Raw genomic sequence first — 72,089 nt, forward strand, 5'->3', positions numbered from 1 at the left:
ATAGAAGCTGCAGTTACACATATGACTTGAGGTGGCAGTAGTGAGTATAAAATGGCTAACTTGCGTCTAGCCCCTTTAAATTACATTTTAATCAAAAGACTAAGACTAAAACTAAAATAAAATATGTTGTCAAAGTGAACACTGCTCATAAGGGGCTTCTGAACCGCTCTGTGTCTGACCCGTCACCTCGGACCTGTTTGCCCTGGGAGACCCGACCAGGGCCACGAAGCCCCCGACCACAGAGCTCCTTCAGGTGCTCAGACCCCTCCACCACGTTAAGGTGGCGGCTCCAGGAGGGTGATTTAATTATTCAAAAACACAAACAAACAACACAGTTTCAACAGCTACAATATATAACACCAAGACCGGATTACAAAACAGCACAAAATCAATAACAATAGTCTTGACTAGACACAACACAGCACTTCAGCAAAATGCATTCCAACAAGAAAAAAAAATAAAAATAAATAGTAGTAGCTTAAGTAAATGTTTGGTTGATGATGAGGATGTTCTTCTTATGTTTTCTGACATATGTTCTTACCTGAGCTTAGACGAGTTGATGCGTACCTGTCTAGTCTTTGTGCGGGTGGAAGAGCTCGGTCGCTTCTAACTTCACCCCGTTTGGAGCTATAAGAATAAACTGGGAGAGGCCAAATGCTAACAACATCTTGACTGAGTGCACACACAACGACCAAACAGGTACACATCAACTCGTCTAAGCTCAGGTAAGAACTTATCTGTTCCTTTGAGGAGGCCGTCCCGCTCGTCCATCTGAAGTGATCTCACGAAGCAAAACAAACTTGCATTATTTCATGGAGCTGGGATTATTTTCCCTTTGCATTTCACGTGTGTTATGGTAAACATTGAGATCATATTAAATAAAAACCGAGAGAAGTTGTCATGAATCAAGCGTGCGGGTTTATTTAACATATGCATATGGAGACACACCAAGTACCTGGATACAAGATGCTCTGAAGAACAGTTCACAGCTCACAGTATTTATACACACAGACAGCACAATGATCACACAATGAATAATCGAGCAGCCTTATTCAAGAGGATTGTGGCTGAGCAGCTTGTGGTATTCAATAATATAATAATTTAACTCTAATTTCAGCAGAGTTTGCTCCAGGACATTTAAAGCCATTGTATGTACCTGATTGTTCTGTTTTTAAACAACACTCCAGACGAAAACTCAATTTTTTGTCATGTTTTTGTCACGTTTTTGCCACTTTTTTGTCGCTCTTTAGTGGCTTTTTCGTGGCTATGTTTTTCTTTTTCATAAATCCTGTTTTTGTCGCTGTCATCTTGCTTTTTTCACCCCCTTTTTTTTATTTTCTTCATCGATTTTGTCATTATTTTGTCATTATATATGTGTGACAGGATTATTATGTGTATTATGTGCCCATTAACTGCAATGACCTCACCAAACAAATTCCTAATGATATTACGATAACAACACTTTATATTGTGCCACAGTTAACTCTCCACTTTCTTGATCGAATGAAGAATGAATCTTTCTTCTTTTTCAGGTGGTGACCATTTTATTTGGGCTGTTCCAGGTGCTGCTGGCCGTGCCCATGGCCTACATCGGCCCGGCGGAAATGCCCGGGTTTTTCGTACTACCGCTCATCATAGGAATACTGGTACTTCACTTTGATCGCTCATTTTCATCAGTGGTTACTGGTTAGCTTGACCAGACTTTGTCCACTCACATCCACCCAGACAGAGGGAGAAGATACAAACTCCACAGAAAGGTCTTACATTGGGGACTTTATTTCATGTCTGCAAAGAGAAATACATAAAAAAAAACACCTGACAGGCATCGCTTTCCACAGCCTTCTGCAAGTTTGAATCCCGAAATCCAACAAAATCAAGAGAAGGTTTTCTACCTCACACAGTGACCATATTACAATCAAACCCTCTCATTCAAAAGAAGATTCTGCACATTCCTGCTGTGGTCAGAGCTTCAAATGGAGATGGCTGCAGGTATAAAAGAGCATTTATTATGATTACTCCTCGCTGTGGGGAACCTGAGCCGAGAGCAGAGCCGGTGCTGGCCCTTCTGGGGACCCTAAGCAAAAAAATCCACACGGGGCCCTACAGTAGCATCCCATGGTTATTCGACGAACAGCGAATCCATTTACGGTCAACTACGGTTCCACTGTGCAGTAGTGTAGGGCAACATAATGGGCCAGATCTTGTGGCGGCGCACGGAGCGGCGCAGGCTCTTGGCGAATTATTTTCCGAGTGTCGGCGCTATATGTGCCATTCGCCTCCGCCACCTGTGAGGGGGCGTCACAAGAGGAGGCGACTGCACTGATGGAAACACGGCTGACATTCACTTCCTGGTTTACATTGCGCTGTCTTGCGTTCTTTCTTAAGTCTTAGGCTCTCACAGGTCAAACTAAAAACTTTATTTACCCCATCGTGAGCTAAACCATGTTCGTCCGCTCCGCTGTGGCGCGGATCGGCCCGCGCTCGGCGTGAACGCGAAGCAAAACAAAAGCACATGTTCAGCCCCCACAACCACACAACCGCTCTCCTGGACGCGGAGTCGATCTGGTTGGAGGAAAATGTGTGTCTCCACCCACTTAAATGCGCTAAGTCTGAAGCGGCAAGATCACAAAGTGCTCCTACTGGGCGCAAAATGTCACGCCATCGTCTCCGTTTTGATGCACAAGATCGGGCCCAATGACTTTAATTCAGGCCCCGCCCCTTTGTGTGAGAACCACTAAGCCACTGTGAGACTGGGGTTTAGAACTACTCTAGTCTATTTCCCAACTCTATAAAATGGTCCCATTCTCTCACCTCTGGTCCCTGAACCACAGTTTGAGAACCGCTGATTTAAAACTAACTGAAACCTGCACCTGACTGTTATTTCTGTGAGTGGCCCAATTAGTTTTAGACTGTGCACATTCAGAGAACCAGAGTTACTGTAAGTAACTGTGCCAACTTAGGGTTAGGTTTAGGGTTAACAATTATTTATATCCAAATCTCAAAGCGATTGACTGGAGAGTTTACAGCCTATATGTCACTGTGATACCTAATTTGAAAGCCAAGACCTTCTACACTGCGTTCCAAATTATTATGGAAATGACATTTTTCTAAGATTTTCTAAATTGTCAACTCAAATGAGAGTCAGCATAATTTTCAAGTCTTTAACTGGTAGAGGATCATTTAAATGTGGCTGAAAAAATCTCCCAGTGATAACAGTATTTTTTTCAAAAATAAATGTAGTAAAAACCTCAAAATCCACTGTTCCAAATTATTATGCAACTCATCGTTTCAATACATTTTAAAGCTTGTAATTAACTGAAAATGGTCATTTGTTGTATTTGTAGCATTAGGAGGTCATATTTACTGAAATCAAAAGCTATTTCAATCAAAAAAATATTAACAGGTCAAGTTATATTTTAACATAGGAGCCCTTGTGTGATAGCAGCTTCTTGTGAGTTTTTGGAGAGTTTCTGCTTGGATTTCTTTGCAGGATGTCAGAATAGCCTCGCAGTGCTGCTGTTTGGATGAAAACTGCCTCCCACCCTCATAGGAGTTTTTTTTTTTTGTTGAGGCTCCAAAGGTTCTCAATAGGGTTGAGGTCAGGGGAGGAGGGGGTCCACATCATGAGTTTCTCTCCTTTTATGCCCATAGCAGCCAGTGATGCAGAGGTTTTCTTTACAGCAGGACATGGTGCATTGTCATGCATGAAGAGGATTTTGTTCAGGAAAGCACGGCTCTTCATTTTGTAGCATAGAAGACAGTGGTCAGTCAGAAACTCACATATTTTCCAAAGGTCATTTTCACACCTTCAGGGAGCCTAAAAGGGCACAACGTCCGCGCAGTAACTCCTAAAGACTTCCCCCGCTCACTTCCGTCAATAACCTTTAGGAGTTACTGCGCGGACGTTTTGCTCCTCGTATCATTACGCCTCACAATATAGTACCCCTTTTTATTTGCTTATAAAATCGACATGCTACATTTCTGTGTAAATATACTTCGCATGAAAACACTTCACGTGACTTTATTTAAATAGGGAACACGTGGAAGAGCTTGGTAGCTTCTATCGTGAGCTTTTTTGGAGCTATATGACATGTGGGAGAGGCTGCGTATGTGCTCCGTTTGCGTGACAGAGCGCACGGACAAAGACCAGACGAGTGTATATTAACTCGGCTAAAGTGAGGTAAGAGCATATCTCAGTATGTAAAAACGGTGGCCTATTCCTTTAACTGGGCTTAATCTGACAACTAATTATCCCAGGTCTCTGAGATTAATGTCAGTGATTCATAGAGCCCCGAGACATGATACCATCCATGAGTTTCATTATTATTATTATTTTTTTTACCTTTTTGATACAAAAATACAATTTGCATAATAATTTGGAACGCAGTGTAGAATCTAAAATATGTGTGAGATCTGTGTGAGTGAAACACACGTTACGTTACATTTGCCGTTCTTAACCCTAATAATATCCTGATTAGGGTTAACACACAAGGGCCGAACCTCAACATTGTAGCCGAAAGTAAAGAACACTACAACACTAATTTACAGTATTGATTCAGAGTTTTACGCTCAAACAGTTACAGCGTGTCAAGTGCTACGTTAAAGTACTTCTTGCTCTTTCTAGATTGTTTTGGGGGGATCATTAGTGATGGCCAATGAGCGCAACCCCAGCAGATACTTGGTAAGTTGAGCGTCCTCATCTCACTTTTTTTGTGCGTGAAAGATACAAGTTTTCATTTTCTTCTTCAGCTCCAGGGATGTGCGTGCAGTAACGTCGTCAGCCTCCTGGGGGCAGTCATAGCCTTCTGCCTGTACTGTGTCAGTATTAACAACCTGCCGTGGGAGAAAGACTGTGATGACTACTCGTCTCACAGAGCGGCCTGCTCCATGAACTACGTCACGGTGAGCCAGATTCAACAGGGTTTCTATAATTTCAATACGTTTGCAAAAAGAGACCGGGAGATTATGTTTTGGATGACACATTTTGCAAGTCAAATACTAGCAATAAATATAGTGACGTAAAGATAGTTTGTGTTTTAGGTCAGTGTTTCCCAACCATTGGAACCATTGGAATTATTTCAGATTAAAAAAGTGAATTGGAGTAGAATTTCAATATTAATTTCAAAGGAACGTTTTGCATATTATTACACACTGAATAATCTCTACTGCATCTCTACTGGTCTTAGCTTAGTTGGTCACTTTGTAATAATATTGGCAAGATCCTCAGGGTAGGGGGTACTGAAGTATAAATGAATGACTTGGGAACAGGTTGGGAACCAATGTTTTAGGTGGTGGGTGGTAGCCATAGACTGTATATATAATATATATATAATTGTTAGCTTCTCCTCACTCCTCCCCGTTTACCATAATGACCACGGTCGAGGGGGAAATCATGGCTGATTTACAGACTCCTCCTCCCCAGCTCTGATGAAGCATGTTCCTAAAAAGGGCATAAGGGCGGGATCTTCACTGTAGACTCCGCCCTTGTGTGACGTGTAGCTTGCGCTCAATGGCCGCTGGCTGCCCTGCTTTTTGTCCACGAACGTGGGGGCTGCCATTGCTCCGCCATTGCTGTAGTACCTCCATATCGCCGTCATATAGACTGGTGCGATGTGATTGAAAAAAGCATAATACCCCCTCTTTAAAGTTGTTTTTAACGTGTCTAAAGTCCAATGCTTTTCAATGGGGGACCAGCGGCGATATGGAGGTGCTACAGCAATGGCGGCCTCTAGTGTTGTGGCCAAAAAGCAGAGCAGCCAGCGGCCATTGGTGGTAGCTACTAGCTACTCGATTTCATTACTTGTGTAAAGGTACAGAAACGACTGGTTAGGGCACATGTGTCAAGGTCAAAGCCCGCGGGCCACATGCGCGATGATTTAATGTGGCCCTTTGAGGAGATTCCTGTGCGGAGTTATGGATATTTAACGAAATAACCAGTTTGCTCACTCCAGCCACTAGGGGGCAGCTTAAATTAAAAAAAGTAACAGCACTGTAGTATTTTTTGGAATATAACTGACCCTGCATCACATGAATTATCGCATTTTGAGGGACTATTTTCTAGCAGATCACTCCGCCGCTGCGTAGCTTATACAACCAGGAAGCTGATGCTGCTCAAATATAAGTTCTTTTAAATGCAAAATGGTTAAAAATATTCGACACAGACATTTAAATCGTTAGTCTGGTGTTATAAGTGATTTGCCTCAGGTGCTCTGTGGAGCGGGTCACACTGTTTTTAATGCAGGCTAGCTGATACCATAGAAATGCGCTAGCCTTGCACTAGCCTAGCGCCACGAAACTCTTCAAATATAAGAACTGCTTGAATTACAAAAACAAATATCACCAGAAATCAGCAACACTCTGGATAACTAGGAAATGAGGCCCTGAAATATGACTTTAAGCTCGTGCATGACGACACTTCAGACCCGAAGTAACAACTTTTTGAGTGACTGGAACATGCAGGGGGAGGAAAATACATCATTTTAACATTTTTAAACTCCGTATAGTCCTTTTAAAGTGAACAAAATGGCTAAATTAACTTTTTTACGTTGGAGCCTTTTAAGAAATGTAATGGAGCAGAAAGCATTACGTATATTTATCTTTCAAATATGTTGGAGCAAAACAAAAACACTACTCAAGTGAAGCACAGGATCCTCAAAAAGTGTGGGTCAGACGGAGCAGAGGATTCAGCCACTGTCGATAAACTGTTACATTCTGACTCTTGTGTCTTTGTTGCAGAAATATTCAATGGCCATTTTGACGCTGCTGCTTGTCTACGACGCCGCAGCCATCATCATGAACTGCATCCTGTCCGCACTGTCGGTCCGGGAACTCAAGACGAACTAGAATGATAATCTTGTTTGTAAATAGGTCATAGATTCATGTTTTTAAAAAAAGGGGATTATGTGAATTTGTCATTTTCGTTATTTGTTTGTGATTGGGCCCACAGACTCGGGATGTTAATCTTGTGGCTTAATGTTCTGATATAATGTTGTGAAAGTGAAGTAAAAGCATTTCAGTACAATTTTTAGGTGTTTTTGCAGCAAAGTTTATTGATCAACTCTATGGGCTATAGAATAGAATAGAATAGAAAACACTTTATTGTCTACCATGCACAATGATGGCAGAAATTTACCTTTGGCTTGCTCATACATTCTAATATATTTGCCCAGCAATGTACATAATAAAATCAGTTCATTATAAAATCAGTTCACTGCAGACACAGCAGCAGCAGGTTCACTTCTGTAAAGGAAAGGAAAAAGGAACAGACCGGCTGAACGACATTAATACTTACAACTTATTCAGCTCCTTGATGGCAAAGGGAACAAAAGAATTCCTGTCCACATGTTTCTTGGCACAAGGAAGTCTGTATCTCTGCCCTGATGGAAGGAGCTCAGAGTGATGGGACAATGGGCGGCTCTCGTCATCTGTGATCTTAAAGCAGTACTAAGTAACTCTTCCCCCTAGAGGCCATACGCGCAACTGCAGGTGTAGTAGCAAGTTACGATTTTTTAACTTATTAATTGTCTTGGAGAGTAAATACTACGCTGACATGAAAGGCGAAGGGAGAGAGGGTTACTGTGCATTCAATTATACAATGGAATTTTTTTTTTTTCACTCAAACTTGGCTGTAAATACTGTTTAAGTGACGTTAGCCCACAGTTAGCTTTGCCCGTTAGCCTGTTAGCTCCTTCTTCGTGATTCCATTAGTGTGTATTGCTTTCTCCGCACCGGGGGCAGTCAAGTTGCAAACATGGTTTTCTGGCCAGAGACACCAGGGGGAGATGAAAGACCCTCCAATCATCCCATAAACACTTGTATTACCCCCACAGGGACTACGAAAAGGATTTATTAAGGTAAATACGTTACTTAGTACTGCTTTAAATGACCAAACCAAGAGACTATGTTAAACATCAGTACGCTCTCAATTAAACACTGATAAACCCTTGATAAGACGTGGTCACTGACTTCAAAACCTCTCAGCGACTGCAGATTATGCTAATCTTATAATCATATAGTATAACAATCGAAATCGTCATTGAATTTTCGATTAATCGCACAGCCCTAGCTCATCGTAGGCTTGCTTTATCTCATGCTAGCAGCTCGCCCCGTTGTCAAATCTGTTTGATGCCACTTTTTCCTCATTTATCTGTCTGATAAAAGCTGACAGACCCGGGCGAAACCAGGGAACATCAGCCAAGGCATGAGGCTCCGACACAGACACAGGGGGGAATAAGCACAGGCTGCCCCGTAAAGTCAGATCCGTAACACAAACAATTAGACCCTTGAACTGTGCGGGAGTGTGACGTCAATGGAAATCTATCTATTGCTATGATCGATTATTTGAGAGTGTTATTCAGCTAGTTGAAAAGTCTCTATTTTCTTCATCTCCACAATGTTAGAATGGAGATCTGCCATTTTTCCTAGTGCCATAATACATGTTCCATAGACTAACGTTAGCTAAAACCGTTCAAAAAGTGAAGGAAAAAGCCATGGAACAGCTCCATTAGCAACTCTATATTCGCGGCATCGATTACTGTAACTCGCTCTATTGTGGTCTGGACAAATCCTCACTCAACCGCCCACAACCAGTCTACTACACTTACAGACAGGAACAAGGAGGCGGGAGCACATCACCCCCGTGCTGGCCTCCCTCCATAGGCTCCTGTCAGCTGCAGGATTGACTTTAAGATTTTGTTGCCTGTATTCAAATGCCTTAAAGGGATATTTCAGGATTTTTGACACAGGGCCTCATTTCCTAGTCATCCAGAGTGTTGTTGATTTCTGGAGATATACATTTTTTTTCATTCATGCAGTTCTTATATTTGAAGAGTTCAGTGGTGCTAGGCTAGTGCTGGGCTAGTGCATGTCTATGGTAACTAGTAGCCTGCATTAAACAGTCTGACCACAGTGCTCCTGAGGCAAATCACTTACTTAACACCAGACGACCCATATAAATGTCTGTGTCGACTGAATCATTTTTGAAATATAACCATTTTGTATTTGAAATAACTTATATTTGAGCAGCATCAGCTTCCTGGTTGTAGCTACGCAGCGGTGGAGTGATCTGCTCGGTTACCGGATCTACAGTAGTTTGTTTACCTGCGGCCGGCGTTACTAAACATCGTGGAATTCACAAAGGGGCTTTCTGCAAATCAGATGTGGCAACGTTTGGAGGACGAGCCCGTGGTTTTGAGGAGGTTTTTAATGCAGGCTACTAGTTACCATAGACATGCACTAGCCTAGCACTAGCCTAGCACCACTAAACTCTTCAAATATAAAGGACTTCAGGAATTTAAAAAGAAAATCTCCAGAAAAAAAACTAGGAAATTATGCCCTATGTCAAAAATCCTGAAATATCCCGCTTGAATGTGCCTGTTTAGGGTCGTGAGGAAACAGGGCTTTTTTTTGGAACAGCCTCCTTTAAAACATTAGAGCTGCTCCGACCTTAGAAACTTTTAAAACCGGCCTTAAAACACATCTGTTTGCATTGGCGTTTGGTTCAAGTTGAGCTGCATTTTTACTCCTATTATGTGTGTGTGTTTTTTTACGCTCTATTTTTATATTGTGTGTGTCTTTTTGCCTTGCATGTGAAGCACTTTGGGCACCTCGCGCTGTTGCAAATGTGCTATACAAATAAAGTTGAAATTGTCATTAGCTATTGTGTCAACACTGGTAAACACATCTAACTCACTGTAGTGCCCAAGTGTTTTTTTTTTTTTTGATAAACTTTTTATTGGTGCGATGCCATTATTGCAATTTACAATTTTTCCAGTATAGTATACAGGCATAGCACATTTTTTTCCCCCATTTCTTTTCCCCAATCCCTCTTGAGATGGGCATCATATCTGTTGAATCATCAAATGATACCCAAAAACAGATACACTGAAGGCAATTCCTTAAGGAAAGATCAAAACAGAACAAATGGAAATGAGAGCAAAAGAGAAAAACAGCAACAACAACAAAAAAGACAAATAAAAAAATAGAATAATAATAATAAAATAAATTAAAATATGACCCTGTCCAGGATATACAACCACAAGTGCATTGATATGTTATTTGAAAGACAAAGTGCTAATTTCCTCCATCAAAAGACATCTGCGGAAATAGCAAAATATACAGAAAGAATATGTACAATATGCAGAAGCTATTCACAACAGGATACATACAATTATGTACAATGTACAATATACAGGCAGAAAAAGGAACAAAAAAATCAAATGCAGTTTCTATTAATATTTTCAGTTTTTGCTCCGTGGATTCGAGCGGCAGAAAGCTCCAACTGAATTATATATCTATAGGAGTATTTTACCTTTTAAAATCTCCATTAGTTTTGAAATAAATACATTTATTTTTCGACTTCCTTAGATAGACAGATGAATCTAAAACTGCAGTAAAGTAGCCTTGAAGTATTTCCCTCCCCCTAGAGCTCAGACCTGTTCACCACAACTGCCTTTAAAATCCTGCACTGTCGCTCAGAAAGTTGTTGCTGCAGTTACACGTATGACCTGAGGTGGCAGTAGTGGGTATAAAATGGCTAACTTGCATCGACTCTCTTTCACTCTTAACTGTTTAGCATGTATTTGTTCCTGTTTTTATACCTTTACTCGTCCACCACTGGTGACGACACAAGCGCGCCTTTGTCTATGATATATCCTCTTTTCACACAGAGAAGATAATGAATTTTGTGCCAGTTTTTGCTTCATGTGAGTCTGGTTTTTCGTCTGAACAATCCCTCTCACAAATAACACATGTGAACTAAATGCTTTTATTAAATGTGAACTCTTAACACAGTAAATCCCACTTTTGTCTGTTTTATTTTGAAATGTTGGGACTTTTAATTAGACAAGAATGTTTATTTTTGTGTCCAAAATATTCATGTTTTTGCTTAATTGTTCTTTGAAAATGCAAATCAATTACTAACTGAAAGAAAAGGGGGTATTGCTGGGTTGCAGGTGACATCACAGCATTCTAAAGGCCTATACTATTACATATAGGAAAATCCTTTTGTCTTTGAGGACATTTTTGGTCTTGTACAGAGAGATCATGGACCCAGTGACTGATATAAATGATTGTTTTTCTAATCCCTACATTTTCTTTTTAAATAGGAAAAACTGGCTCCTGCCCCCCACTGGATCCGGTGACATCATCGTATTCTAGAGCCTGCAACCCAGCAATATATCTGGTCTTATACTCTAGTTCAGTTTTTTGGCTGGTAGACTCATAATGGTTGCGCTCATAAAGTTTGTTGTTATGGCGGCCATTTTGAATACCGAAGTAGGATTATGCAGTACTACAACATGTAACAATATCTCTACTCAGGATGAAAATGAAAGACAACTGACAGACCGTGTGTTTTTATGTACTCCTAAGAGCGCACGTTTATGTGAAGAAACCAGTGAGTCGGTGTTTAAGATGTTAGCATGCTACCGGTTAGCATATAGCTTCAACAGCTCAGCTCTGACCTCTCCAAGAGAAAGGCCTGAGCCACAAACATCTAGCCTTGGATACAACTTGTGACAGAGGTCAGAGCTCACACACGTGTTTTTATCGTGTTGATGACAGCTGCTAACCGGTAGCATGCTAACGTTTTGAGCAGCTTAAACACTGACTCAGACTGAGACTCTGTCGACATGGCAAACTGTAAAAATCCCAGGGAAAGGTTTTCTGTTTCCTCTTTGATGTGTTAGGTATATGTATTCAAAATGGCCGCCGGAACACCTTGCGCCTCCTTTATAGCTAAAAGATTCATGTGTGTTCACAAAATAGCTGTGTCATTAAAGGAACAGGCCACAGTTTTTACATACATATGTTCTTACCTGAGCTTAGACGAGTTGATGCGTACCTGTCTGGTCTGTGTGCGTGTCCGTGGAAGAGCGTGGTAGCTTCCAACTTCACCCCCGTTTGGATTTGGAAATTGTGACATGGTAAAATCTTGCCAGTTTTTAAATATGCAAACAGTAAATTTGAACCACAAACTAAAGATGAATCTACACCTTGGTACACAATGAAAATCTATTCTATTCTAACTAGCTATTGAGTTCGGGAATGTGACGTCATATCGCTAAGCATTATGGAATTAGCAGCAATTGTAAACTAATGGAGATTTTAGAAGTTAAATTACTGGAGTTGTTGTTCACATTAAAACACGGACACCACAGTGAGTTAGATGTATTTACCAGCAGTAACTCAGCCGCTAACGGAGTTGTTCCACGGCTATTTTCTCCACTTTTTATACTGTTTTTAGCTAATGTTAGTCAATGGAAATGTATGCTAACAGCTGCAAAGATGGCCGATCTCCATGGTAACTGTAGACTTTCAGTTCGGGAATGTGATGTCATATCGCTAAGCATTATGGGATTAGCAGCAATTGTAAACTAATGGAGATTTTAAAAGTTAAAATACTGGAGTTATTGTTCACATTAAAACACTTGGACACCACAGTGTGTTAGATGTATTTACCAGCTGTAAGTCAGCAGCTAACGGAGTTGTTCCACGGCTATTTTCTCCACTTTTTATACCGATAGTAGCTAATGTTAGTCTATGGAAATGTATGCTAACAGCTGCAAAGATGGCCGATCTCCATGGTAACTGTAGACTTTCCCGAACTCTATAGCAGTGTTTTTCAACCTTTTTTGAGCCAAGGTACATATTTTTCATTGAAAAAATCACAAGGCACACCACCAGCAGAAAATGTTAAAAAAATGTAACTCTGTAGCCTATATTCAGTCGTTCTCATCAAAGTGTCTTGAATAGGAACGCTGTATAGTCTCGCAGGCCACAATGCCTCACTAATTCTCTTAACTACCTGATATGGAAGAGTATTATATGGTTACTCTGCCGATCACTAGACGGCACAGACACTCGAAAACGGTACATTATTTGTGGATAATAATGCATTTGTTTTAAAAAAACAACAACTATTGGATAATTTCCCAAGGCACACCAGACAACATCTCACGGCACACTAGTGTGCCACGGCACAGTGGTTGAAAAACACTGCTCTATAGCATCATCAGAATTTTTGGTTTCCTTCATAAATTATTAGACCTATTCTTTATGCCACTCAATAGAAAATAACTACTAATAACTTTTACAAAATACTGAAGGACCAATTTGTTTTATTCCAGAGGAAAAAAAATATATATATCACGCAGGCCAACAGGACGTTAAAACGTATTGTAGTTTGCAAAGAGCATTATTATAGGTAAAATATTAATAGTTAAAATATTTTACGGGCGTCCAGGGTGAATGATGTGGATTTGCCATTGAATTTGCCCAGAAAATTGTGACAAGTGGAACATTCCCGTCACTTTGGGGTTTCCCTTTATATCAGCTGAGTCTGGGCCGTACCACCGTCTTCTATTGTACAAAACAACTCACAAATACGCGCATGCATCAGAAATAAAACACAACGGTTACGATATTCACGCTAAATACGGGGTTTTAATCATATTTATATTTTCAAACGTTTAATTTCTTCTAACGGTTTATTGTGGCAAACCGTCCCTCCCCGTGACCACCCCCACACATCCCCACCGGTGGACTCTTCCCAAAATGGCGGCGGTTTCTGTCACTATGGAGTGAAACTTTCCTATTTTTATCAAATATTTTCGCCTTTTCCGAGCACGTTGTCCAGCGCGGTCGCTCGTTTGACGAACTAAGGATTTCGTGAAGGCGCTGACACCAACCACAGCCGCCCAGGACCGAGCTGTGTGTTTCTTTCACCCCGCTTTTTGTCGCCTCTTCGCTGGGCTTCCCTCGAAGAAGTTATCGGAGGCTAAAGTGCCTGACATTGCGATCATTCCGACTGTTTTTGTCACCAGAACTGGCTTTTTACAGACCCGTCAGGTGAGATCGAACCTCGTAAGAGCATCATCTGGTCTCTCTGACCGTGAAATCGGCCGGATCACTGCCTGGTTACGTGTCGTTTTTCCGCCTAATTCAGCCGGAGCAGGTCGGAGCTTCCGTGGGAGAAAAATAAATAGGTGGTGTTGGATGTCACCGCCAGAAAGGATCGCGCTGAGTTTGGTTTGCTAGCAACGTGTGAGTATAAGCTATTCTAAATTTAATCACTGTCACAGATATGAGGCAAGGCACTTTGTTCTGTTTTGTGGCCTACTGTCATGTGTCTTCCTTTATGTGGAGCGTACAGGCGCTTTCAATTCCCGTATTACCTATGAGCTAAACGCACAGTTCGTCCTAGATAATATTAAACATGAAATGATTGTGACTTAGTGGACAACTTTCCTAATTTGTAGGTTTTGAATCATTACAGCGTGGCCTTTATTGTATTAAAGTGCTCGCCTTTGTTGGCCTTTCGACAGCACCCTCTGTTATTGTCCTGATTAATGTGTAGCGTCATGGAAAGTTTACACAACACCAGGGTTCATTATTAGACGTGCGGCACTTGATTGCAATTTCCAAAACAATGTTTTAAGTGTGATTTCCGGGTCTCTCTTTGATTGACAGCCATCCTGGCAAATCAGATGGAGAAGCTCCAGGAGCTGAGCCAAACAGAGCTCCAGGAGCTGCTGGATAACGCGGAGAGGGTGGAGGCCATGGCGCTGGAGTCTGACGAGGTAAACCCACACATCCATCAGAGAAAAAGGGCCCGAATGGTTCAGTTTCACAGTGATGCTGATGCAAGTGCAGCAGCAAAGTCATACAGGAGATTCGATTACGTTTCGGGCTCTGCTGCTTCTGAATATCATCTGCAAACGTCATTACCGCTGCTCTGGAGTCTGTTACAGTTATGGGTTTAGTCTCAGTTCAAACCTACAGAGCTCGGTCACAAATGAGTAAAGATTATGGGAAAAGGGCCAGATGTCGTATAAATAAACACACCCAATTTAAAATGTAAAATACCGGATCTTATGTAGTTGAGGACTTTTTCACAGATGCCTCATGGGAGTTTTTGGGTGATAATTGGCATCTGTCAAAAAGTGACTTCTTTTAATCTCTGAACCCCCACCTGAACCGAGCTAGCCTGGCCTTAGCCATCCGTAAACTCCGGTCAATTATCATTTCACTACATGTACGTGGCCGCGTTGAGTTTCAACCATTCAGCGAGCGGGGGAGGCGGGGCTTGTAGGGGACGTCAAGCATTTGCGCCGCATTTGCTGGTTGTAGTTTGATAATGGCGGCGGATACGAAAGAAATGGAAGCTCTTCAATTTGATCGGGCTCGGCTCCCAAATATCCAGAAATTAAAATTGAAGCCTTGGAATGCGCCAGGAATGCCCCCAAGAGTTATGATAGAGTTATGATAGAGCGATGATAGAGTTATGATAGGGTTATGATAGGGTTATGATAGAGCGATGATAGAGCTATGATAGAGTTATGATAGAGCTATGATAGAGCTATGATAGAGTTATGATAGGGTTATGATAGAGCTATGATAGAGCTATGATAGAGTTATGATAGAGCTATGATAGAGTTATGATAGAGCTATGATAGAGCTATGATAGAGCTATGATAGAGTTATGATAGAGCTATGATAGAGCTATGATAGAGTTATGATAGGGTTATGATAGAGTTATGATAGAGCGATGATAGAGCTATGATAGAGTTATGATAGAGTTATGATAGGGTTATGATAGGGTTATGATAGAGCGATGATAGGGTTATGATAGAGCGATGATAGAGCTATGATAGAGCTATGATAGAGCGATGATAGAGCTATGATAGAGCTATGATAGAGCTATGATAGAGCGATGATAGAGCTATGATAGAGCGATGATAGAGCTATGATAGAGCTATGATAGAGCGATGATAGAGCGATGATAGAGCGATGATAGAGCGATGATAGAGCGATGATAGAGCGATGATAGAGTTATGATAGAGTTATGATAGAGTTATGATAGAGCGATGATAGAGCGATGATAGAGCGATGATAGAGCGATGATAGAGCGATGATAGAGCGATGATAGAGCGATGATAGAGCGATGATAGAGCTATGATAGAGGTATGATAGAGCTATGATAGAGTTATGATAGAGCGATGATAGAGCGATGATAGAGCTATGATAGAGCGATGATAGAGCGATGATAGAGCGATGATAGAGCGATGATAGAGCGATGATAGAGCTATGATAGAGTTATGATAGAGCTATGATAGAGTTATGATAGAGCGATGATAGAGCTATGATAGAGTTATGATAGAGCGATGATAGAGCGATGATAGAGCGATGATAGAGCGATGATAGAGCGATGATAGAGCGATGATAGAGCGATGATAGAGCGATGATAGAGCTATGACAGAGTGGTGATAGAGCGATGATAGAGCAATGATAGAGCGATGATAGAGCGATGATAGAGCGATGATAGAGTTATGATAGAGCGATGATAGAGCGATGATAGAGCGATGATAGAGCGATGATAGAGCGATGATAGAGCGATGATAGAGGTATGATAGAGCTATGATAGAGTTATGATAGAGCGATGATAGAGCGATGATAGAGTTATGATAGAGCGATGATAGAGCGATGATAGAGCGATGATAGAGCTATGATAGAGCGATGATAGAGCGATGATAGAGGTATGATAGAGTTATGATAGAGCTATGATAGAGTTATGATAGAGCGATGATAGAGCGATGATAGAGCTATGATAGAGGTATGATAGAGGTATGATAGAGGTATGATAGAGCTATGATAGAGCGATGATAGAGCGATGATAGAGCGATGATAGAGCTATGATAGAGGTATGATAGAGCTATGATAGAGTTATGATAGAGCGATGATAGAGCGATGATAGAGCGATGATAGAGCGATGATAGAGCTATGATAGAGCTACGATAGAGCGATGATAGAGCGATGATAGAGTGATGATAGAGTGATGATAGTGATGACAGAGCGATGACAGAGTTATGATAGAGCGATGATAGAGCGATGATAGAGCGATGATAGAGCGATGATAGAGCGATGATAGAGCGATGATAGAGCGATGATAGAGCTATGATAGAGCGATGATAGAGCGATGATAGAGCGATGATAGAGCGATGATAGAGCGATGATAGAGCGATGATAGAGCTATGATAGAGCTATGATAGAGCGATGATAGAGCGATGATAGAGCGATGATAGAGCGATGATAGAGCGATGATAGAGCGATGATAGAGCGATGATAGAGCTATGATAGAGCTATGATAGAGCTATGATAGAGCTATGATAGAGCGATGATAGAGGTATGATAGAGGTATGATAGAGCGATGATAGAGCTATGATAGAGCGATGATAGAGCGATGATAGAGCTATGATAGAGCGATGATAGAGCGATGATAGAGCGATGATAGAGCGATGATAGAGCGATGATAGAGCGATGATAGAGCTATGATAGAGCTATGATAGAGCTACGATAGAGCTACGATAGAGCTACGATAGAGCTACGATAGAGCGACGATAGAGCGACGATAGAGCGACGATAGAGCGACGATAGAGCGACGATAGAGCGACGATAGAGCGACGATAGAGCTATGATAGAGCTATGATAGAGCTATGATAGAGCGATGATACAGCTATGATACAGCGATGATAGAGCGATGATAGAGCTATGATAGAGCGATGATAGAGTTATGATAGAGCGATGATAGAGCGATGATAGAGCTATGATAGAGCTATGATAGAGTTATGATAGAGCGATGATAGAGCTATGATAGAGCGATGATAGAGCGATGATAGAGCTATGATAGAGCTATGATAGAGTGATGATAGAGCGATGATAGAGCGATGATAGAGCTATGATAGAGTTATGATAGAGCTATGATAGAGTTATGATAGAGTTATGATAGAGCGATGATAGAGCGATGATAGAGCGATGATAGAGCGATGATAGAGCGATGATAGAGCGATGATAGAGCGATGATAGAGCGATGATAGAGCGATGATAGAGCTATGATAGAGCGATGATAGAGCGATGATAGAGCTATGATAGAGCTATGATAGAGCGATGATAGAGCGATGATAGAGCGATGATAGAGCGATGATAGAGCGATGATAGAGCGATGATAGAGCGATGATAGAGCGATGATAGAGCGATGATAGAGCGATGATAGAGTGATGATAGAGTTATGACAGAGTTATGATAGCTGCTTCACTCACTCGGGCGCATTTTTGCTCGACCAAACACTAGCAAAAATCAGATCCAATCATTTCAAAGGAGTTCACCCCTCCCACCTGATAACGGAGCTCAATTGTGAAGGTCCGGACCCTTGTATGAAACGCAATGAGTACAAGGGTCTGGTAAAACCAGGCTAGAACCGAGCACATTTTCTCCAGTTTGGCATTACCTACATCTAAAAGCTTCTTGAAAAAATAGTCAAAATAGAGATAAAAATGCAACAAAAAGGCTACGACAATAAACGACAAAGAAGCAATGAAAGAGAGACAAAAACGTGCCAGAAAAGCAGGTATAATACAACAAAATTGTGACAAAACCAGGACAAAAATACAACAAAGAAAAAACAAAAAAACATGACATAAAAGCGGCACAAACGCTTGAAAAATCAGAATCAGAATTCTATTTATTGCCATTGTTTGAGAACAGGTTCACAAACTAGGATTTTTTTTCCCGGTACAATCGTGCAACATAAAACATACAACACAGAATTTAGTTAAAAATAAGCTTAAAGACTGTAAGACTATAAGGGCATAAAGATTATGATTAAAGTAAATAAATAATACAAAATAAAATAAAAATAAAATATGATCGGACAACAACAATTTGACATAGAACAGCAGTGTTGTGTTCACAGCAGTGGTTTCGCTCAGGATAATTTCTCTCCTTCATTTTGAAGGACAGGGTTGAAAAAAATCCGTCATGAGTAATTTTTATCCTTGAATCCTTGAATTATCCATGAATTAATCTCTCATATGCGTTTTTTGTTGTTGTATATATATAGGCTGCATATTATTTATGTTAGTGAAAATGTGAGATTGCAGGATAAATGGAGCTAAACTAAACCTGATCTGAACAGTCATGGTACATTTTGCAACAGAAATGTGCATAAACTCGTGCGTAAAAGTCTCAGAGCAGGACGAGTTTCAGAGCTTCACCTGCTCATCAACATCAAGGCTCAGATTACGCTCATACAAATGTAAAGTGGAGCTTATTATTTGCATTTGTCAATTTTAACGGAATGTAAGAAACGGAACGGGACAATGTTTATTAGTTCTATCACTGCACTACGGGCCGCCGCTACGAACACGGGGAGGGAAGAGAGAGAGAGAGGGGGGGGGAATAGATGAGCTCGTCCTGAGACTTACGTGAGAAGAGCGGCTCCAGAGGGAAGGATATTATTAGCCTTTAACCGCGTTTGCATGGTGGTTTTCTTCCCCGTGTTGTTGTTAGCGTCGGGGTCAGGAAAGTTAGCTAGCAAGGCAGTGATACAACTTGTAAGAGCTCATCCAAGATAAGACGCGGTGTGAAACTTTAGAGAGAGAGCAGCAGAACGTCTTCATTTTCGTTACAGCTTGATTTTCAATCCTTCAAAATGACGGACGGCCTTTGAAATTTTCCGTCAAAGTAAAAAATATTCCGTAAATGACGGAGAATTTTCGGTTAATGTAACCTCTGGTTCACAGATGTGCAGGTGTATTAAAGGAATAGGCCACCGTTTTTACATACTGAGATATGTTCTTACCTTAGCTTTGACGAGTTCTTTAGGACCTGTCTGATCTTCCCCCGTGCCTTCAGTCACGTAAACACAGCGCAGACGGCGTTAGCATTTAGCCTCTCCCTCTCTCCTCTATAGCTCCAAAACAGGTCAAGATAGAAGCTACCAAGCTCTTCCACGTTTTCCCTATTTAAATATGGTTACGTGAAGTGTTCCACTACAAAGCATAATTACACAAAATTAAACAATGTGGCTTTTCTAAGCGGAAAAAAGGGGGGACTATATTGTAAGGCGTAATAATACCAGGAATAGTTCGACATCCGCACAGTAAAGTGAAGATTTGTTGAAATATCATCTTGGCTAATGTCTCTCCAGGGTGAGCTCCTCCTAAGTCACACAAGTCTCCACAGCATAAGTAGCTCTCTGATAGTGTTGTTTTGTGAAGGTAGCTCACCAGGTATAAAAAACTTGAAGACTTCTGACTTCTGCTTTAAAACAATCACCCTGCAACAGGATGGCATGACGTACAGAGATTGTGGTTTCCATTTTGTGGTCTGTTCCCTCAGCCGAGCAGCTGCTTTATAAACAATTACTTTCATTCATTACTCTCCGGGCACAGGAAGATTTTGTCTCCTTTTGTTCAGCTTTGATACCTTAAACTATCCCGTGGTTTGGAGCTCAGGTAATAATTAACATGTCTGTGAATAGAAAACTTGGGGTTACCAGCGCTTATTACACATTATTTCATTTTATTGTGGATTTTTGTTTGGCCCGAGAGCAAATTGTTGGAGTCAGAGAGTTGTCAAACATTCACTGGGCAGTAAACGGAGCACGAGATAAACAATACCACTTTATCTTTAGTTTTCCACAGTCCACAGATTAAAAAAGAAGACAACACGATAACATTTCTTTTGAGGACGCCGCGGCTTGACTTCAGCGTTAATTTTGACAACATATTTTAATTTAGTTTTAGTCTTTTGACGAAAATGTAATTCGATTTTAGTCTAGTTTTAGTCGACTAAAATTGCATGTCAATTTAGTCGACTAATTTAGTCGACTTTGCATTGATAATATTCATTTTAATCATATTTAATCTTGTTCCTCTGCTTCATGGAGCTGCTCCACATGAACAAAGCTCAGAGCTGATCCTTTGGCAGAGAATTTACATGATCTGAGGCTCTTTCAGACGCTCAATAGAAGTTTGGATGATTTCAGTCTCTTCTTTTCATTTTTATTTAGACTTATTTTAGTCGACTAAAATATCTGGACATTTTAGTCATAGTTTTGATATATTTTGATAGTTTTGATACTGTCCAGATATTTTAGTCGACTAAAATAAGTCTAAATAAAAATGAAAAGAAGAGACTGAAATCATCCAAACTCATGAGAAACTTTTAATTTAGTTTTAGTCCAATTTTAGTCAAAAATAACACTTTGACTAAAATTAAGACTAAATATTTTAGTCGACGAAATTAACACTGCTTGACTTTAGGAGTAGATGGCAACGTGTGCATAGATATAGATTTTTGTGATTAATTTTGTACCTTTAACAAAACAAATATGTAGTAGTAAGAAACTAAACAGCTACAGCTCTTTACAGCTGTCATAAAATGAGAAAACAGAAATATTTTTCAAGAAACGTGCAATACTAAGTAACTTGTTTACCTTAATAAATCCTTTCCTAGTCCCTCTGGGGGTAATACAAGTATTAATGGGATTATGTTTCATTTCCCCTTGGTGTCTCTGGCCGGAAAACCACAATTGCAACTTTGCTGCCTCCGGGTCAGAGCCACCAATACACACTAATACGAACGATCACTGTTATTGTTTACCTCCGCAATTTTCGCCGGATGTTTTGGTGAATGGTCGGCAACAGCTGATGCAGACAGGCCTCTAACTCGGTTTTATAAAATGATAGATCTGTTACAGCGCAGGAGAAGCAGTGCCCTGTTTATGGACATTGTTTTTGATGATTATAGGATTTTAATCAAATGTTTATCAAATATGAAAATGTAAAATGCCGAACGGATGTGACGACATCGCGATCGCTCGTATGACATCACGAAGAAGAAGCTAACGGGCAAAGCTAACTGCGGGCTAGCACCACTTAAACAGTATTTAAAGCCAAGTTTGAGTGAATAAAATTATTTCCATTGTGTATTTGGATGTACAATATCCCTCTGTCACTTCGCCTTTTCTGTCAGCGTAGTATTTACTCTCCAAGACAATTAATAAGTAAAAAATGTGCAATGTGCTGCGATACCTGCAGTTGCGCTCATGGCCTCTAGGGGCAAGCGCTACTTAGTTCTGCTTTAAAACTAGAAATGTTCTTGTTGTTTATTTGGCAACAAAAACTGAAACAATTACTTTGTTTTTAAACTTTTTAACACATAATTTCCAAAACGTCTCCTCTGGCCTTGACAACAACTTACATTCTTGTTGGAATTGTTTCTATGCATTTCTTCTGTTGAGGAATGCACGTAAATAACTATTTGACAAATTTATCAGTAAATAGCAACGTGCTTTACTTTTCCCCCCCAGTATTTTGTAAACCAGTAAATTTGGAACTTCATGGTGACGATAATAATTTGGGATGCATCGATCCAATACTGAAAAAAATACGATATCGGCTACAAATCTCCGATACTGAATGGATACCAGTTTTGGTTCTCACCGATTTAAAAACACAACTTTCACCAACTAAATCTAAGTGAATACAGTGAATGTGGGTCATTTTTAAGCCGAGAACATGGAGAATTCAATCGCTGAGTTAGTTCTAACCTGCGAGCTGCGCCAAATGCCGTGGCGAGCAACAACATGCTAAAGATAGTGCTTTAGTGCTAATCAAGACTGGGACAGAAACTATGATAGAAATATCTAAAGTGGCCTAATTAAATAAAACAACCACTGCAGTGTTTGTACTTTAGCTTATGAATAACTGATGTAAGATATTTGTAATGCACAAGATGTAATGATCAGATGACTTCATGTGAGCTGTTGATGTAAAATAGCCTGTCCCAAGGATAGTCAAAAATCCAGTGATCCTTCTCATACATTTTTCCATTAGTTTATTGATAGATGGGCTATTATTGATAATTGATCTGTAACACCATGACAAGAAAATACTTTATTGATCTCACAATGGAAACAAGAGGAACATTCACTTTTTCACTCAGAAAAAGCCATTTGTTTGAAAGACTGTTGGTATTGGTTAATATCGGATATCGGCCAATACTCAATCTCCAGTATCGGAAGCTAAAAAGCTGGATCAGTGCATCTTTAATCATAATTCCATTTTAGCATTAAAGATATTACGGTTAAAGAGCTTCTACTACTTTGGGTGCTTGTTTGATTATGTGGCAGACGGAGCTGTTTTTGACTGACAGTTATTTGGATAAATAATGATTGACTCCCACTGACTCCTTGTCTCATGTTGATGAATATGTTATGTCTTAATATGTTACAATTGTTTTGTTTTTTGTAGATTCAGAACATCCAGCTGGAGCGGGAGATGGCCCTGGCGGCGAACAGGAGTCTGGCCGAACAGAACCTGGACCGGAGGCCGTACCTGGAGTCCCAGAAGGAGGCGCTAGTGAGCAGATACCTGCAGCTGGAGGCGGTGCAGCAGAAGTACAGAGAGCACTGCGCTCAGAGAGGTAGGAGTTCGTCTTTAAGCTCAAAGAGAAGGAATGGGCTGCGTTTATGAATTTGCAGAATGTCAGGTCATAGTTTTAGTTTTGCAAAGGGGCCGATTCAAGTCAGTGGGAAAGAAACAGTTTTGGAAAGAAATCTCCAAATGTTTTCCCGGATCATTATTTGGATGAGATTAGATTTGCAAACTTGCCACATTCCTTTACTGGATCAAGCACCTAGTTTTGAACATTGTCTCCACTTTGGACGCCTTTATGAGACAGTCATGTGACCTTAGTTCATATTATGCTGAGATGTTGAACTATGTGGAAAGGTCCAGTCGTTACAGAGATATTAACCACAAAACCAAATTCTGCATTTGGACAGTTACCGTAGTTACTTATGGAGAATTATAGAGATAATTCGGTCTTCACATATGCCTCACAAATATTTACTGACCTTTATCTAGGGCAGGGCAATTAAAAAAAAACTAAAAAAAACAGGAATATTTCCCCCATGTTGATCGATCTCGATTTTCGATTTTATTTTATTTTTTGTTTAAAGAGGGGGTATTATGCTTTTTTCAATCACATAGCACCAGTCTATATCATACTACAATGATGACCAAACCTTCTGTTGGTCTGTAAATGCAGTAAATTAGAATAACTCCCTTGTATAAAATGTCTCTCTCAAAATGGCTGTAGTGAATGTCTTGAAATAGGCCTCTGTCTCTTTAAGAACCTCTGAGCCTTTCCGACACGCCCCCTGCACACGCTGTCTGTGGCATCAGTGGGGAGGGGGTTCTGCTGAGGAGCAGTGGTTGGTTACTCGGCTGGTCAGGAAAGCTCGGAGGCGTCTCCAGGAGGTGGGGGCGTTCCTAGGAGGACTCAGGCAAACCTATCCCTAAAATGGCCGCCATCAGAGTTTTTACAGATTACTCAAAAGTAATACGTGAATGTGCCAAGGCAACACTTCAGGCATGTTTTTAATGAGGGAATGACATAATAACATGATGTAAAGCTTGAAAAAGTCGATTAATACCCCCCCTTTAAAAGAAAAAATACAATAAATGTGGTCTTTCCTGGACTAGCAAGTAAACGGATGCTGTGGCCAAACTGAAAACTCCAGCTCACTCATCAGCAAAAACAAACTCCACACTTCTAGCCTCACAACAACACACAAAAATCTGCAAAGTGGGCGCAAAAAAAGTGTAATGTTTGAAGATCGAACTTACAATTCACTGTTAGAATTACAGCTAATCCACGGCTGTGGCCTCAAAACAAATCCACATGGTCCAAATAGCGATCGATAGTTTTCCTCTTACAACGCATCACTCGATTATCATGATCAACCTTTATTAAAATCACGATTAGAAAATTCGATTAATTGCCCTGCTCTACCTTTATCGTATTGTACGGTCAAAGTGGAACATTTGGTTACGACTTGTGGCCGAGTCATAACTTTGTCACATTGACTGTGCAGGTAACTGAGTTTAACTCTCTTCATGTGGAAGTATCGCAAGACTGTGAATGATCAATGCTCTGAATACTGTATTGACTGTTCAAATGTCTTCAGGCCTGCACTAACATAAGAAACTTCTTCCACTTAAGGCGAGACACTGCAGGTGAATAGGGGGGGGGAAAAAAATGTTGAGATGTCAATTTGAAACTTTTGCTGAACATTACAGATATAAATATGAGAAAAAAATGTATTGCATTTTTTCTGTCATTTTATGTTTTCACTAGAGGTGGGCCGTTAACGGCGTTAACGTGCTGCGTTAACGCGAGACTCTTATCGGGCGATGAAAAAAATATCGCCGTTAATCTATTCTCAAAGCTGGGTTGGGAGCTGGGTCTATACTCTGCAAGCTATGATGACTTTCACCGTGATATTTTATGGTCAGCACACATTACACGACTTTTATGCCCACATTTGGACGCACAGGAGAAACGTGAGTGAATATAACGTCTCTAAAGTGACACACAGAAGCAGCGGCCAATGACAGAGTGAAAATAGACAGAAAAACACCGCAGCGCCTCCGTGTTCACTTCTCTTTCAAAACAGCGACATAAACATCTCATTTCATGGCCACAGCCCCACACGAAACAGCGCAACTTTATCACCAAAAGTTCACTAGAGCCTTTTCCAGCTACATTTCAACCGCAAGCAGAGTTTAACCGCAGCACTTAGGGAGTTTGGAGACGGACTTTCCAGCTACTTTTCTCCGTTAGCTTCTCTTTTTCCACTCCCCGGCGTCTCCTCCGCCTCATGTCCGTTTCCTTTTCTTATTAAATCCAAAGAAATACGTCCTGCATCTTCGTGTTGTCGATGTTTATCTCCATTTTGACAGAACTATCGCCAGGTTGAAGCTTGTTGTTAGCAGGAGCTGCAACAGCATGAACTGCGTTGTTGTGATAGTGATCACGTGACACTGTTGACCAATCAGGAGACGCGCACATGTTTCCCACGCTCACAAACAGAGGCCTATTTTCTGATCTGGTTAATAGAAAATATATAAATAATGATCTGCCCGTAAATAAATACTTGGGGACTCCTGCCACAACTGTCCCATGCGAGAGACTTTTTTCTTTAGCAGGTCATATTGTGCAGTAGAGGAGATTTAGTTTGTCACCAGAAAATCTGAACAAGCCGGTCAGCTTGAGTGACCAGTGGAAGAAGGAGAAATAGAGCTTGGACTGATTGACACAAAACTACTGACTGTAAACTGTTCATCAGGACCTCTAATGTCGGCCTACAGCTCAAAATTCATGTTTAACTGAATAAACAGTTAGTAAACACGAGTGCATTTTATTGAACATGAATTATTTTCATCACCAATTATCATAGTAGAACGTTCTCAAGCAGCTTGTGATGCATTTTGGAAACAGGAGATGAGCCCCTGGTCTAACGCACCGTCTGACTTGAGAAACTCGTTCGCAAAGAGTTACTTTTAGTCATTATTTGGGTAGCACACATATTTTCGGCAGAATTCAAGCGAGCCATTTTAATCTAGATTAATCTAGATTAATTTCAAAATTAATCTAGATTAATCTAGATTAAAAAAAAAAATCTATGCCCACCTCTAGTTTTCACATAAAAATAAGGCATTTTGAGCATTAAAATGGCCAAAATTGCCTATATTATGGGCAACAAAATCAAAATAATGAATTGAGCCAGATTCAATTTTATGGTTTGATTTTATTGACATATTAGTAACTAAGATTTTTTCAGAGGGGATTTGGGATATTTTGTTTAGTTTTTCAATAAACTAATCATCAGTGAAAAAATCTGTAAAAACTCAAATTTCGCCTGTTTTTTTTGGTTTCAAAGTTGAATAAATCAGGCTAGGAATTAGCTATTAAAAAATCCCTCTGAAAAAACCTTCAAAATATTGTTAGGTCTCAGACTGTAAAGTTTGGAGTCTGTGGGAGCTTCTATAAGGGCTCAGGCTCTGCCCGAGTGCGGCTTCTCTCATTCAGAGAAAACCAGCCCTGAAGTTTTGTAGCGAGTGCGCATGCTCGGCCCGTTCTTCGACTTTTCCGCACCAGCGTCTCGTAGGAGGAAAAATACCATATTTGGGTGAAAGCGTCATCACGGGGCCCCTTAGCAGGACACGTGGATGTCAAATCTGTCAATATTTATAAATGAAAACCCGCGGGAAAGACGGACTTTCTACGCGGCGCAGCAGCTACTTCCGGGTCACCCCCACCTCGCAGACAAAACATCATAAAATAAACATCATCATTTTTATATCTGACATGAAAACTAAGATGTAAAGGGAGGAAAATAGATACAATTCTCCACTTCGACCACTGCGTGAAAAATCAATACTTTCACCTGCCGTGTCTCGCCTTAAGACATCCAGATTGTCTGACCACAATAAAATTCACCAGCGCAGTCCAGTCGATTAAGTATTACACAAAAATAGAGTTGTGGGTCCGTCGTCCAGAAGAAGCTGGTTCAGTCCTGACGGTGCAGCAGCAGAACTGAGTGACTCACGGCGTTACTCATTCTGTTCACCATTTGGCTCTAAATGTCACAAACCGCGATTGTCCACATTCTGTGTCCAACACCCACCGACGGATTACCTCATGCACAGTGTCTCCCGCTGTTATCGCTGTCCTTGGCCCATGTGAACAAAGAGTGGAGTGGAAAAATAGTCTGATCTGCTTCAAACGTCGGTCTGTTGTGCATTAATCTCATTATATTCAGGATGATTGATTGACTGATGAATCTAATCTGCGAAATGATTAGAATGTTTGTCCTTGATTTGAGTTGGAGATGAAATAAAACAAAACATAAACATTGATTTGAAGTCTCATTGGCAGATTTTTTTTTGAAGAAGTTAGAATTGCATAAATCGAGGTGAGATTTTCTTCATTTCAGTCATTTTATCTAAATTTTGACCCTTAATTATTAATCAGCCCCCTGAGCAGAGTTGCCCACACTTCCCCCTCCACACACTTCCTCCAGCTGTTCTGGGGATCCCGAGGCGACACAAGGCCAGCTCAGAGACACATGGTCCCATCAGAATCTTATTGATTATTTAATTATTTATTTTGTGAGCAAAAGATCTACATTTCCAAACATTAAGAACATGTTTTGCTGCCTTTCCTTGTAGGGCTGAGACGATACGCTTCAAAAGCACGTGTTGTTATTGGGGCCGGACACCTTAAAACAATACATAGAATCGAAAGAAAAGTACTAAAATAGCTAAATAAATCACAACATAACAAATAGGGCTGTCACGATGACAAATTTGAAGTTTGATATATTGAGGCAAAAGTATCGCGATAAACGATATTATTGACTCTAGCGATACTGGATGCTGTGAAGTCTCATGCATAGAAGTGACAGTAAACCTTTGTTCTCAAACTGCATCATATTATCCTAAAATACCACACAAGCTACAAATATAATGTATCTCAATTTGCTTCCTTTAGAAACCAAACTATTGAAAAGAAAAAATAGGGGGTAAATGCTAGTAAATGTACAGACGGTAAATATCGAGCCCAAAAATATATTGTGTATCTATTATTTTTTGAACAATAAATGGATATATTAATTATCGTGACAGCCCTAATTGTTATGTGCTAGGGAAAGACTAGTGTCTTTGTCTCCCTCTTGTGTGTGTTCCCCTCTGTTTTTGTTTTTCAGGCTTGGCTCTTGGCTGGTGGGAGTGTCTCTGAGCAGACCAAGCTGACATCCATCTCCAATCAAGCTCTGTACATAGACTCCTGGTTTTCCTGCACTCACTGCCAGATTGTTCTGTCTTCTTCGTGATCCTCGACCTGCCTCAGAGACACCCTGCCGGACCCTGTAGAGCCAAGCCTGAAAAACAAAAACAGAGGGGAACACACACAAGAGGGAGACAAAGACACTAGTCTTTGCCTAGCACATAACACTAATAACAATTCACAGTATCTGAGCCCTCTCTAAAGGGCTTTCCAGGTGGAAATGATGTGGCCCAGGGGGAGCATCCAGATGGAAAACAATGTGGGACCAAAGACAGACCCTTGAGGCACTCCACAGGTGACCGTGTCAGTTTGGTCGGACTGAAACCAGTGAAGTGCTGCATGTGAGATGCAGATGAAGTGTCGCAGGTGCTGGAGGACGATGGTATGACTGAGGTCCGAGAGTAGGAGGAGGGATGGAGGGCCCTGGTCAGAGGCCACCAGCAAATCATAGGTGTCCATGACCTGAGCTGTCTCTGTACTATGACCAGTGCGGAAACCTGATTGAGATTTTACAAAGAGGCTGGGTGAACATAAGTGATTATGGATTTGGTTCAGGTATCGGTGTCGTAAACCAAGCAACGGTAAAGTCCTGATATTGGGGGGGAAAAAACGGTACTCAGCCCTAATTGTGATACAATATATTCTGATCCAAAAAGTTAGTATGATCGGTCATAACTGCAATACCTTACCCTGAATTAATTGAATGAGAAACAAGTTGAATTTCCAAAAGTCATAGATTAAATCAGTCTGAAAAGCATTTTAAAAGTCTGGCTCTTATGTTTAAACTAAAGCAGGCATTAACAGCACTGTCTTTAAGTAAAAAACATTTGGATTATTATTTTTTCTAGCACAGAGAAGGATATTTCAATACAATAAGTGTATCACAAAGATGTAAGCCCTACGTATTTGTTTTGTTTTTATCGGTGTTGTGAGTCAGCCTGAACTCTACAAAAGAACCCGTTTTTCCTGTGACGAGTTCGTGTTATGTCACACATGCTGCAGCTGCCTATTGTATTATTGTATATTGATGCCGTGTCTCGTCTCTTGTTCCGCAGATGGGATGGTGGGGCAGGTGTCTCCAGAAGCTTTGTTTAACAGACTTCAGGTGGAGAGCTCCAAAACCGAGGAGGAGTCAGAGGTGAGTCCTTCATTACAGCATTCGACACCGCCACGATGTAAGAACGTAACAATAACCAGCTATGTCACTCACGCTGAGAAATGTGAAATGTTTACTGTATCACTGACTTCAAGACATGTACGTTGTTTTCTTTTTCAGTTAATAGCTCCCTTTGAATACTGAATTATGTGCTTGTAAAAATGACAAGCACATAAATAAACCTCACTTAATTAAAATGCTAAAAGTTTTAAAGTAATTTCTCCATGGTGCTTGTGTCAAAACAAAGGATCATGGTTTAAGTCAGGGATTTACTTTAGTTTAAAGACACTTAAGCTTCGAAGACGTTTGTGTAAGTCTGTGATAAACCTCGGGTTGAGTTCACCCCAGATAATTAAAAGATCATATTTCAGCACAATGAAAGTAAATGACTCGAGTTACCTCTTTATAGAGCTCCACAGTCCCGCCTCCTCTCCGGTCCGGAAGTAAAATCCCCCTTGCTTTGAGACCGTATTGATTTGGAATAAAGTCTTTATCTCCGTAACTACGTCAGCTCGGGCTGAATCCAGCTCTGTGGTTATAAAGCGACCGCAAAGTCAGACGCAGGTGAAAAAAGCACGTATGAGATCCATCTAGTTTAACCGCGAGCCTTCGTCCTAGAACTACATTACCCAGGATGCTCGGGAGTCCCATGATCTACTATGAGGCTTTTGATTGGTGGAGCTTCACGTTCCCACTCGTATTTATTTATTGTAATGTAGACAACATATTATAAACAATTTATTAAAACATAATGCAGGCAGATAGTTGACGTTTTATCCATATCTAACACTAAGAGTAAGAAAAACGTCAGATGGATCAAAAAAAATGTTCCCAACGATCCAATTAAACGAACCACCGATCATTTTTATTCCAATTAGCAGGATTCAGATTGTTTAATAATGAAATAATATAGAACTTTTGTTCTGCAAAGTAAAAGAAACTGGCCGTGTTTGCTGAAAACCTGGTTGCCTTGAGCAGCGGGCGCGATGTCGCAATGTCTTCTTTTTGGATTGAAATGAATAATTTTATGGTCACGAATTGCTACATAGCTGATTAGCTTTTGCGGTGACGTTAAACTCTTAATATTTGAATTTTTTGCTTGCGGACCGGAGCAACAAGACCGCGAGGGGCGGGACCGTGGAGCTCTATACTTACCGTAATTTCCGGACTATAAACCTCTACTTTTTTCACATGCTTTGAACCCTTATACAACGATGAGGCCAGTTTATCAACATTTACGGTCATATTATCATATTATCATCATCCAATAACTCAAGACGGTTCAAGGTGGCAAACCCTATCACCGTCTTCCTCCACGGTGGCTTCAGGTGCAAAATAAATGTTGATTAATTCTCTCACCGCTGAAATATTATGAACGGACAAAGCAAAGCGCGGGTTAAATTAATCAAAAGTCAGCCTCGAACGATTCACTACGACCCAGCTCTGCCACAGTCAGAGCGGCTTCGAACACCAGGAAACTCCCCAGACAGTCTGTGCAGTTCGGGTGTGACAATATAGCGATATTTCGATAAATCGCGATATTTTGCTGGACGATAACGATACTTTTTATTCCGATATCGATGCTTTTGATGACGTCATGCATGTTTATGAGGTAGCAGGGCTCTACTGATTTCACAGTCAATAGAGGCCAATATAGAGCAAGAATTCAGTCAGACCAGCAGGGGGCAGCACTACAGTTTGAAGCACTTTGACCAAACACTGTCCCACAAATATATTACTTCTAATGAATTTTTTATAATTGTGAATAAGATTAATATCGGGTTGATTTATTCCTTTTGAGATAGGACTATGATTTCTTCTATATTTAAAGGAACAGGCCACCGTTGTTCTTGCCTGAGCTTAGACGAGTTGATGTGTACCCGTCTGGTCTTTTTGTGTGACTGAGGGCACGCACAAAGACCAGACAGGTACGCATCAACTCGTCTAAGCTCAGGTAAGAACATATCTCAGTATATAAAGACGGTGGCCTGTTCCTTTAAATGCATATTGAAGTGATGTCACTGACAGATCAATAGACCCAGTAAGTAAGTCAGGGATCAGTTATTAATTTATTTAAGAAAAAGGGGGGAACAAAGCACGTGTAAACAAATGTATATGATAAATAACATGTAGTATGTTGAAATAAAGGTTAAAAATTGCATGTGTCAAAAAATATTGGGATGTATTGTATATTATTTTTGTGCGACATCGTGAGATTATCGTTTTTAGCTTAGCTTTTAGCTGACCAATCTATTTATTTAATCCTAATATATACCTTTTGGTATGAAAAGCGCTTTATAAATAAAGTTTGATTGATTGATTATCGTGAGCCATGTATCGCGTATCGTATCGAATCGTGAGGTACCCAGAGGTTCCCACCCCTTCTGCGCAGACAGGCCAAGGAGGGAGGCTCTAAACAAGGCCACCCTCCCGAGAAGAGCCGCAGCGAGGCAACATGACAGTCTTAAAGAGGTTTTAAAGAATGATCTCATTAAATTCATAAGCTTTTAAGTTCTTAACTAGGGCTGAGACGATACACTTCTGTCACGATCCGATTCGTATCACGATACTGAGAGGCCGATTCGATACGTGTTGCAATACAGTAAGTAATTATGCTAAGTAAAGACTTCCCCCGCTCACTTCCGTCAATAGGAGTTACTGCGCGGACGTTTTGCTCCTCGTATCATTACGCCTCACAATATTTTACCCCTTTTTATCTGCTTATAAAATCGACATGTTACATTTCTGTGTAAATATACTTCGCATGAAAACACTTCACGTAACTTTATTTAAATAGGGAACACGTGGAAGAGCTTGGTAGCTTCTATCGTGAGCTTTTTTGGAGCTATATGACATGTGGGAGAGGCTGCGTATGTGCTCCGTTTGCGTGACAGAGCGCACGGACAAAGACCAGACTGGTATATATTAACTCGGCTAAGGTTAGGTAAGAACATATCTCAGTATGTAAAAACAGTGGCCTATTCCTTTCCTCTTAACTCCCGCCTGAACCGAGAGGATCTTTTTCCACACGTCATCAGATTTTATTTCCATCATTTTTTTGTTGGGTATTCAACTCATTTTTGTAACTTTTTTGTCACATGTGATAAAAAAAAAAAAAATTGTCACATTTTTTGTCTTTTTTTGTCACATTTTTATCTTTTTTTGTCACATTTTTGTAATTTTTTTGTTACATTTTGGTCATTTTTTTGTCACATTTTGTTACATTTTTGTCATTTTTTCGTAATTTTTTTGTCACATTTTTGTCATTTTTTCGTCAATTTTTGGTCAATTTCTTGTGACATTTTTGTGACCTTTTTTCCACTTTTTCATCAATTTTTTGTCACTTGTTTTCGTCTCAGTTTTGTTGCTATTTTCACACATTTTTTCCAGAAGCTTTTGGATTGGGGTAAAGCCAAACTGGAGAAAATGTGCTCAGTTCAGGTGGGAGTTAAGGGGTTAAAATCTAAATTTAGTTGGTGCAGCTCAATAGTCCGAACATTACGGTAACTATATTTACGTGAATGTTTACAGATTATGTTCATTATGTTGAGAACAAAAAGAAAATGTCAATACATCCTGTCTGTCTTCGGTCTCTCATGTTTAAACCCTGTAGTTTAGAGGCCTTTACAGGTCGCCTTGTAGCCTCGTCCGCTGTCCCTGTTCGTTTGCACATAAATGCAGTGTACAGTTCTCGTCTCTCTCCTGTCAGTTTTCCGCTGACTCACGCACTGCCTTTCTGTCCAGGCTTAATGTAATTGTAAAGCACTCTTTGTTTATTAAAAGGGGGGGGGGGTCCATTTGTCAGACTTGGGCGATACATCACTGAGGAGGCCAGGAATTTGCCAAACAAGTATAAAATGTGAGACACACTTAAAGCTGTACTGCGTAACACTGCATCCGAGGAGAATGGAATAAAATACTAGGATTACTAGGATTGTGGCACTATTTTACCATTAGCGTCAAATTAGCGTTAGCCCTTAGCTAAGGTTAAACAGTTTGCTGTGTCTCGCTGAAATATTTGTGTATTTACAGTACAGGTAGTTGACTTTTAGCTTTGAAGCTTAAGGCTAATGTTAATGTAATGCTAACACATTTTTAACTAGTTATTATCAAACACACTCAGCTTGACGGTTATCCAAGTCGACTTCTCTTTTTTTTCTTATCTTGTTATATTTTCAGTTTTCGTGAAGTTGTGGACAGGAAGTGGTTTCTACCCTACACTAGCCAAACAGGAAGTTAGCCAAAAACTGTCAATGCACAGAGCGTGATTAAAACAGGGCAGGCATAAATCAGAATCAGAATAGTTTTTATTGCCATAGGAATGTTTTTTGGTTCAATTGTGCAACATGAAACATAAAAGCATATCTTCAGATAACCCCAGCTTCTGACCAAGATCCAGTTTGATTTAGAGAAAGATCTTCTGTGTCTGGCCTTGGAGCTAAACAAATGAGTAAAATGTAAAGTAGGATTGAGTTCCAAGCCGAACAAACAAATGACATTGAAGCCAGTGTTTGGTGCTGTTGAAATGAATCCGCCTCTTCTGTCTCGCTCTAGTCCATGGCCGATGAGTTCCTGGAGGGCTCCCTGTCTCTGGACTCGTTTCTGGACCGGTTCCTGACGCTGCGCTCGCTCGCTCACAAACGCCGCGTGCGGATAGAGAAGCTGCAGGAGACTCTTCGCCAGAGGAGCCAAAACTCCGCCTCCACAACGACGGCGACGACGAGCGACCTACCTGAAATCGCCGCTGGGACCCCCTCCAACAACCTCCCCGCCCCCAAACCAGCAGGCCCTGCTGCGGCCGCTCCCCCCGGCGGGCTGCCCTACTCCCCTTACCCCGTCTGTCCCCCCAGTCATGCCGTCCCTGCGGCCGTGGCGGCGGTCTCGGGCCCGTCCAACCCGCCGTCACAGTTCCCACCTTACCCCAGCGCGGGCTCATCCTTCACCCCCGCGGCGGGCTACCCCGGCGGGCCGCCCAGGCCGGCCTTCACCCCTCCCTCAGGTGGCAGCTGTCCGTACCCCGCCCAGCCCTCCGCGTTCACCGGCCCGCACCCCGGCTCCGCGTTCGGGCAGTACACCCCCAGTACAGGCCCCGCGCCGTACCCGGCCTCCTACTCGTACGGCGGGTACAGCTACCCCGCGGGGCAGGCCTACGGGAACACGCAGTCCCCCACAGGAAGACCCATCTACAGACCGGGATACGGGGTACCGCAGCCCTACTCCTGAAAAAGTGAAAAAAGCACTACTTTATCTCAGAATCTCTCAAAATGTCCTTCTTTATCCGAACGCTGCGACGGGAAAATCAGGGGTGAAAATGACTTGAATTCTTCAACTTTGTTGTTTGGCTTTTTAAAAACTTTTTCTTATTCAATTTAATTTTAATATTTGGGCTGAAACAACTGCTGAGTTTAACTGTGTTTGATTAGTTACTGAAAAAACTTCACAGCTAATTAAGTAATAGACAATCAATATACTGAGTGAACAGATAACTAGCCTGGTTTTTCCAGACGACTTTGTCTGTTCTCCCAGAGCGGTGAAGCGTTTCCAAAACCACTTCCTCCTCCCTCTCCCAAAGCACTAACACTCAGTACTTTTAAGATGAGCCAGGCGGGCGTGGTCCCTGCAGGCGGGCGGTGCATGCCAGTCAGATTCGTGTCCAAGATACTTGCTCTGGCTGAAGTGCGATGGTCCCGGCGGCTGCAGCTCGTGGGCATCACCGTCTGGGCTCGTCTGCAGGAACCACCAAGGACAAAGGGATGGAAAAGTGCTTTTGATCAGAAACGTGTCGCCCCCTCCTCTTTTCTCATCACAGCGACCTAATGTTGATCTGCAGAAATGCTTATTATTTTACAGAAATTGCCAAGGAATGTTGACCAACATACATTAAAATAAATTGTTTGAGGAGAGGTTTATTATCCGTTTTAATCCTAAGTGGTGAGAGGAGCATCTATTCCCCGCTCTGATGACGAGGCATGTGTCTGTGTGTGGGAGAAACAGAAATGTGTTCACGAACATTTATCTGGCAGCGGAAGAAGTCGCTCTTGAAATAATTCCGGCGGATATTTTGGCCTGGACCAGGAAAAAAAATGGATTAAAGACCAGTTAAAGAATCTAGAAGGATTCGAGTCATTTCACCCGGATATTCCTTTGTGGCCGTGTAAACAATTACCCACTTGTTTGGTTGAAGAGGTCTTTCGCTTTACTTCTCTCTATGTTGCACTATCCCCTGATTCTTAACGTGCGTCTGTCCGTTCCCAAACCCTCACTATAGTCTCAGGTCGTTGTGTAAAAGTGTGATAAAAAAAAAAAAAAAACAACACATTGTCCCTGGACCCTTTCTGTCGATATAATGATGTAAAACTCACACTTTTTGAAGTTTTCCCATTGGAGAGCTGTGGTGCAGGTCGGGACAGTTTGGCAGGCTTTTAGATATTTGTGAATTAAACCAGAGTATTCTACAATGCAGTCTAAATGTGAAGAAAATAAATAAAATGCGCTACTCAATCGTTCAAAGAGCTTATTCATCAATTCGATATTTCTTTGCGCCCATAAAAGTGTGAAAAACCCACTGCCCGATCAAAACAAAAGTCTCCACCTGAACTAACTCTTATGACAGGCCTTAAATGTCATTAAAAAGCAAGGAAACGGGCATTAACTGTACATTTATTGGGAACTCATAAGTATATTACTGTATAAGTTCATCCAAAATACCACAACTATGATCGAAAACATGTTCAGCTGAAGTTTTTTGCTCACAGTTCTCTTCCCTCTGTTTGACGAAGCGTTTGCAAGTCTTAAGAATTAAAATGGCCGCCGCTTGAGCATTGAAAATGGCACTAAAAGGCTTTAAATTGGACTTCCTTCTTCCTGTATGATGTGTGTCAGGTCCAGAGTCCAGAGCTTAACCCCATTGATGCTCTTTGGGATGTGCTTGGAAAGGCTTTGCACACCGGTCACGATCTCCCATCATCAATACAAGATCTTGATGAAAGATTAAGGCAACAATTGATCCCTTTTTTTATTTTTTTGGGGATAAATTTACCAGTTTTGTTATTGAATGAAATGCATTGATCCATGTAAACCAATGACCAATGACCCTAATCATCTGTATCATATCGATTTTTATTAATTAATTTGACCTGTTTTAACCAGGATAGTCCAACAGAATTTTAGGGCCAGATCTTGTGCTTGGAAGAAGGAACCGCAACGAGGAAATGTTGTGTTCTTCCTTAAAGGTGCACTATGCAACTTTTTAGGTGAAAAAGAATCTTATTATTTGCATGTATTTGACCTTTAAGTGACTCTGTGGTGTTATGGGGGCAGCATGGCACCTTTGCTTTCCCTCACAGTGGCCTCTGTGACGGCCTCTGTGACAAATAACAACACCATCGAGTCACTAAAAGGTCAAATACATGTAAAATATTTAGTCTTTTTTTCACCTAAAAAGTTACATAGTGCACCTTTAAGCATTATAGCCTCTCACAGGTGAAACTAAAAACTTTATTAACCCCATCGTGAGGTAAAAGAAAGTGATGTAGCCTATAGATACAGACGGCATCTCTGGACTCGCCCATATATGGTCATGTTTGAAAACGGTTGAGGGGGAAAACGATTTGGAGGAAAATTGAAACTTTCTCTAATAATTCAAAGACAACTTTAACAAACGCTGAATTATGAATATAGTTTTCTACTAAATAAAGATAAAAAGACATGGAGAGGAGCAAAGAGGTTCAACAGCCCATAGATACATAAATAACGGAGAATGCTAACATGATGCTACATGTTAGCACCGTGCTAATGCTAACGCTAGCTAGCACTGCCGTTTTTTTTCCCGCTTCTACTGAACAATCTGCTGTGAAAAAATATCCATATGGACCCGATTTAGACTTGACTTTATTTATGAGTGATAAATGAGTTCATATTCCACCAGAAAATGGCTAAAACAAGAGTTTTCCCCCTCGGCGAAGCCACGCCCCCTTCTATGACAAGTTACCGTCTGTATGTCATCAAAGGCAAAGGCGGAACAACCAGATATCGTAGCGTGTGTGACCTTTTCTTTTTGGGGTTCAGGCAGTGACTAAAAAATATGGTCCCAAACATTATATTGCTGAAAATTTCTGTCCATTTTTCCCGTTTTGTGAAATATTCTACTTTTACCTCATTCCACTGTTTAATCGAATGTCTCCACTCCTCTAGAAACAATATATGCGTAGATTTTCTGCATTTGCGGAATGAAAAACGGCACTAAAGAGCCTTACGTTTGCCGCACTGACCCCGACCTTTACCCGACTATTCCACTGGGAACAACTTCTGCTGATATTTTTGAGAAAACCATCTTAAACATATGCACTCTCTCTGTGTCCATACCCAGAATACAGTACAGACTCTGCCATCCCAGTATCTAAACTACTAATATTGAACATTATTTTATCGTCACAAGCAAAAAAATGCAAGACGTTTATACCGGGTTGTTTTGCATGACTCCTGCTCGGCCATCGTCAGCTCCTCCTCCTTTTTAGTTCCCCGCGAAGGGTAAATACAACTGCCACTCATCCAATAACGTATTTCTAATCGTTTTGTTTTTAGTTTTCAACCAAAGAGCGTTTTACTCGGAAGTGTCATGAGGTTAAGACATTGGTGCTATCGTGTGAAATTGCTTAAATGGTGAGTTTAAAAGGAGGTTATGTGGGATATTAAGATCTTTTCCCCCTCAAAAACAAAAGAAAAAATCCTACATACCTTTGTTTTAAGCTTCTAATTTAACCAAGCATTCAGCGGGTAGATCTATTTTTTGACACAAATCGATGAAGTCGTGACTGTGACTTCTCGTCTTTGCCCACAAGAGGGCGCCGAAAGCTAAACGTTATAAGCTAAGTCTGATGATGGTGCTGTGCAAGTCAGTAAAAAAATCCTTATCGCTGTCTTTTTTTGCCGGTCGTTTCCCCGAGTAATAATCTTACGAAGCGAGATTTTAAGCAGCCATTTTGTCTTGTTTCTTTGCAGTTACAGATCAGATGGATTTAATCAGGGCCTAAATGTCAATAAAAAGCATCAAATTGGCTCCTAAGTCTAGCTTTCTTGAAAGGCTATGATGCTTTTTTTTACTGCATAAGCTTATCAAGTATTTAACTTCTTGCATTTTCTCCAGTTCAGCTTCACCCAAATCTAAAAGCTTAAAGGGATGTTTCAGGATGTTTGACACAGGGCCTCATTTCCTAGTTATCCAGAGTGTTGCTGATTTCTGGAGATATTTGTTTGTAATTCATGCAGTTCTTATATTTGAAGAGTTTCGTGGTGCTAGGCTAGTTTACTATGGTATCAGCTAGCCTGCATTAAAAACAGTGTGACCCGCTCCACAGAGCACCTATAACACCAGAACAGTGTTAATTTTGACAACATATTTTATTTTAGTCTTAGTCTTTTGACTAAAATGTAATTTAATTTTAGTCAAGGTTTAGTCAAAAAAAATAATTCAATTTTAGTCTAGTTTTAATCGACGAAAATTGCATGTCAATTTAGTCGACTAAAATTAAGGCTAATTTAGTCGACTTATATTTATAATATTCATTATAATCATATTTAATCTTGTTCCTCTGCTTCATGGAGCTGCTCCACATGAACAAAACTCAGAGCTGATCCTTTGGCAGTGACTTTACATGATCTAAGGCTTTTTCAGACGGTCAATAGAAGTTTGGATGATTTTAGTCTCTCCCTTTCATTTTTATTTTAGTCGACTAAAATATCTGGACATTTTAGTCTCATGAGAAACTTTTAATTTAGTTTTAGTCCAATTTTAGTCGTCAAAAATAACACTTTGACTAAAATTAAGACTAAATATTTTAGTCGACGAAATTAACACTGCACCAGACTAACCATATAAATGTCTGTGTCGATAGAATAATGTTTGGAATATCACTGACATCGCATTTTGAGGGACTATTTTCTCGCATCACTCCGAGGCTCAAATAAGTTATTTTAAATGCAAAATGGTCAAAATTACTCTATGGACACAGACATTTATATGGTTAGTCTGGTGTTATAAGTGATTTGCCTCAGGTGCTCTGTGGAGCGGGTCAGACTGTTTTTAATGCAGGCTAGCTGATACCATAGAAATGCGCTAGCCTTGCATTAGCCTAGCGCCACGAAACTCTTCAAACATAAGAACTGCTTGAATTACAAAAATTACAAAACCCATTTACTTTTTCTTTGCATTGTAGTCACTTTTTTGACAGTTTTTTGTCACTTTTTTGTCTTATTTTTGTTACTCATTCATCGCTTTTTGTCACTTTACTGTTATTCTTTGGTGGCTAGTTTTTTCAAGACACTTTTAGATTTGGATATAGCCAAACTAGAGAAAATGTGCTCAAAAGTTTCCAATTTTCATTAGAATATACAAACTTCCCCTCAGTCCTCTGTTTGTAGGAATGTTTGTATATCCCAAGAAATTAAATCCGCATTGATTTTGCCTTTGTGGGATTTAATATGATCGTATATTGACATTAAAATGGCACTAAAAGGCTTTCTGTTTAACCGCAAAATAATACGTCAAAATAGAAAAAACGAAAGGGTCAAACCAGGACTTTGTTGTGACTGTTTAGTTCCCCTGCGTTTTTTCGACGAGACAATGATACGTATTATCCTTGAGTCTCTGGATCCAGGCGAAAGTTCCCACGCTTTCCTTCCGCCATTTTGTTTTTGCCTTTCACTCCCTCCCCTCTCCTTTTTTCGCTTTTTTAAATTTTCTTCGCTTGTTAAAACATGAACTCGATGCTCGACAGTGATCACAGAGGATAATAGTTTTTATTTCTTCACCGCTCTCCATCGAGAATTTACGTGTGGTTTGTCTGTATAGGTAAAAAATAATAACAATAACGGGGGTCGATATTTGACGGACGCCGGTGCGGACACTGGATCGTCTCCTTTTCTTTTTTTTTTGGGGGGGGGCGGGTAATTTCTTGTAATTTAGTGTTTGAAGACAATGTGTACAAAGGAAATGTGTGCAATTAAATGAACATAGGACTTTTATCTGGTATTTGTTGAATTGTATAGTGGCTAAATGGAGTCGGTTTGAAATGTTTCGGAAATAATAAAAATGTCAAAAATCACGGCGACGCTCGATCCGCAAGAGCTGCTTCATCATTTACGAAGCTTTGCTAATGGTTTGTTAATCGTTTATAAGCACTGGCTTTGTTCACTCACGTTGCTTGATTCTGTCTTATGTTTATTCCCACTCTAATGACGGAAGAAGGCATCAAAGAGACGACACAAATGGGATTTTTAGAGTTTGTAATGCACGCAGAGCAGCGGTGGAAGACGTTATTCTGTGAAATTGTTACGTAAGTGAAAGTACTGAAGTGTTCAAAGGTAAAGGAAGGAAAAATGTGTTTATGAATCATAACTTTGCAGCATCAAAACATGAAAATTGCCGCCATGTTTATAGATATCATAATAAAGGCTAGATGTCTTAAGGCGGAGTCACTTCCGGCATCACCGGCGGCCATCTTGCCACAGGGAAGCTTTCTACAAATGGTTTCGTTAACGTGGCTATAATTCTGATTCTGAATGGTGGAACATGTTGTAATAAAGATTTTTTGGACATTTCTGATATTCATGACAAACCAAACCGTTTGAAAATCTGTAGAAAATTGAGCAGGTTATCAGAGCCGTGGGAAGATGTTTTAGTTAGGGGGCGCTGAGGGACAAAATTTACCCCCAAAATACTTTTTTTGTGCATATATCCTATTTATTAAGCTCTTAACTCCCGCCTGAACCGAGAGCATTTTCTCCAGTTCAGCTTTACCCAAATCCTGTAGGCCAGTGTAACGCCTCATTTGAAAGACCTACAAAACTCATCTAAATGGATCTTTTTCCTCACGTCATCAGATTTTTTTTCCATCTTTTTGGGGGGGGGGGGTATTCAATTCATTTTTTTGGTCATTTTTTGTCTTTTTTTTTTTTTTTTTTTTTCATTTTTGTCACATTTTTTGTCATTTTTTTGTCATTTTTTGTTCTTTTTTGTCATTTTTTGTCACATTTTTTTGTCATTTTTTGTTCTTTTTTTGTCATGTTTTTGTCACATTTTTTGTCATGTTTTTGTATTTTTTTGTCATTTTTTGTCTTTTTTTTTCCATTTTTTTTTTTTGTCACATTTTTGTCACTTTTTTGTCATTTTTTGTCTTTTTTTTGGTCTTTTTTTCACATTTTTGTCATTTTTTTGGTCACATTTTTTTGTCATTTTTTTGTTCTTTTTTTGTCTGCAGTTCACAAACTATCCACCAGGGGGTGCTGCAGCGCCCTCAGCACCCTGGGTTCCCACGGCCTTGCAGGTTATGGTCATTTGAAACGTACATGCGCCATAAAACACAATGTTACGAGTGTCCCTGAGGCAAGATGGCCGCCATATGAAATCTATGGCCATATTCTCCAGCTGTACGGCGACACAGCAGGGACAAACCTTCCTTGTCCAGAGTCGGTGGTATTGACGTACATCTACACAGCGCCACCTACTGTTGCGGAGTGTGAGGTTTTTAAATAGGACGAAACTCATGGGCAACTTTATTAATTTTTTACTTTAGAGCTTTTATAATAATCTAGAGGAGTAAGAAGTGTGCTTATGAATGAATAACAAATGATGAGGCTTCGTTAAGGTTTACTTAATGATGAACCAGAAACTAGAAATGCTTTTGTTATGAAGTGTCGCCAAAGTCACCTATTCTGCTCTTTACTCTGTGAGATTATAAACCAATGTACATTTGCTTTTTTTTGTTTTTAGGATTTATTCACAAAGTGGCTAATTGATATGGAAAAAGAGCAATTACAAAGATGAATTTTTCACAGTTAAATAAGGGAATAAAGGCGGTTTGCCACTGTTTGTAAACTTGAATCTGTATTTTGTGATTTTACTGCTGAGCCTTTTTTCTTGCGTCAAACTCAACGCACTGGAAACTGGAGGGAAGAACATCTGGGCTGTGTCTGAATGTCCACACGCTATTCCCTCTAGGGCGCCATTTTGTCCTGATGTCCAGAGAGAAAAAAGTATGTACACAAAATGTCCCACAAAATAACAATATATGGCAGAGCCGTGGGAAGATATTTTAGTTAGGAGGCGCTGAGGGACAAAATTTACCCCCAAAATACTTTTTCTGTGCATAAATCCTATTTATTAACCTCTTAACTCCCGCCTGAACCGAGAGCATTTTCTCCAGTTCAGCTTTACCCAAATCCTGTAGGCCAGTGTAACACCTTATTTGAAAGCTAAGATCTACAAAACTCATCTAAATGGATCTTTTTCCTCACGTCATCAGATTTTTTTCCATCTTTTTTGGGGGGGGGGGGGATTTAACTCATTTTTGTCTTGTCTTTTTTTTTTGTCACATTTTTTGTCATTTTTTTGTTATTTTTTTTTTCATTTTTTTTTCATTTTTTGTCATTTTTTTGGTCATTTTTTTCGTCACTCTTTTGTCAATGTTTTATCACTTTTTTGTCACATTTCCATCATTGTTTTCGTCTCAGTTTTGTTGCTATTTTCACACCTTTTTTCCTGAAGCTTTTGGACTGGGGTAAAGCTGGAGAAAATGTGCTCGGTTCAGGTGCGAGTTAAGGGGTTAATATTGCCTGCAGTTCACAAACTGTCCACCAGGGGGTGCTGCAGCGCCCTCAGCACCCTGGGTTCCCACGGCCTTGATACATGGTCATGTTCGAAGCAGCCAAACAAAGAGGGAAAATAACTGAACTTTATCTAATTTCTGCACAATTACTTTAACTAACTCTGAGTTATGAAGGTAGTTTTCTACTAAAGACAGATACAGGCACATGGAGAGGAGCAAAATGGTTCAACAGCCCATAAATAGCCCATTAAAAAACGGACAATGCTAACCAGGAAGCTAAGTTCATGCTATGCTAACGTTAGCTTAACTGCCGTTTTTTTTTTCTTCACTTCTGCTGAACTATCTGATGTGGAAAAACATCCATATGGACTTGATTTTGGCTTGACTTTGTTGGTGTGTGATAAATCCATATGGATGTTTATTCACAGCAGATTGTTCAGTAGAAGTGAAAAAAAGGCAGTTGTAGCAAGCGCTAGCTAACCATTAGCATTATCCCGATGTACCATGTAGCATTCTGTTAGCATTCTCTGTTTTTTATGTATTTATGGAATGTTCGACCACTTTGCTCCTCTCCTTGACTTTGTTTATTTAGTAGAAAACTATATTCATAATTCAGTGTTTGTGTTTAAAGTATAGATACAGACGGCATCTCTGGAATCGCCCACATATGGTCATGTTTGAAAACAGTCAAGGGGGAAAACAATTTGGAGAAAATTGTAAACTTTCTCCAATTATTCAAAAAATGCTTTAACAAATGCTGAATTATGAACATAGTTTCTACTAAATAAAGATTCAAAGACATGGAGAGGAGCAAAGTGGTTCAACAGCCCATAAATACATAAATAATGGAGAATGCTAACGCTAGCTAGCACTATCTACAACGGCCGTTTTTTCGCTTCTACTGAACAATCTGCTCTGAACAAACATCCATATGGACCCGATTTAGACTTGACTTTATTTGTATGTGATAAATAAGTTTATATTTTGCCAGAAAATGGTTAAAAAGATTCTGTTTTCCCTCCTCAGCGAGGCCACGTATGTCTGTATCTATCCATCAGCACATTCAACTGAATTCTAACTAAATTCGTCAGCAATTTCTTTGTTTTTTTTTCATCACATTCTGTTAAAACAAGAATAATTCAGGATCAAAACAAGGCAAAAATGACACTAAATTATGAAAATTGTGATAATATTAACTTGGCGATATATTGTGCAGAGCTTTTTTAATGTAAACAGGCAGGTCTTTTAAGAACAAATTGTCCTTATGTTGATCGTGTTTAAATAAGAGCTGTTTGCTGTCATGAGGAGTGAATAAATGAGCATAATAGGTGACTTTCAATTCCTAAATCTTTAACTTAAGTGCCCGCTGGCGACGACTGTCCCTGAACTCTTTCAAGTTGTTTTAAAATCCGACTGTGCTTTCACGAATACTCGACTATCCCTGACACGGAGGGATTTCTGTTTTCTCTCATGAAAAACCCGCAGCTCGAGGCTTTGAATCCAGCGCACACTGAGGTGGAAATGCGTCGTCTTTGGATTTGTTTCCCGTAAAATTTTTTTAAAAAAAATGCAAGACTCGTTTTGTTTTCAGTTTTCTATTGAAGAGGCTTCGGTTCGAGTCGGTGCGGCACGCAATTCTTGGGTTCAAAATGAGACTTTCGTAGTGAGTAACCACGAAGGAATCTGTAGGAGTTCAAGGAAATGTCTAATTTGCAGTTCTGCTTTTTAAATATTGCGAGATTTAATTTCTTTGAGCTCATTTTTTAAAACACATCCAGCACGTCCCTCCAGATTTACATGGGAAGTGTTTAAAGGATCGAGCTCCTTCTCCAGAAAACCAAGTATCTCCCAAGAAAAAAAAAAAAACTATTCATCGGAAAGTTACATTTGGTGCTGGCACAAACCCTGGCAGAATTTTTGACTATTTTTCAAAGAATATGAAAGAGGACACACTCATAGTTAGTGGTTGTGTGAAGCCATTTGTGGTGAAAAAAGAAAAAAATGCCCCCGATCCACAGTTTGCATACCCCGTCCTGTGTATTTCCCCCTTTAGCATCACCCCATAAAAAGCTCTTGTCATTAAAATCTATGAAAACATGACGATACATGACACATGTGAGTCGTGTTCTTTTATATTAAAGCAGTACTAAGTAACTCTTCCCCCTAGAGGCCATAAGCGCAACTGCAGGTGTCGTAGCAAGTTACGATTTTTTAACATATTAATTGTCTTGGAGAGTAAATACGACGCTGACAGGAAAGGTGAAGGGAGAGAGGGTTACTGTGCATCCAATTATACAATAGAAATATTTTTTTTCACTCAAACTTGGCTGTAAATACTGTTTAAAGTGACGTTAGCCCGCAGTTAGCTTTGCCCGTTAGCATGTTAGCTTCTTCTTCGTGATTCCATTAGTGTGTATTGGTGGCTCCGGACCGGTGGCAGTCAAGTTACAAACATGGTTTTCTGGCCAGAGACACCAGGGGGCGATGAAAGACCCTCCAATCATCCCATAAACACTTGTATTACCCCCACAGGGACTACAGGAATAATGTATTAAAGGTAAACACGTTACTTAGTACTGCTTTAAACTGTGTCATGTCTAACAAAATGAAAGAAAAGCATCATGAGGACCAGATAAAAATGCTCCAAAATTACTGGAAAATTAGGAATTTGGGAACAAAAATAATGAAGATATAAACTTGTTTTTTGGTCGACCAATTCCTGTGACATGTGAGACTAAATATGTCTGATTTTAAATGTGTATAAATGACCAGCTCTGACTAAAATAACTGTGTGTTACTCACTCACTGTGAGGCCGGAGACACGAACTCTGTGACAGGAGCAAAGCTGTCGTTGAAGTCGCAAAATAAATGAGACCTGAATGTCAACCGTTAAAGGGAACAAGATTACCTGATTAAATACACCAGTGGTTCTCAACCTGGGGGTCGCTAGACAAATTTGGGGGGTCGCCAGATCATGTAGATAAAATATACATACTTTTTTAGCATATAATATTATATTTTATTGTCGCTTGTGTTTGCTATTTTACCAGAGTGCCATTATATGTTCGTTATTTGATTTGTTTTATGTTAGCCATTTGTTTTTTTCTTTGTTTTTTAAGAATGATGTCGGCTAATGATCCGATTCCTCACGGTGTGACCCGAGCGGGGGGTCTCGAACCCCTTTAACTGTGATAATGGGGGTCGCGGCTCCAAAAGGTTACGAACCACTGAAATACACTAACCCTGCCCCACCTTCTATCACTATCGCTGGGTGAAAATCACCCAAACCCCCAGGCCATAAAAGATGTCAAAAGCTGAAGCTCAGAGACCCAGGACACTCAGATAAACAATGCAGCATCATGAAAATCACATAAATGTCTTTGCTCGGGTGAAAAACACCTGGAAATAGTGTTCGAGGGTTAACCAAAAGGTCAATTATAAACATTATACTGAATTTGTAAAACATTTAGAGACTTACACACTGTCTGTAATACCAAAAAGAAAAGACAATTCCCCACTGTCCTCTCTGGATAAAGTTTGTATCTAGTTTAACAGGGTTTCATTAAAGGGCCTTAAAGTCATTAAAAATCATTACATCTGATTCAAACCAGCATTAACGCTTAAGCTCTTTCAAAATAGGATTTTCCTTAGAGACAGAACCCACAATCACGACTTTAACCAACTATTTATATTATTTTAATCTTTCAAAAACACAAAAACTATAGTCTCATACAAAGTTTAGTTTTGACTCTAAAAGTTTCCCATCGCTCCCCTGTTTGATCCAGTGTTTACATACATTTAATTTGCATGTGTGGCGTTAAACGTACAGTATTCAGACGTTAAAATGGCGTCTACAAATATTACATTTCTTTCATTTTCATTTTTTTATTTATTTCATTCATTTAAAAATGCAACAGCAGCATTTAGCATGAATGAAAAGGAGCAGAAAGAAGTAAAAAACTTATAATGTCTGCCCCGAATCAACACAAAATCATTTACAGTTCCAGTTCATTTAAATGTTAAACTGTCTCATGCAGCCGTCTTTTTTTCTTTTTTTCTTGTCCAAGACATCAAAACACAAAATACAAAATACATAAATAAAGTTGATCTGCTACTCCGCAGTGTCATATTTTTGTAACGTTGATAATTTTACATACTTCTTAAACACATCAATGGACTTAGAAGTTTTAACTTTACAATCAAGACTGTTCCACAGAGCGACTCCTTTGATTGAGAAACATCTTTCCTTTGTTGCCGATTGAAACCTGGGTTTTGTAAAAACCTCAGTACCTTTTAGTTCATATCTGCTTTTTCTCTTATTGAATCTGCTTTGTAAATTATTTGGTAAACTTTCCAGATGAGCTTTATACATGGTTTTTATACATTTCTTTGCTGCCGCTGTAGAAACCCTGTGGAAATAAGCGTACGATTCGAAACTCCATTTTCCCCTTTGAAAAGTTCACACTTCTGGACATTTTGGCCTCACTTTCCAAAGGCAAATACAATGTAAACTTTCATTCCTTCAGACCGACGTACCAACAGCTAAACTAAAAACCGATTAAAGCCTCGTTTGTCGAGCTCTGAGCGACAGTTTCAGCCGGTTTTCTGGAGTCTGAAATGGAAGCCTTTGCAGAGGACACTCAGTCTGCGTTGCATCTGGTCGTTCCACAGAGCTTTTTTTGCAAACTGGTGCAGAGCGACTTCCACCGTGTGTGAGGCGAGAAAAAAAACACCGACCCTGCAAAACTCTCTCCTGCACATTCTCCGTGGTTTCTCGAGTTATGAAAAAAAAAAAAAAAAAAAAACAACGTGCCGCGCTGACCCCACCTCCCGCCCTCGCAGACAAACGGGGGCTCTGGGTTCTTCTCGCACAAAAGCTACAAACTCATCCAGCGACGCCGTGAAGCCTCTTTAGGAAACCAAAAGGGACTTGACGAGCTCGTGTTTTTTTTTTTTTTTCTGTGCTTGTGAACTGTAACCGAGGCCGAGGATTTGAAACCGTTCGAAGTGGCCGATACCTGCGATTACTGACGTCCTCTCCGAGTTTACTGCTTTTCTAAAACCTTTCCTTCAGTCTTAATAAGGCGAGACACTGCAGGTGAATAGGGAAAAAATGTATATTTACAGATATCAATTTGAAACTTTTGCTGTCGATCACTGGCATAAATGTGAGAAAAAAATACATTGCAAGTTTTCTGCCATTTTATCTTTTCTTATAAGAACAAGGTGTTTTATGCCTAAAAATGCCCCAAATTTCCCATCTTTTCGGCGACGAAATCTGAATAACGGATATAGAGCTACGTTCAAATTTATGGTTTCATTTTATTGATGAATGAGTTACCAAGACTTTTTCAGAGCGGATTTTGGATTTCTTGTTTAGTTTTAAAATAAGCTGTTTTTTAGTGGAAAAATTTATAAAAATGTAATTTTCGCCTTATTTTTTGACATTCAAAACTCAATAAATGGGGCTTTAGGGATTAGATAATAAAAAATCCCTCTGAAAAAATCTTCCAAATATTGTTCAGTCCAAGGCTGCAAAATAAAAAAAACATAGTGTCGCCACAATGACAGAAAAATGTGTTTTGAGAAAAAGGCCCTTGAAATTGCATTCTCCCATATAAGTCTATGGGGGAACATTGAATCAGTGCAATATTTAAACATGTTATTGTGAAGATTAGGCATATTTTCTCTTTCCAGGTGAAAGCTTGTATGTTCAGAGACCAATTTGGCCCCAAAACCTGAAAACTGAAAAAATTGAGTTTTGCCTGTAGTGTCTCCCCTTAAAAAAATAACACGACATAGAAGAATATGTTAATAATCACACGGAGCAGCCACTTTAATAGGTACGCCGGATATGTGCGAGGAAGACGTGTATCTGGAGGCGTCATTTCAGATCTTAGTGCCGCTTCTGAACAGGCAGGGCCACCATTGTGTCCTTGGGCAAGACACTTCACCCACCCGCTTCAGTGTTTCTTCTACATTTTCCCCCGATGTGAGGAACGAGGCAAGTTTTTTTTTGCACTTAAGCGAAGACACTGCTGGAAAAAATGTACATTTGGTCTCATTAACGCCTTAACTCCCACCTGAACCGAGCACATTCTCTCCAGTTTGGCTTTACTCCAAGTCCAAAAGCTTCTGGAAAAAAGGTGTGAAGATAGCAGCAAAACTGAAACGAAAACAATGATGGAAATGTGAGGAAAAAAGTGAGAAAACATTGACAAAAAAGTGACGAAAAGTTGATGAAAAAGTGGCAAAAATGTCACAAGAAATTGACAAAAATGTATGAAAAAAATTACACAAAATTTACAAAAAAAAGTCAAAAATGTGACAAAAAAATTACAAAAATGCGATAAAAATTTGCCAAAAAAATGACCAAAATTTGATTTAAAAAATTGCAAAAATGTGATAAAATATGTAAAAAAATGTTTTAGAAAAATTTGACAATAATGTGACCAAAAAAATGACCAAAAAAAGACAAAAAAGTTACAAAAATGAGTTGAACACCCAACAAAAAAATGACGGAAAAAGAATCTGATGACGTGAGGAAAAAGATCCTCTCGGTTCAGGCGGGAGTTAAGAGGTTAAAGCAGTACTAAGTAACTCTTGCCCCTAGAGGTCATAAGCGCAACTGCAGGTGTCGTAGCAAGTTGCGATTTTTTAACGTATTAATTGTCTTGGAGAGTAAATACTACGCTGACAGAAAAGGCGAAGGGACAGAGGGATATTGTGCATCCAATTACACAATGGAAATATTTTTTTTCACCAAGGGCCGAACCTCAACATTGTAGCCCAAGGAAAGAACTCTTTTTCTGCAAATGCCAAAGTTTTACATCAGTGGTTCCCAAGTGGGGACCCAGCGTTACCCTCGGATGACAGGCCCAAACAACCCAAGTAAAACCTTTATTTGTCAAATTTCGTACAAAACATTGTATTTTCCCACACAAGTTTTTATTGAGCAAGCAGTAGATACGCCTTTAAATCTGAAATTCCATGCAGTTTCAGAAGGAAAATACTGAAAAAAAGTTTCCTATAGACTCGCGACCGACTTTTAGGTCCCGACCCACCAGTTGAGAATCACTATTTTACGTTACAAACTGTCGGACCAAGCGGGATATTCTGCCAGGGCATTTTTAAAACACTGACACTATTTCTTGCGTTTTTAGAGTGCTGCAAAAGGAATTGTATCTCTTATTTGCATAATAATGTTTCTCTAAATCATTTTGAGGGCCAGAGGTTCTGTGCTGGAGGGCCGGATTTGGCCCGCGGGCCTGACGTTGCCTACCCCTGCTTTAGAGCGTGTTCTAAATAGTTCAGCTCAAAAGTTTACAGCGGCTTCGTCATACGCCATCTGATACGATGATACAGTTTATCATGGCTGTGTGCAGACGCGTGATATAAAATGTCACTTAATCCTCATCCTTTTCCGTCGAATCTAAGCTTTTACTTGATAAAACGTGTGTCCAATGAGGCTCTGAATCACGTGACATCTGCTGTTTTCCACTCTCGGGGTGTACCTAATAAAGTGGCCGCCGAGTGCTTCCCCCACAAAATGTCTGCCCCGTCTTTGAAATCCAGGCGTTGGAGCCCAAGCACAAGGGAAGTCTAGAATAATGACACTGATGATGAACCGGAGGAGACTTTAGGAGCGACTGTAGATTGTTAAATAACTGATAACTTTGTTTAGTTTTTTTCTTTTTGCTTTATTGGGGTTGTGAAAAAATAAAAAGCGGTTGATTTAAAAGTGTGTGTGTTTTTATTTACTCACAAACTGCTGACAAATGAGTGAACAGTGTTTTTTTGAGACGTGCTGGCGGGTTTGGTATCCACGTGTAGCATGAATTTGTTTTTCAGAATTAACTCACTTATTCAAAAACTAAACAAGATTCAGCTTCACCAGGACAAGACCAAACTCACTGTCTTTATCACTTTAACCTCTTAACTCCCACCTGAACATGTTTTCTCCTGTTCTCCAAATTCTCCAAATCTAAAAGGTTCTTCAAAATGGCGACAAAAAACGAGAAGAAAATGAGGATGTAAATTGACAAAATGACAAAAATATAGCAAAAAAGTGACAAAAATTCAGCAAAAAGTGACAAAAATCCAGCAAAATAATGACGAAAATTCAGCAAAAAAGTGACAAAAATCCAGCAAAAAAGTGACAAAAATCCAGCAAAAAAAAGGACAAAAATCCAGCAAAATAATGACAAAAATCTAGTGAAAAATGACAAAAATCCAGCAAAAAAAGACGAAAATTCAGCAAAAAAAATGGCAAAAATTCAGCAAAAAAATGACAAAAATCTAGCAAAAAATGACAAAAATCCAGCAAAAAGTGACAAAAATCCAGCAAAATAATGACAAAAATCTAGTGAAAAATTACAAAAATCCAGCAAAAAAGTGACAAAAATCCAGCAAATAAAGTGACAAAAATCCAGCAAATAAAGTGACAAAAATCCAGCAAATAAAGTGACAAAAATCAAGCAAAAAAAGTGACAAAAATCCAGCAAAAAAAGACAAAAATCCAGCAAAAAGGTGACAAAAGAGCAGCAAATCAAGTGACAAAAATGCATCAAAAAATAACAAATAAAGTAACAAAAGTGCCATTAAAAAGTGCCTCCAAATTCTCCAAATCTAAAAGCTTCTTCAAAATGGCGACAAAAAACGAGAAGAAAATGAGGATGTAAATTGACTAAAAGACAAAAATCCAGCAAAAAAAGACAAAAATACAGCAAAAAAATGACAAAAATCCAGCAAAAAATGTGACAAAAATGCATCAAAAATAACAGAAAAGTAACAAAAGTGCCATTAAAAAAGTGACAAAAACACATAAGGGAAATAAAAAGTGACGACAATGGCAAAGAGGAGAGAATGCATTTGGTTTTGGTGGGTGGTAAGAGGTTAAAGGGATTAAAAATAATGTTAAGTATTTTCCCTACATGTTCCAGCCACGTCCTAATGTGTAGAATGAGCTCAGACCTGTTCACCACAACTGCCTCTAAAATCCTGCACTGTTGCTCAAAAAGGTGTTACTTTGGGTCTGAAGTGCCGTCATGCACGAGCTTAATATAGAAGGTGCAGTTACGCGCAAGACCTGAGGTGGCAGTAGTGAGTATAAATGCCGTAAAAAACGTAGCGAAAAGCCGTAGAAAGCTCTTGATGCCCCACAGTTCCAGATGTCCAGCTTTCACGTTCATTCATCTGTGAAAGTGATGAAGGAGAAATGGGAGAAAGTTCAGTCTTTTCTCTTCAAACAGAGATGCACCGATCCAGCTTTTGTGCTTCCGATACCAATACCGGGGGTTTGAGTATCTGCTAAAATCTGATATTAACCAATACCAACAGTCTTTCTTAAAAGTGTCTTTCTTTGAGGGAAATAAATAATATTCATCTTTTCTCTATTTTAAGATCAATAATAATTTCTTATGATGTCACAGATCAATTGGTGGTTATATTAATAAACAAATGGAAAACATTTAACAAGGATCGCTGGACTTTTTATATCCTTGGCTACACAACAGGCTTTAGCAGCATTTATATAAACAACTCACATGAAGTGATCTGATCATTAAAACATGTTACACCAGTTATTCTTGAACAGCTTTTCATAGACGAGAAAACCAACACGTGACCAGCAGTGTTATTATGTTGTTTTATTAGGCTTCTTTAGGTATTTCTACAAGAGTTTTTGATCCAGCCTTGAGTCGTTTTCTTTAGCGTTAGCAATAGCATTAGCACTAGCATGCTGTTTATGTTTGCAAAGGTTAAAACTAACTCACATTGAATCTCCATGTTCTAAGCTTCAGATGACACACCTGTACAGCCATATTCACATATTTAGTCGGTGAAAGTTGCATTTTTAAAGCAGTGCGAGCCAAAACAGGCATCGATTCTGTATCGGATATTTGTAGCCGATACCCAATATCGCAATTTTGCCAGAATCGGCTCAGATATCCGATACCAGCATAGATACAGACGGCATCTCGTCATAGAAGGGGGCGTGGCTTCGCCGAGGAGGAAAATAGAATCTTTTGGGAAACACAAATTTCCACTCTTTTTAGCCATTTTCTGGAGGAATATCAACTTATTTGTCATATAAATGAAGTCAAGTGTAAATCAGGCCCATATGGATATTTTCTCACAGCAGATTGTTCAGTAGAAGTGAATAAATGGCAGTTGTAGCTAGCGCTAGCTAACCGTAAGCATTGCTAACCGATGCTAACATGTAGCATCCTGTTAGCATTCTCCGTTTTTTTTAAATGTATTTATGGGCTGTTGAACCACTTTGCTCCTCCCCATGTCTTTGTTTCTTTATTTTGTCGAAACTATACAATTCAGCGTTTGTTAAAGTAGTTTTTGAATAAATAGAGAAAGTTTAGATTCCAGAGATGCCGTCTGTATAGATACAGACGGCATCTCTGGAATCGCCCATATATGGTCATGTTTGAAAACAGTTAAGGGGGAAAACAATTTTGAAAAAATCTAAACTTTCTCTAATTATTCAAAAACTACTTTAACAAACGCTGAATTGTATAGTTTCTACTAAATAATGATACAAAGACATGGGGAGGAGCAAAGTGGTTCAACAGCCCAAAAATACATAAAAAAACGGAGAATGCTAACATGATGCTACATGTTAGCATCGGGCTAATGCTAACGGCTAGCAAGCGATAGCTACAACTGACGTTTTTTCACTTCTACTGAACAATCTGCTGTGAGAAAATATCCATATGGGCCCAATTTACACTTGACTTTATTTGTATGTGATAAATCAGTTCATATTCCACCAGAAAATGGCAAAAAAGTGGGAAAATTGTGTTTCTCTAAAGATTCTATTTTCCCCCTCGGCGAAGCCACGCCCCCTTCTATGACGAGATGCCGTCTGTATCTATCAGATCGTTTGAACATGACCAAATATGTCCGGTTCCAGAGATGGAACTCCTTTACCTTCACCTTCTTCCATATAAGGTCAAACAGCTGTGACATCGCCTGCAGACGCCCGTCGCTTAGCAACCAGACCAAACATTCCGCTGCATCTGATTGGTCGATGACGTTCCGCTCATGTCACCCCAGGAAGTACACCCTCACATCAGCTCAGTAGCACACAGAGCCGTCACTGGTAAAGCTGTAACTGATTTAGTCTGACATTTTACTGCGGGTTGAGATTACAGCAGCTGAGTCGACGCCATGTCTGACGAACACAACATGGCTGAATCTGAGGTGGTCAGAAGCTCGCAGGCCAAATTCGCCAAGCTGAGAGCCATCTTTGAACCAGCGACGCAACAAAGGCCATTTGTCCAGCCTCGCTTTAAGGGAAACGGACCAAAGGCCGACCTGGGTGACTTTTGCCTAGCCCCTGCCCCTGAGCCTGAGACTTTGGAGAAACCGCCCAAAGATCACGGAGAACAGGTCAAAGTCGCGCCAAAAACTGAAGAAAAAGACAGTTTGGAGGTTAAAGAGTCCGTCCCAGACAGAAATGTGACTCTCATGAGCGTCCAAACACCGTCTGCTGGGAGTGGACACACGTTCGCGAGGCTTTGCGACGAAAAGGAGCATGAAAGGACCGGCGCTCGGCCAAAGACGCGCCGTCAAACGCCTTCAAAACAGCAGCACGTCGATTTAGACTCTGAAAAGAGACAGCTGCTTCATGAGAACGAGGCCCTGGATGAAGATTTATTAGCGCTTCGTAAGAGAGAAAAGCAAGGACCATCAAAGGAGCAATGTGCGGCGCTGGAATGGGAGATCGCGGAGTTGAAACGTCGCAAAGGGACAGTGAGGGACGAGATCGCACACGCCCAGTCCAAACTGGAACAGCAGGCCGCCATCACACAGCAGCTTCTCGAGCTGGAACGCGTAAGAGATGGTCTTCAAAAGGAAAACGAGACCGATCAAGACGAACTCACGCAGCTCCGTGACAAACTACAGCCAGAGACTTTTGAAAAGATGTGTTTGGAAAAAGCCAACGACATCGAGAAGGAGATCACAGCGTTGAAATGTCAGAAAAACGATTTTCAAGAGGAACTCAAACTCGCTAAATCAAGGCAGGCAGAGCAAGAAGCGTTGAAAGTGCACTGTGCCCAGTTTGAGGGAGAAAAACTTGTCATTCTCTGCAAAAACAAGACACTTCAAGACGAACTGGAGGAGATTAACAAGGAGCCGAAACATGACCCACAGCTGAGTGTTGAGTACGCTGCAGAGATTCACATTGAGATGGCAGGTCTGAAAATGGAGACAGAAGCTCTGGAGGAGAAAGTCAAACAAGCGAAATCATCTCTGGAAGAACAGGACGTCATAAAACAGGAGCTTCTCGAGTTGGAAGGAGTTAGAAATGGTCTCCGTGAGAAAAAGGAGGCCGTTCAGAACGAACTGGAGGAGATTAACAAGGAGCAGAAACATGACCCACAGTGGAGTGTTGAGTACGCTGCAGAGATTCAGATTGAGATGGCAGGTCTGAAAATGGAGACAGAAGCTCTGGAGGAGAAAGTCAAACAAGCGAAATCCAATCTGGAAGAGCAGGACGACATTAAACAGGAGCTTCTCGAGTTGGAAGGAGTTAGAAATGGTCTTCGTGAGAAAAAGGAGGCCGTTCAGAAGGAACTCACACAGCTCTGTGACAAACTAGAACCAGAGCTGTGTTTGGAAAGGGTAAACGACATGGAGAAGCAGATCTCGGCGTTGAGGAGCCACACGGGCGTTTTAGAGGGTCAGTTGGAGAGCGCCAACGCCAAACTCCAGCAGCAAACGTCCCAGAAGGAGCGCTGTCTCGAGCTGGAAGCCGAGAGCCAATGCGTTCAAGACAAAAATGAGTTGATACGGCAAGAGATTTCCCAAACGCTCGGGAAACTCTTTAAGGAGAAAAGCTGGAAGCATAAACTCGAGACGACGCAAGTGTTGAAGCGCGTCCTTGACAGTGAAAACGAGCAGCTGCTGAAACACAAGGAGAAGCTGGTGAAAGAGCTTGATGTGCAGAAGATCAGCGTCTTCGAGCACAAGCTCGTCCTACAGGAGGTGAACAGGCAGAAGAGCGAAAATATCCTTCTACAGCAAGACGTGGATAAGCTGGTGACCGAGATCAGGAACCACAAATCCGCAAGGGAGAACTACAAAGACATGGCTAAGAAAGATGCACACGTGAAAGCTAAGAACAAGCAGCTCAAGGCGACCGTGGAGCGGCTTCAGAAGGAGCTGGAGAAGCTTGGACCTGTGGAGGTGGAGCTCGAGAACTTCACACATGGCCTGGACCAGGAGCGGGAGGAAAACCATGTCCTTCACAGCAAAATCCGAGACCTGAACGGGACAATGTCGAGCAAGAAGATGCTGCAGCTCCGTCTGAAGAGCCTGAAAGCCGAGCAGGAGTGGTTGCTGCAGACAAGGTGCGGCCTGAAGCAGGAGCACTCGTGGTTGAGAAGCGTTCAGCGGGAGCAGCTTCCGTTACGCACAGAGAAAAGGGAGTGGGACGAGGGGAACGAGCGCCTGCTGCAGCAAAACACACAGCTGCGTGAAAAGTGGCAGGAGATGTTTGTGGAAACCGTCAGCACAGAAATCCATCTGGATTTAACCGGCATCGCAAAGTCTCAGAGTGAGGAGATGGACCGGCTGAACCAGGAGCTGACGGAGGAGATCGAGGAGTTTAGGATCAGCGCAGAGTGAAGAGATTGTTGTGTTCAAACACCTTCAGGACAGGGGTCAGAGTCGTGTTGCAGTTAATGAGACCAGTTTACATTATTATGTCCATCGTAAAGGTCTGAGTCTGAGGAATATTGTTACAGTGAGGATAATTCTGTGGAAACGTTCACTCAGGATTCCTGATGTTCCCAAAGGGTCTCCCATCTAAGTACTAACCAGGTCCTTCCCGGCTTAGCTTCCAAGGTCTGACGGGATCGGGCAGAGCAAAGGCGGTCACACGTCTAAAAGCACCATTTGGTTTTGTCAAGTTCATGCCTTTACGATCTGGTGGTTATATGAAAGCATTAGTTTAAACGGGTCGGCTCTTTGGACTTTGGGTTTCAGTCTCTTGATCGTGCTACTTCACTGATCAAGAACAAAAACCTAAAGTCAAAAGAACTGTCCCGTTTAAACTAGTGCTTTCATGTACAGTAACCACCAGATCGTAAAGGCATGAGCTTGACAAAACCAAACTTTCAGACGTGTGAATCGTCCTCACTGAGGCCACACCGCCTTTGCTCTGCCCGATCCCGTCAGACCTCGGAAGCTAAGCCGGGAAGGACCTGGTTAGTACTTAGATGGGAGACCGTTTGGGAACATCAGGAATCCTGAGTGAACGTAGTCAGTGAGTGAGTGGTTGGTGGTGGTCGGAGGGGCCTGTGGGACAGACTGGTTGCCTCGTGGAAGTCAGTCTGCCCCAGGGCAGCGTTGGCTACAACAGTAGCTTACCACCACCGAGTATGGAGTGAGTGAATAGACTGTAAGCCATTATAATCATATTCACCAGGCTAACCCCTTTTGGATGAACAGGCGACGCATTTTTATACAGAAAAATGCGGCGCCTGGCACAGCATTAACAATAAATGAACAGTAACATCAGGACGATCCAATGGCAACAACACAAACCCAACGACTCTGCCGCTTCTCCAAGGTTTTGAACACGTAAAATCTAGGGCAGCACGGTGGCACAGCGGTTAGTGCTCGTGCTTCACAGCCAGAAGGTCCGGGTTTGATTCCCACCAAGGACGGGGCCTTTCTGTGTGGAGTTTGCATGTTCTCCCCGTGTCTGCGTAGGTTTTCCGGGTCTCCCCTACCACTAAAAACATGTACAATAGGCCAGGGTGTTTGAGCGTGCGCATGGGGGGTGTACCTTGTTCATTAACTTGCACTGTCCCTACCAAATAAACCATAAATAAATAAATAAATCACTGAGAGGTTATTAAAACATTATTTTGGTGCTGCCTGTGTTTGTTTAAGATGATTATCCTTAAATTCCTGTTGTAATGTAAGCTCATGACCACTATTAATTTAAATTCTATATTCGTTTGATTTGTCAGAAGCCCTTATGAGAGACCGACAGGCCCGGTGTAACAGGCCAAATTATAAAATAAGTTTCCACAGTTTGGCATCCGCGCAGTAAAGTGAAGATTACTGCACGGATTTCAAATTACTCCTGGTATTATTACGCCTTACAATATAGTCCCCCGTTTATCCACTTAGAAAATCCACATTGTTTAATATTGTGTCATTATACTTTGTAGTGGAACACTTCACGTAACCATATTTAAATAGGGAAAACGTGGAAGAGCTCGGTAGCTTCTATCTTGACCTGTTTTGGAGCTATAGAGGAGAGAGGGAGAGGCTAAATGCTAACGCCGTCTGCGCTGTGTTTACGTGACTGAAGGCACGGGGGAAGACCAGACAGGTCCTAAAGAACTCGTCAAAGCTCAGGTAAGAACATATCTCAGTATGTAAAAACGGTGGCCTGTTCCTTTAAGGCCAAACCGCCTTTGCTCCGCCCATTCCCGTCAGACCTTGGAAGAAGCTCAGCAGGGAAGGGCCTGGTCGGTGCTTGGATGGGAGACCGTTAGGGCGAATATAGTGAGTGAGTGAGTGAGTGAGTGAGTGGTTGCTGGTGGCCGGAGGGGTCGATGGCGCAGACTGGTTGCCTCGCTTCCGTCAGTCTACCCCAGGGCAGCTGTGGCTACAATAGCTTACCACCACAGAGTAGAGAGGGAATGAATAATGCAATGTAAAGAGTGTCCAGAAAAGCGCTATATAAAACCAATGCATTATTATTATTATTATTATTATTATTAAAGGGTTAAACAAACAAATATTTAGTGTCCATTTACATTTTGTCTGTCCTATTATCTCACCATTAAAGGTGTATTTGTGTGTATTTGAATCGTCTGAGCGTATATATATTTGTGCAGCAGACTCTTTCACCTCTTTGAACCCTGCGTCTGCGTCTCCCCCGGCGGTTAATGTCGTGCCGCTGCAGAGCTGTGGGAGGTGAAACTCTCTGGGGTTTTTTGCCGTAAACCGATCGCAGGAGGATGAGGCAAAGTGAGAAACGAGGAGTGAGCCATCGAGTTTTGTGAACGTTACTGAACTGTTGTGAAAAGTGAGTCAGGCAAGAGGCAGAGACGAGAGCGAGCGGCGGCGGCGCGGGGGAAAGTCAGAGTCACGTCTGTGTGAAAACTGTGGGTAAAAAGATTAACATGCTAGACAAGGCGTACGAAAAGCACTAAGAAAAATCTACAAAGTAACATTAACTGAACATTTTTAGTCCATAAATTCAACACAAATGCAACAATGAAGGAACAAAATGCGTTGAAATCTCCTCATTTACTCTGGTCTTTGCTCAGACATTGCCCTTTGTGTCCAATTTAGCTTTAAAATATTACAACTTTCCGACTTTCTTCAGTTTAATGTAATGTTTGCAGATCTTTCAAAGTAGAAAATGCATTTATATTTGTTGTATATTTGTTGTATCGCCCCCCATGGGTTTGATTCCGGGGCCAGATGGAGATTTGGTGTAAAGATCAGAAACATCACAGTAATAAAGTCTGTAAACATTCAGACCCTGACGCTCAACAACGGCACAACTGTCTCTTTATCTCTATCGATATGGTTGCCTTAACTCTGGAACAATATCACACAAATTTATAATAACACCATCACCAACGCCGGGTGATTTTTACCCGAGATAAAACACCCGATAAAAAGTACTTGTCATCAAAATCTATGAAAACATGACACATGTGAGTCGTGTTCTTTTATATTAAACTGTGTCATGTTTAATAAAATGAAAGAAAAGCATCATGAGACCAGATAAAAATGATCCAAAATTTGGAGAAATTTTGGGGGGGGAAATTCCTAGAAAATATAATAATGAAGATGGAAACTAGATTTTTGGTCGACCCTTTCCTGTGACATGTGAGACTTCTGTGGTGAAGCTCAGGGTCCTCGGCACAAACAGCCTCAGGAGAGAGAAACTAAATATGTTATATTTGAAATGTGTATAAATGAGCAGCTGACTAAAATAAATAATAATAATAATACATCAGACTTGTATAGCGCTTTTTTGGACACTCAAAGACGCTTTACATGGGGAATAAAACAAAACAAAAAACAAAACAAAACAAAAAAAATTAATCAAAAATAACTCTGAGTTACTCACTCACTGTGAGGCCAGAGACACGAACTCTGTGACAGGAGCAAAGCCGTCGTTGAAGTCGCAAAATAAATGTGTCAGACCTGAATGTCAACCTTTAAAGGGAACAAGATTGTCTGATTAAATACACAAACCCTGCCCGACCTTCTATCACTATCGCTGGGTGAAAATCATCCAAACATGAGCCTGTAGGAAAACACCCAGGCCATCACGGATGTTAAAGACAAAGCTGAAGCTCAGAGACCCAGGACTCAGATAAAATCATGAAAATCAAATAAATGTATTTGCTTGGGTGAAAAACACCCTGCAATAGTGTTCGGGGGTTAAAGGGATAGTTCAGGAATTTTGCCATAGAGCCTCATTTCCAAGTTATCCAGAGTGTTGATTTCTGGCAGTGTTAATTTTGACAACATATTTTAATTTAGTTTTAGTCTTAGTCTTTTGACTAAGATGTATTTTAATTGTAGTCGAGATTTAGTCAAAAAAATTAGTCTAGTTTTAGTCGACTAAATTTAAGACTAATTTAGTCGGCTTTGCTTTTATAATATGTATCATGATCATATTTAATCTTGTTCCTCGACTTCATGTTTCTGCTCCACATGAACAAAGCTCAGAGCTGATCCTTTGGCAGAGAATTTACATGATCTGAGGCTCTTTCAGACGGTTAATAGAAGTTTGGATGATTTTAGTCTCTCCTTTTCATTTTTATTTAGTCTTATTTTAGTCGACTAAAATATCTGGACATTTTAGTCATAGTTTTAGTCTCATGAGAAACTTTTAATTTAGTTTTAGTCCAATTTTAGTCGTCAAAAACATCACTTTGACTAAAATTAAGACTAAATATTTTAGTCGACGAAATTAACAATCATTTCTGGAGATATTTCTTTTTTTATTTATTTCTTTTTTATTCATGCAGTCCTTATATTTGAAGAGTTTAGTGGTGCTAGGCTAGTGCTAGGCTAGTGCATGTCTATGGTAACTACTAGCCTGCATTAAAAACCTCTTCAAAATCATGGGCTCGTCCTCCAAACGTTGCCATATCTGATTTGTAGAAAGCTCCTTTGTTTGAATTCCACCTGTAGTAACGCCGGCCGCAGGTAAACAAACTACTGTAGATCCGGTAACCGAGCAGATCACTCCGCCGCTGCGTAGCTACAACCAGGAAGCTGATGCTGCTCAAATATAAGTTCTTTTAAATGCAAAATGGTGATATTTCAAAAATTATTGAGTCAACACAGACATTTATATGGTTAGTCTGGTGTTATAAGTGATTTGCCTCAGGTTCTCTGTGCTCGGGTCAAACTGTTTTTAATGCAGGCTACTAGTTACCATAGACATGCACTAGCCTAGCACTAGCCTAGCGCCTTTTAACTGAAAAAAAGCTTGATTTTACACCTTAAGAAATTTGCTGGTTCAATTGTATTATATTTATCAGTTTATTTGACAGGGACCGCACACATTAATGAGCATTTTACTGTAAATGTGTCAGTATTACTTGTAGAGCTATAGTTTGTAACTGTTGTCCCTGAGGCGAGGTCTCGAGTCAGCAACAATTAGAAACTAAATTCTCAGGAGTCGTCATTGATGAGGACCTCAAATGAAAGTCACATAGAAATTATACAAAAGGAACAAAAACAAAATCTCTCACCGTCACATGAAGTCAAATTTTCTCTAAATCGAGCTTCTTTACTCATTTTATAAAACACAATGATTAGACCGTATTTAAATCAGTATTAAAGGGGGGTATTATGCAAAATCGACTTTTTCAAGCTTTACATCATGTTATTCTGTCATTCCCTCATTAAAAACATGCCTGAAGTGTTGCCTTGGCACATTCACGTATTTTTGAGTAATCTGTAAAAACTCTGATGGCGGCCATTTTAGGGATAGGTTTGCCTGAGTCCTCCTAGGAACGCCCCCACCTCCTGGAGACGCCTCCGAGCTTTCGTCACCAGCCGAGTAACCAACCACTGCTCCTCAGCAGAACCCCCTCCCCACTGATGCCACAGACAGCGTGTGGAGGGGGCGTGTCCGAAAGGCTCAGAGGTTCTTAAAGAGACAGAGGCCTATTTCAAGACATTCACTACAGCCATTTTGAGAGAGACATTTTCTACAAGGCAGTTATTCTAATTTACTGCATTTACAGACCAACAGAAGATTTGGTCATCATTGTAGTGTGATATAGACTGGTGCTATGTGATTGAAAAAAGCAGAATACCCCCTCTTTAAGTAACTCTTGCCTCCAGAGGCCATAAGCGCAACTGCAGGTGTCGTAGCAAGTTGCGTTTTTTAATTGTCTTGTAGAGTAAATACTACACTGAGGGGGAGAGGGATATTGTACATCCAGTTACACAACGGAAATATTTTTTTTCACTCAAACTTGGCTGTAAAAACTGTTTAAGTGACGTTAGCCCACAGTTAGCTTTGCCCGTTAGCCTGTTAGCTTCTTCTTCGTGATTCCATTAGTGTGTATTGGTGACTCCGACCCGGTGGCAGCGAAGTTGACACCAGGGGGAGATGAAAGACCCTCCAATCATCCCATTAACACTTGTATTATTAGGATTTATTAAGGTAAACTTAATAAATAAACAGATACTGCTTTAACTTTCTGTGTGGAAACTCGACCTGTAATACTTACACACATGCTGTTCATTTTACAAAAAAGGCTTTGAAAACAATATATTATATTAGATACAGACATCACACCCACTATTTATAAAATGTAAGCCATTAAAATCTTATGAAGCCAATAAAAATACATTGCCAAAGAACATCCAAGAAATCATGAAGTCACGGAAATCTGAAAGAACAAACGTCTTAAAAGAACAGGTTCATTTCCAAAGCGATGGAACAAACCGTCACCGTCACAGGAGTTATAGTTTCATGGAATAAACTTCAGAAATGTTAAAGGAGGAGGAAAATCATGTGAGATATTTGGTTTTTGAACAAACATGAAAATGATGGTTTTGTATATTGTAAATACTGTACATGCACAAAAATATCTATGAAACTGTAAATATTTAAAAAGTTGGACATTAATTAAATAACAGACTGATGTAAAGATGCAGATTGACGCTGATATAGAAGGAAATCAAATGAAAAAAAAAATTAAAAACTGGTGTAAAACAGAAAAAGTTTAAACTTGCGGTGAACACAAAACATTAAAGGTGCATTATGGAACTTTTTATGTGGGAAAAACACAAGTTAATATTTAGCTTAGCGCCTTTACTTCCCCCACAGTGGCCTCTATTGTGTCGAGAGTTTCTCGTAGGTTTTCTTTGCTGACAGACCCTCCTCATCCTGGAGCGTCGTCGAGGCTGGTGGAAAGTAAAGGCACAAAATGAACCACCCAGACAGCCTCTCTGTCAACTAGAAGACGTTTTTTTCCATATATAAAGTTCCATTATGCGCAAGTTCTAATCTATTTATTTATGTTTTTGGTTACACTTTACATTACGGGCCGGTAAGTCCTTAGTACTTACAGTGGTAATTACAGGGGTTCTTACGGTGGTATTTACACTGGTAATTCCAGGTACTTATTGGGGTTCTTACACTGGTACTTACGGTGGGACTCATGGTGGTAATTACAGGGGTTCTTACGGTGGTATTTACACTGGTAATTCCAGGTACTTATTGTGGTTCTTACACTGGTACTTACGGTGGGACTCATGGTGGTAATTACAGGGGTTCTTACGGTGGTATTTACACTGGTAATTCCAGGTACTTATTGGGGTTCTTACACTGGTACTTACAGTGGTAATTACAATGGTACTTACGGTGGTATTTACACTGGTAGTTCTAGGTACTTATTGTGGTTCTTACACTGGTACTTACGGTGGGACTCACGGTGGTAATTACAGTGGTAATTCTAGGTACTTATTGTGGTACTTCAAGGATACTATGGTGAGTATTACAAGTTTGTACTTCTAGATACAGCGGTAACTCTTAGTCATGAAGTTCCATTATGCGCAAGTTCTAATCTATTTATTTACGTTTTTGGTTACACTTTACATTACGGGCCGGTAAGTCCTTAGTACTTACAGTGGTAATTACAGGGGTTCTTACGGTGGTATTTACACTGGTAATTCCAGGTACTTATTGGGGTTCTTACACTGGTACTTACGGTGGTACTTACAGTAGTACTTACAATGGTACTTACGGTGGTATTTACACTGGTAGTTCCAGGTACTTATTGGGGTTCTTACACTGGTACTTACGGTGGTACTTACAGTAGTACTTACAATGGTACTTACGGTGGTATTTACACTGGTAGTTCTAGGTACTTATTGTGGTTCTTACACTGGTACTTACGGTGGGACTCATGGTGGTAATTACAGTGGTAATTCTAGGTACTTATTGTGGTACTTCAAGGATACTATGGTGAGTATTACAAGTTTGTACTTCTAGATACAGCGGTAACTCTTAGTCATGAAGGTCGTACTTCTTGTTTTCCCTAATGCTGCTTTATGTTGTTTTATAGTCACACAATCCAACAAGTACCACATTTACTACTTATGAATTGCTGCTGTAGTATTCTTGAATTACCAATAAGTACCACAGATGTATCACTGAAACTACTAGAAACTATCATTTAAAGTATCATAGAAGTATGACCTTCATCACTAAGAGTTACCACAATAATAACCTAGAATTACCACTGTAAATACTAGTACTTACCACTGGAATTACCACTGTTAGTACCACTGTAATTACACTGTTAGTACCACTGTAATTACACTGTAAGTACCACGGACTTACCGGCCCGTATTTAACTAACAAGCAAAGATGACTCAATACACGTTGCATCATTTTGAAACCAGTGGTTCTCTTCGGGACGCACCTTTACCCGAGGACGACTACCCAAATAGAAATATAATTTGTCATAGTCAAGTATTGAATTAATAAATATATATATATATATATATATATATATATATATATATATATATATATATATATATATATATATATATATCTCCCAGTACCTGCTTTCAATCTCTTTTTTTTTTCTATTCCAGTAGCATCTTATTTTATACTACATTGGTATTGATATCCAGTCCTGTATTGTGTCCCTGCCCAAATGTACACACTGCAAAATATTAACTATTGTTTCAACTCAAAAACATTATTTGTTGGATTCTTACGATTCAATGACAAGTTTGATTCATTAAACTCACAGCTGTAAATCATCACAATATGAACTGTAATCCAGTTAACCTCCTTCCAGTGTTAATTTCGTCGACTAAAATATTTAGTCTTAATTTTAGTCAAAGTGATATTTTTGACGACAAAAATTGGACTAAAACTAAATTTAAAGTTTCTCATGAGACTAAAACTATGACTAAAATGTCCAGATATTTTAGTCGACTAAAATAAGACTAAACAAAAATGAAAAGGAGAGACTAAAATCATCCAAACTTCTATTGAGCGTCTGAAAGAGCCTCAGATCATGTAAATTCACTGCCAAAGGATCAGCTCTGAGCTTTATTCATGTGGAGCAGCTCCATGAAGCAGAGGAACAAGATTAAATATGATTATAATGAATATTATCAATGCAAAGTCGATTAAATTTGTCTTAATTTTAGTCGACTAAAACTAGACTAAAATCTAAAAGTTTTTTTTGACTAAATCTTGACTAAAATTAAATTACATTTTAGTCAAAAGACTAAGACTAAAACTGAAATAAAATATGTTGTCAAAATTAACACTGCCTCCTTCAGACAGTGCAGTTCATTCGGATGTTTATGTCGACAGAACAGAATAATTCATACAACTGCTTTACGTTGCCTATGCTTTTTTTTTTTAAATTTCACCCTCAGTTGTTTTAAGTCAAGTCCAAATAAGAAACACAAGATTATTTATTTATTTATTTATTTGAGCAAACAAAAGGAGTGGGCCGAAAGTAAGAAGCTCATGAGCACCAACGCCCGACTCAGTATATGATAAAACATCCCATTTCACAAAAGTAAAATCAATGTAAAAGGAAACAAAAACAACAACAAGGAACGACAGCAAAAAAGGACGAAGTGTCTGGGACATGGTGGCAAAATGGCATTTACGATAAAGAAGATTGCATGTCTGAAATTACAACAATAACAATGATAATTCTGTGTAGTGAAATGGTGATCCCTCTCGACCCCTGAAGCTTCAGTTTCCACAGCAGTAATAATGAAATAAGTTTACATCGGTCATGTGTTTAGACTTATTATTTTGGGATTAGTCTCATTGACTGAAAAGAAGAACTTGTTCCCTTTCAGAACGGCTTATTAACACAGACGAATCTCACTGTTCATATAATTAACAGAACACTACAAGAACAGTCTTGTGTCATGTAAGATCCCTGCAAAGCAAGAAACAAAAGGCGACCGTTAATATATTTCTTCCAGATGTTTACCAATGCCAAGTATCACCCATAATCACCTGTTTTATGACATAAGGGCACATCTATATCAGGGCTGTCAACATTAATCACGATTAATCGCATTTCACAAGTGCGATTAATCACGATTAAAAAAAATAATCTATTGACAGCCTTAATTTTTATACATATATATATACAGTGCCTCTCGAAAGTATTCACACACCTTGAACTTTTGCACATTTTGTCATGTTTACAACCCTAAACATAAAGATTTTATTTTGATTTTTTTACTGAACGTTCACACACAAGTAACAGACAACTGTGAAGTGAAAGCAAAATGATCCATGATTCTGTTATTTTTCCAAAAATAGAAAAGTGAAAAGTGGGGCGTGCATAAGTATTCATACAGCGTGAATGAATACTTTGTGGAACCCCCTTCTACTGCAATAACAGCACAAGTCTTTTGGGTTTGACTCTACAAGGTTTGCACATGTAGAGACTGACATTTTAGCCCATTCGTCTTTACAAAACAACTCAAGCCTACTAAATCAAACTCAGCTCTATCAAATCAGAAGGAGAGCGTTTGTGAACAGCAGTTTTCAGATTATTCCACAGATTTTCAATAGGATTTAGGTCAGGACTTTGACTGGGCCATTCTAACACATTAATATGTTTTTATTGAACCATTCCATTGTAGATTTATCTTTGTGTTTAGGGTCATTGTCCTGCTGAAGGTGAAGCTCCGCCCCAGCCTCAGTTCTCTTTTTGACTCCAGCAGGTTTTCCTACAAAATGTCCCTGTATTTGGCTTCATCCATCTTCACAACTATTCTTACAATCTCCCCAGTCCCCGCTGAGGAAAAGCAGCCCCACAGCATGATGCTCCCCCCCCCATATTTGACACTGGGGATGGTGCACTCAGGACGATGAGCAGTGTTAGGTTTGCTCCATACATAACGTTTTGCATTTGGGCCAAAAAGTTACATTTTTGTCTCATCTGACCAAAGCTCCTTCTTCCACATGGAGCTATGTCCTCCATATGACTTCTAGCAAACTTCAAACGGGATTTCTTATGGCCTCCTTTCAATAACGGCTTTCTTCTTCCACTCGTCCATGAAGGCCAGATTTGTGTAGATACGACTTATAGTTGTCCCATGTACAGTTTCCCCCAGCTCAGCGGCAGGACTTCACAGCTCCTCCAGAGTTATCATGGGGCACTTGGTTGCCTTTCTGACCAGTGTCTCCTTGTTCAGTTTGTTAGTTTAGGTGGACGACCGTGTCTTGGTAAGTTTGCAGTGGTGCTTTACTCTTTCCATTTCCAAATGATGGATTGAACAGTTGCCCCGGGAGATGTTTAAATCTTGGGAAATCTTTGTATAACTTAACGCTGCTTTAAACTTCTCCAGAACTTTATCCCTGACCTCTCTGGTGCTCCTTGACCTTCATGATGTTGTTTAGTGACCAATACACTCCGACCACAGCTCTGAGGGCCTAAAAGAACAGCTCAAATTATACTGAGAGTAGATTACACACAGGTGCCTCTATTTAACCGTTAGGCCAAGGTGTGAACATTCTGGAGTCATGAGGAATGTTTTAAAGGCAATTTAATGCACTCAGAAAATGCTGTATGAATACTTATGCACGCCCCACTTTTCACTTTTCTATTTTTTGAAAAATAACAGAATCATGTATCATTTTGCTTTCACTTCACAGTTGTCGGTTACTTGTGTGTGAACGTTCAGTAAAAAAAATCAAAATAAAATCTTTATGTTGAGGTTTGTAAACATGACAAAATGTGCAAAAGTTCCAGCTGTATGAATACTTTCGAGAGGCACTGTATACATACATATACACACACATTTTACAGCGTATGAATTGATTGGCCTGTAATAGATTTAAAATTGGACTAAATTACTCATTTTTGTGCATTCCTCTTTGGCTAAACTGATCCTGAGAACCACGAAGGCCACATGAACAACACATGACCGTAATGTGTTTAGAATATTCAGTTTTGGCTCTAACACAGACTGATCATCTCGAGTCCCGCACGTTCTTTATTCCGCCTGCGTGACTTCATGTTTCTGTCAACTCTTTAAACTAAAGGCAGAGTTTTTCTGAGCGACTCGTCCCTCCCACCTCTTCCTCCCTCCGTCTGCGACTCTTTGAACTGAGGAAATCTGCAGCGAGTGCAGCAAAAAGCTTCACTCTCTCCTCAGAGCTTTAACCTCCACTTCAGCCCCGTTTCTGGAGACATTTTCCCTTATTTTGGTTCATTTTGTTTCCATTCGCGAAGCTTCTCCGATGGATTTCTGGTTCGTCGCAGTTTCCGCTCTCCTGCTCTTCAGACCGGGTGAGTTCTTCACACTCTCCATTAACATTAAATCAACTTTTCTCACGTAAATTGCCTCGATTTCACCTTCAGGCTTTAATTACTGCTGATTCAACGTGTTTGCATAGATGTATCTGTGAGGTTGTAAACTCATGGGCCTTTTTCTCAAATTGTTAAACTTTATTAAATTTTCTCTTGACGACGTGTCCGCTTAAGTTTCTCTCCTGAGGCCTTGAACATTTATTAATTCATCAAACCTCAACAGTCTGATCAAATCACAGCAGATCTGTTATAGAAAACTCTTATTTTTGCTTTATAATTCTTTTGGTTGGTTACAAAGTTCGTGGTCTGTTGGATTAAGGAAAGGTTGGGGAAATAAATCCATAAAAGCTTTAATAGTTTTTGCGAGATCTATGTGCATGTCAGATTCAGATTCATTTATTGTTGGTTTCCTGAGGGAGAAATTCAACTTGGAGGAGAGTTGCAAACGTAAATACAGATATAAAAACACTCCCACAGTGTCCTGGCTCAACACTCACATAACACATACAGTTTGTTCTCATGAAGTCGTTTGATGGATTGTGGTAAAAGAGTTTTTATAGCGGATCCTAAACCTCCTCAGACGCAGCGGCTCGTACTGACAGTCGAGCTCATGAGAGGGACCGGCTCAGATAAAGTGAATATATATAATAATATATAAACTGCTTTAAAGTCGCCCAGGTCAGTCCTGTGGCTTCTCAGTATCATCAGTACAGGTTTTGTAAACATCAGTTACACGATTAGCAAACACGATGTACCAGCACCGGAGCGATGCGTCTTTACACACATTATTACATTAAAAATCACCCGCTTCCATCTAGATCAGGCTTTCACATCAACAATGTCTGGAGTGTGTTTCTGATTCACTCAAAGTTCTCCTCATTGAAAAAAATCTGTGCTTTTCTTTCAAAAATAAGAACATTTTAAGTGACCCCAAACTTTTGAGCGTCGTGTGGAGCCAAAGGCCTGACACTGAGACATGTTCTTCCCTTTTAAAGGAGCTGTCAGTGATTATTTATTTTCTGTTTTTGGAATAAAGTCCTTTAGTATACGGTAAAATCAACATTTATCCCCAAAAACACTGGCTTTAAAGCCTTTTTAACAGTCATAAAATGTCAGGCTAGTAGGCATATTTTACAGTGAAGTGACAGTTTTCCTCCTGAAAGTTGTGAATCCTGGTTTAAACTCAGTCGCTGTGATCAATGTGGATGTTGTAAATGCATTAGGAAAGTCTGAGATGAGTTTGGAGCAGAAACCCTGTGTCTTTGTTCAGGTACAGCTCCTTTAATAGTGTTCACTGTAAGTTTGAATCACACATAAGTGAAAAATCAAAGACAAATCAACAGAGCCAGTGTTGGGGAAACGTGTTACAAAAGTAACGATAAAATATATGACTTTTTCAGTAATAAGGAATATTACATATTACTTACACAAAATACAGTCATATATTAGTCATTACATTTCAAGTAACTTCAGCTACAAGTGCATTTAAATAAACAAAAAAGGCCAAACTTTCCTGAAATAAAATGTATCAAAACAAATGAAGATGGACTCCGATCTCCTGCTGCACCTTCACTCTCTTTATATTTTGCCAAAAGTAACTCATAAGTACATTTTTGAAACAGTAATATGTAATACAAACCTATCACATGTTTACAGCTGTAATCACTATTATAAAATATATTACATTTTTTTAGTAACTTGTCCAACACTGATTAGACCAAATGTCAAAAACTATTCCTTACATTGTTTGTATTTGAGCTCAGTGTTAAATTTAGCAAATTTATGTTGTTTATATTTTAGATTAAAACAATTGAGACCAAATCACCAGGTACGAAGAAGAAGCACAACTGTATGTACAGTCATATATACTACTGTATATACGACTGTGTATACGACTGTATATACGACTGTGTATACAACTGTATAAGACTTTATACAGTCGTATACGACTGACTGTATACGACTGTAAATACGACTGTATATATGACTGTATATACGACTGTAAATACTACTGTATATATGACTGTATACGACTGACTGTAAATACGACTGTAAATACGACTGTATATATGACTGTATGTACGGCTGTATGTACGACAGTATATAAACATGAATGCCTTTTTCTAACTTCATCATCTGTAACTTTCCTACATCTTTGTAATAATCTCCGAATTCTTCAAGGACGAGTTTGTAGAAACATTTTAAACGTGTCGCGTTATTTTCCAGAGTTGCTTTTGCAAAACTGAACAAAAAACTGTCGGACAAGTTCAACAAATGAATCTATGTCTGAGGGAAACGAGCTCCGTGTGTCGTACAGGAACAAGAAAGTAAACACGCAGGTTTGATAAAGGTGTACGTGTTCCTAATGCAGGATTATACAGACTTTTTACCCTCTGCCTTAACTCAGCACATTTTCTCCAGTTCGGCTTTACCCAAATCTAAAAGCTTCTTGGTTGGAGAGTTCACAGCCTTTTGCAGCACAACCCAAATACGGACGGACAATCAGAAGTGTCTTTTACTTTATTTTATTTTAACATTATTTCAGTGGACACGTCTTTAAGACAGACATACAAACAATGAATAAAATATGCTTCTAAAAGGTAAAGGACTCCACCCAGAGCGGCTCATTGGAAGGGCCGCCCGGTACGAGCGCTCGCTTTTAGGCCAATGTAACTCCTCATTTGAAAGCTAAGACCAGCAAAACTGATTCAACATTTTTCCTGGCTTCGTCGCCACTTTTTTGTCATATTTCTTGTCACGTTTTTGTCTCATTTTCGTTGCTATTTTGACGGGGTTTTTTTTTTTAAGAAGCTTTGAGATTTGGGTAAGGCCGAACTGGACAAAAATGTGCTCGGTTAATGTGGGAGTTTGAGGTGAACCCGAGAACTCATAATAACACCATCACTAACGCCGGGTGATTTTTACCTGAGATAAAACACCCGATAAAAAGTACTAGTCGTCAAAATCCATCAAAACATGACAATACATGACACATATGAGCCG

The 72,089-nt window shown here is 40.0% G+C and overlaps 3 protein-coding genes across 4 annotated transcripts in view; all 3 read left to right on the top strand.

Annotated features, from left to right (window-relative positions):
* Positions 1–7,049, top strand: part of LOC306960904 (uncharacterized protein) — an 8,006-nt gene extending 957 nt beyond the window's left edge. Inside the window, exons 2-5 of the mRNA XM_079553510.1 lie at positions 1,533–1,646; positions 4,625–4,681; positions 4,750–4,902; positions 6,736–7,049. Coding sequence (XP_079409636.1) covers positions 1,533–1,646; positions 4,625–4,681; positions 4,750–4,902; positions 6,736–6,843 — 432 coding nt within the window. The 3' untranslated portion in view covers positions 6,844–7,049. The remainder of the gene's footprint in view (positions 1–1,532; positions 1,647–4,624; positions 4,682–4,749; positions 4,903–6,735) is intronic.
* Positions 7,050–13,549: 6,500 nt separating this feature from the next.
* On the top strand, positions 13,550–35,128 carry vps37c (VPS37C subunit of ESCRT-I). 2 transcript variants are annotated; one of them, XM_079553794.1, is made up of 6 exons: positions 13,550–13,848; positions 13,946–14,043; positions 14,470–14,579; positions 23,094–23,265; positions 29,532–29,614; positions 34,187–35,128. In XM_079553794.1, exons 3-6 carry the CDS (start codon positions 14,487–14,489, stop codon positions 34,853–34,855), a joined length of 1,017 nt encoding a protein of 338 aa, XP_079409920.1. In that variant the 5' UTR covers positions 13,550–13,848; positions 13,946–14,043; positions 14,470–14,486; the 3' UTR covers positions 34,856–35,128. The 2 variants fall into 2 exon arrangements, with proteins under 2 accessions (XP_079409920.1, XP_079409919.1); XM_079553793.1 differs by having other exon boundaries at positions 13,550–14,043.
* A 33,888-nt stretch (positions 35,129–69,016) lies between these two features.
* cd5 (CD5 molecule) overlaps positions 69,017–72,089 on the top strand; it is a gene marked incomplete at its 5' end in the record, with an annotated part of 25,012 nt that continues 21,939 nt past the window's right edge. The window contains one exon of the mRNA XM_079553724.1: positions 69,017–69,065. Within this exon, the coding sequence (XP_079409850.1) occupies positions 69,017–69,065 (49 nt within the window). The remainder of the gene's footprint in view (positions 69,066–72,089) is intronic.

This window comes from Gobius niger (genome assembly GCF_951799975.1).
Source record: "Gobius niger genome assembly, chromosome: 3".
NCBI classification, from domain to species: domain Eukaryota; kingdom Metazoa; phylum Chordata; class Actinopteri; order Gobiiformes; family Gobiidae; genus Gobius; species Gobius niger.

Coding starts and splice junctions, on each gene's coding strand:
- vps37c (XM_079553793.1), top strand. CDS start 14,487: ATGGAGAAGCTCCAGGAGCTGAGCCAAACAGAGCTCCAGGAGCTGCTG. Junction 23,266..29,531: donor AGAGCACTGCGCTCAGAGAG/GTAGGAGTTCGT, acceptor CTTGTTCCGCAG/ATGGGATGGTGGGGCAGGTG. Junction 29,615..34,186: donor AAACCGAGGAGGAGTCAGAG/GTGAGTCCTTCA, acceptor GTCTCGCTCTAG/TCCATGGCCGATGAGTTCCT.